The sequence below is a fragment of the Fringilla coelebs genome (assembly GCF_963513975.1).
Source record: "Fringilla coelebs genome assembly, chromosome: 13".
Lineage (NCBI taxonomy): Eukaryota > Metazoa > Chordata > Aves > Passeriformes > Fringillidae > Fringilla > Fringilla coelebs.
Window position 1 is genome coordinate 21,169,785 of NC_140039.1, and position 59,149 is coordinate 21,228,933.

Genomic DNA, 59,149 nt, shown 5'->3' on the forward strand with positions numbered 1-59,149 from the left:
ATAACGAGGTGAAGTGGGCTGTCCCTTTGGTTTTGGAAGTTATGTGACCACACAAAAGGTTTTGTATTTCACTTCCTTAAAACGTACTTGGGCCAACTGGAAATATTGCAGGTGATGTTTTTTTTAATTCTTATTCCTCTGGAAGCTGGGATTGGATTTGTGGGTGGCCCTGAGGGGCCCTCACAGCACTGCAGTGATGGTGTGTGAGAGGTGAGGGTTGACACCTTCACCCCATCCCCATGACGGCGAGCAAGGAGGAGAGGACACAGAATCTGTGCCAGGGGACGCTCAGGTTTGACATCAAGAGGAATTTCTTCATGGCAAGGGTGGTCAGGTGTTGGAAGGGGCTGCCCAGGGTGGTGGAGGAGTCCGAGGAACGACTGGACGTGGTGACAAGGTCTGGGTGGCAAAGTGGTGCTGGACTCGATGACCTTGGGGGTCGTCCTCAACCTAATGGAGCCTGTGGTGGAGAGGGCAGGGCAGGGCCTGCTTCATGGTGGGGTCAGGGGCGTCACCACCGCCTGCCCCGCTCCATGGCAGGCTTGGGGTGACACAGCCCTCCTCACCACACCCAACATGGCGGCTCAGGGCGGGTGTTACTCCTTACCACACCCAACATGGCGGGCTCAAGGGTGTCCCCACTGCCCACCCTGCTCCATGGCTGTCACACCTCCTCACCACACCCAACATGGCAGCTCGGGGGGGTGTCACTCCTCACCACACCCAGCATGGCAGCTCAGGGCGGGTGTTACTCCTTACCACACCCAACATGGCGGGCTCAAGGGTGTCCCCACTGCCCACCCTGCTCCATGGCGGCTCAGGTGTGTCACACCCTCCTCACCACACCCAACATGGCAGCTCGGGGGGGGCGGGTGTTACTCCTCACCACACCCAACATGGCGGCCCCGCCCCGCCCTCTCCCGCCGCGGGTCCTCCGGCCGCCAGGGGGCGCTGCGGGGCGGGGCGGGGCCGGCGGGGCCGGGTGACCGCTGCGTCACGTGAGGGCGGCGGGGGGAGCCGGGCCCGGACGAGCGCGGGTGTCCCGGAGCGGCCGAGAGCAGCGCCCGGCACGGCCCAGCGCGGCTCGGCACGGCACAGCCCGGCACAGCCCGGCCCGCAGCGTCCCGGCCCGCCGGAGCCATCGCCCGGCCCAACCCGCAGCGCCCCCGGCCCGGCCCGCAGCGCCCCCGGCCCGCCCGCCCGCCGCCACGATGTTGGCGCTGCTGTCCCGGTTGCTGGACTGGTTCCGCTCGCTCTTCTGGAAGGAGGAGATGGAGCTGACCCTGGTGGGGCTGCAGTACTCGGGCAAGACCACCTTCGTCAACGTCATCGCGGTGAGCGGGGCGGCGGGCGGGGGCCGGCGGCGGCCTGAGCCCGGCCCGGGGCCGCGCCGGGCCGGGCCGCGGGGATGGAGCCGGGCCGGGCCGCGGGGAGCAGCGTGTGAGCCCTCGCTGGGGGATGGCCGAGCCTCGGGGGCTGCCCTGCCTCCGTAAACCTCTGTGGCTAATGGGACCCGCGGGGCCACCGATCCCACGGCAGGGCTCGGCCCAGGGCGGGCTCTGAAGGCGCCTTTCAGTCAGGGTGTCGGGGCTCTGTTAGCAGATGTGGAGATAACATTGTGTGTCTTCAGCTGCCGCCTCCCTTTGACTGCTTTTCGGTAGTCCTAAATCATTTAAGTGTCAGCACCCACTCACGGTTCTCCTCACAAATATTTGCTTATCGATTGCTGGAACCCATATCAAGTAATCTCCTTTCTCTTAAGGTACAACTTAGCTAAGAAGTACAGCTCACAAGCACAAGCCCATCAGCAGCAAACCGCTGTGCTAGGGCCTGCTGATCTGGTGATGTGCCTGGAGCAGGTAAAGGAAGGGTGTGGGAATACTCCTACACGAAGCTTTTCCATTGTTGAACGAGATAAAGAGTGGCTTTGCCTAAATGGCATGTTCAGCTTCATCAGTGTCCTGCTCTGCTGATGTATGGGATGGAAAACATTCCAGGAGACAAGCTGGACTTCAGGAGCTCCTGAAATGGGCAGCCAGGGTGTCTTTTGGTTTTTCAAAGGAGTGTGAATGACCTGAGTGCAGTGCACCTAGAATGAGAAAGCTGATGTCTCCAGCTTTAGAGTGAGCACACCTTCATCTTGTCTCTTGGTTTTTGAGGCTGTGTCCTTAGCACCATGGAATACTTGTAAGAATGTATTTATTTAAGTGCCAGTTGAATGAATTAGTGGCTGGGAAAAGGACTTTCATTCTCTTGCAGTTATACATCATCCTTGCACACTGACAAACATCTTGGCAAACCATAACCAAGCCCTCCTGTAGCTCAGGTATAAGCACTCAGTGGGCTCCTGATGATCAGGGAAAATGGGTTACTTCATGAAAGGTAACTTCTCTGACTAGCTGTCACCTAAAAGTTGCTGGAGTAACCCAGGAATGCCAGGAGCCTTTTCCTTCACACTCTGCCAATACATCTGGGCTTGGATTTGTAGAAATGGAGCTCTCAGATTGTTGTACAGCCTTGATCTGTGACTACTGAGTTGGTACTGCTTGGAGTGTTTCTGCAGCTGGGGGCTCTCTGCAGGCTTTTCATCCTCTGGAGTCCTCCTGGTGATGGCACTTGACAAAAAAATGCTTTGCCTCTGTATCAGCAGCTGCTGTAGCAGCAGCAGCACGAGTTTGGGGAGTAACATGTGAAACTCACTGCAGGTATGTGCAGCAGTCAGAGCTGTAGTAGCTGCACATCAGAGTCCATCTAAGTTGTCTCCAGTGGGAGAAGTTTCCCTAAGTAAAGCTGGAGTCTGTTTCCAGCCTCCTCTGCGGGGGTTGAATCTTGCAAGGTTTCAACCACATGTTAGGATCACACCCAGGCATTTATCTGAGTGAGTGCCATTCAGGGAGCCTTGCAAAACCCCAGGCAAGGAGGAAGCTGCTGAGCATGCTGACACAGCCTCCTTAGCTGGTTTAGTTTGGAAGCATCAGGTCACATTTCTAAAGTTTTTAATTAGGAAATCTGGTGAGCCTTTACACAAAAAAAACAGAGGGAAAGGATTTGCCCAGGTCTGTACTATTGGTTTAAACAAAATAATGGCATAAGCTTCAGTTACCAGTGCAAAATCACTTTTTAGAGCAGTGCAGTCCATGGCATGCAGAGCTGTTTTCTTATTTGCTTCCTTGACTGACTTTAGTTCAGAGACTGCATTTGGGAATGAGTGCAGGGAAAGAACAACTGCTCTCTGCAGGCCAGTTAATGGTTTGGGTGGATGAGGCTGTTGGGATTCCTCAAAACTGAAATGAAAGGAATGACACAGCAAGATGTCCTGTAGGACAGCTCTAAAGGCTGGAGTGCACACCAGGAGCTTGGTGTGGCTTAGAAGGTTGTGTGCTGCCTAACAAAGGGCTGCTGCCAGCCTGACAACAGTGAGTTTAATCCAGTATAAATGTCTAATGTAATCTCTGCCCATCAAATCAGGAATATGAAACTAGAGGGAAAACTCAACCAGTTACACAGGGAAGCTGGTACAAGGCCTGACTGCTGCTGAAGTGGACAGGCCAGGAGAGGCAGAGAGTCCAGTTCTAGAATAATCCTTTTCTAGATTGGTGGTGGGTTTTGATCACGTTTATTCCTCCAGTGTAAACAAACACTCGATTTGTAATCAGGCTAAACAAGGGCCTGGAGAGAGGACAAGAGGGAATGGATTTGAACTGAGATGGAGAGGTTAGATTAGATATTAGGGATAAATCCTTCCCTGTGGGGGTGGGGAGGCCCCGGCACAGGTTCCCAGAGCAGCTAGGGCTGCCTCTGGATCCCTGGCAGTGCCCAAGGGCAGCTTGAACAGGGCTTGGAGCAGCCTGGGACAGTGGAAGGTGTCCTGCCATGGCAGAGGTGGCACTGGATGGGCTTGAATGTCCCTTCCAACCCAATCCCTCCTGTGTTGAGTTTGATTAGGAGGTTTAAAACCCAACATTAGCAGTGAAATCTCGTTAGAGCTGGATTCAGCTAATGCAGCTTCTGCTTTTCTAAGGCTCTGCATTAGTCACTGTCTCTAATTAGATATTAAGCATAAGTTTTCCATGTGTGTGAGTAAACTTGCTCACAAGGGAGGATATCATTTCTTCCTGGTCCTAATTTCCCTAATGTGGATGGCTTGTGGCTCTTATTCAGAGAAACTGCATGTCATCCCGGGATCGCATCTGGAACTGTCGGCTCCTGAGCCGAGCCCTGGAAATGCCCATTATTTACAGCCTCTGCAGGATCTGGTGGTGTTTGCAGCTCATGGCCATTCCCACCTTCCTTCAGCCTGACAGCTGGAGCTGGGAGCCGTGGCTGTGCTGCTGTGGGGAGCACGAGGGGCTGCTGAGGCCCTGTGAGGCCACTGAAACACGACTCAAGTAAGCTGAGCCTGCCCACGGCCCTGCAGGCGTGCAGCTGGGGATCGGGGCACCCTTGCAGCCAGGGAACAACGGGCACCTGTGCAGCTGGGGAACAATGGGGCACCCCTGCTGCAGGGGAGCGGGGTGCTCATACAGCCAGGGAACAACGGAGCACCCCTGCAGCCAGGGAACAGTGGGCACCCGTGCAGCTGGGGAACAATGGGGCACTCATGCAGCTCTATTGCATGGAAGAGTGGTGTGGCCTGGGGTTTCTATAGAAGTTCTGCCTGACACCTGGTAGGTTGAGCCTTGCTCCACGTGTTTGGCACTGGAACACTGAAGCTTGTTAGCCTGATAGTGAGCAGATCTCTGGAGGAGTGGTAGAAGTTGGACTTTTCTGATACAGTCATCAGGTTCAAGAATAAACTCAACCTGGTTTTGGTGACAGGGTAAATAAGGTCCCTCTTTAGGATTTGTGTCAAAGCCTGAATTAGTGTGGTTGGTTTTTTAACTTTGGAATATCTGGCAAGTGTTGGAATTGTGGTTTCTAGAGAGAGGCAATTCCTGAAGTGCCTCTCAATGAAAGATTCGTTTGGCCAGCTGGGAGCTGCAACTTCCTTCTGTTCTCGTGACTGTTAGAAGTAACTTTGACTTAAAGAAGTCACACCAGAGAAGTGCAGAAAAATATTGCTCTAAAGAGCTCCACTGCTGTTTTAATGCTTTTGAACCACCCAGGTAGGCCATAAATTCTGTGTGTTGTCACTTGATATACACCATGGCTAAGAGAGAAGGCTGATAAAATTTGAAGTGTTTCTTAATGGCAGAAGTCTCTTGAAAGGCATTGCATCACTTCATTAGCTAATAAAGCTCCTAGGAGGTGACTCAGACCCTTTCTTTGAGGCCCCGCTTGCTGTACCCTAGATGGGCTAAAACAGGTGACTGAAATCAGGATCTCCTTTTTCCATCTTGGTCCTGAATTCCTGTAGAGCACTTTGTAAGCAATGGCAGAGCTTTAGGTGGTAGCATCTGGATAAAGACACTTTTCTTAACTATCAGAAACATGAAATGTCATGAACTCTTACATGACTATCTTCTAGACAGACATATGCCTTCTTTATGGTCGATATTTGCTAAGCAGTCCATGTCCTTTTAAATATTCAATTAAACTCAGGGCTGCAGAAATAAAAATGCCTTTTCTTGTCATGTACCACTGTTTTGGTTTCTGCAGGAATCATTCCTGGAAGTGCTGTTGGGAAGCCTTCCAGGGATTGAAATTTCTAAACTGCAGTTCAGGCTTCTGATCGTGATCAGAAGTGGCTGAAACACTGAAGTATTTCCTAAAGAAGGAAGCTGGACTGTAGAAAGTTGATTTGTCCATTTATGAGGCACTGCTTGGTTGAGGCTATGAGTGTTGCAGAGGAGGTTTAGTGTAGGGGTAGCTTGATATAATGCTAAAATTGCACTGCTTTTAAAATAAATTTTTTTAAGAAGACGTTTTGGAGACATGCAGCATTTTTTCTCAGTGCGAAAGAAATTTTTAGGGATGAGCAGTAGGGTTTAATGTAATATTCTGGTTCAGGTGGATTGGGAGTGTCCTGGCTGGATTCCATACTCCATTGGTTTTGTCTCCTAGTTGGTTAAGCTTGTTTGTGATCTCATCTAGCTGGATGAAAAGCATTATAATTAAAGATAAAACAGTCTTTGCTGCGTGATAACAAAATCTGTATGAGGAAATTGGTCCCATAACAGTAGTGAATCATGTCAACTTTATGAGATTCAAACTAAAGGCTGCCCTGACCTTCTCTGATGATACAACGAATGTCCTTGTGCAGGCTGTGGAATCAGAATCAAGCTGCTTAGGGGGCTGACAGTCCCTAGAGCTGTCCAAGGCCGGGCTGGACAGGGCTTGGAGCAATCTGGGCCAGTGGAAGGTGCCCCTGCCCATGGCAGGGGGTGGAACTGAATGGGCTTTGAGGTTCCTCCCAATTGAAACCACTCTACTATTCCATAACTCCCTGGAATTTGAGTTTCTGGTTATAGCTTATGGTTTTGGAGAGGCAGATGAAGAAATCCAAATGTGTTTTGTTTGGTTTATGGTTTGACTCAAGACAACTGGAAATGGTAGGTTTAATAAGGTTGTTGTAATATTAATTAAATTATAAAAGAGACTAAACTTGCATCCTTTGTACACTTCTGGAATGTCAGGGAGTGGCAAGTTAAACACTTGTCCTAAGTTTTCCTCTGGGAAATGAGCTGTACCTGTAGCTGGCTTGTTCACAAGTGCTGCAGTCTGTGATTTAGTGCTGCCACTGATACAAGGTGAGCTGAACCCAAACTGATCCATGGAATAAAGTCCCTAGTTCAGTCTGGGTGCAATTTTGCTGCTCTGAATAATCCTTATTCAGCATAAGTACTCATGCGGGTGGGTGGGTTCATGCTGCACTAAAATCTCATGTTTGGGGTCTCCAGGAGTTTTGAAGGGAGCATCTCTTAAACCAGGAGGCTGAGGGATTAGTCCTGGGGGTTCTTTGTGCATGTGGCCTCTGAAATCGGCTCTGTTTACTCTCCCTGGCCCTTATCTCCCGCAGGCTTGGAGTTAACTTTGTTTGGTGACCTTCGGTTTGTGCTGGTGCTCTGTGGTCTGTGTGACCTCGGGGCTGAGGCTTCCAGCAGAATCCCTGCTGGGACAGCTCCTGCCCTTCCAGGAGCCCTGCAGGGAGCTCAGGGTCTGCCTGCTGGGGTGTGCACCAGTGCTGAAAACAAGGGGTTGCTGGATTTGTCAGCAGCTACTTCTGCTGTCCTTGATGAGTGTTTGAGAAATGCTGCTGTGTGTGACAACAGCCAAAGGCTTTCCCATGGGGAATTGAAAATATTGCTGTGCATATCAAACTTGTTTTAAAGCTGGTGTTTCAGGAGAAAGCATCTTATTGTGAGCACACAGTGATAGCACGGAGAACTCTGCTCTGGGAGGGAAGGCTGATTCAAACCAAGTGACTTCTAGTAAAAGTGTGTTCCTTTTGTGCTGTTCTTCAGAGTAGCTTTTGCATATGAATACTCTAAGTTGAAGCTGAATTCCTGGCTTTTTTTCCTCTGAGGAGGTAGTAAACAAAAGCCCTCTAAATTCTGAGTGTAGAGAACAGTTTCTGGGCCAAGGCAGTTGAATGTGGTAGCAGAATCCATCAAAGGAGATCACTGTCTGCTGCTAAAATCCTTTACAATCGTTTTAACCAATTTTTGACCTGTCTTAAAAGAGAAGGGGACTTCCAATAGCTTCCTTTGGGTCCAGTGAGCAGAGGAACACCCACACTCACATCAGGGGAAGGTCTTTCAAATGAAGACCTGAGCTGACCCATGTGTTCATGTCAGCTCTGGATTGTCCCTCTGCAAAGCAGAGAACAGGCAGCTGAAACTCAACTGAGTGACTCCAGTTTTAAGGGTTTGAGGTTTTAAGCAAGTCAAAACAAGTTTGGGGATGTGCAGCGTGGGTAGTGAGCACTTGGGAAGGAATCAGATGCAGCAGCTTTCCTGAAGATTCTGTAAAAGTTTCCCTGTGGTGGGTCACAGTAATTTCAACATTACATTAAAGATGTGGCAAATGAAGTGCTGCTCCAATCTGCAGGAATCTGTGTCCTGAAAGAGTAGTGGGAGAACATGAAATGGGTACTGCAATTAGTGGGATGACTGGCACAGTGAGTGCTGCAAGGGAGGGCTATAAACTCCTCACAGGGATGGGCAGGGAGTGTTTAAGCAGCCTAGAGCTTGATGAGGGTCATGATAAGGTGCTTTATGGGTAGGAATCAGGGGGAAGGCCAACAAGGCACATATCCTGGTAGGAGTCTCTTCTAGACCACCCAGCCCAGGATGAAGAGGCACCAAAATCCTCCTTAAGCTGCTGGGAGAAGTCTCACTGTGGCTAGGCCTCGTTCTCATAGGGCACCTCAGCTTCCCACATGTCTGCTGGAAATAAATGCAGCAGGGAGGTGATGAGTCCAGGAGGTTCCTGGAATGTGTGTTCCTATTGATATGAACAGCTCTCGAGAGAAGGATCTGGAAGGATATGAGTGGGAATAGTTGGCAGCATCTGGGGTGAGGCTCAGCAGCACAGACATGGAGGCTCAGGGAATGCTTGGGAGATGCTGGGATAGGAGCTGTGGGTGTGGGGTGTGACTGTGGAGGCAGGAATGTGGAGGCAGGAATGCTGTAGTGCTTGAGCAACTGGCAAGTGACCCTTCAGAGGCAAGATTGGTTTGAGGAGCTGAACTGAGCTGCCCCAGGCGTGGCAGCGCAGCTGACCATGGGCTCTGAGCTGTGCTGGGCACTCTGTCTGCAATGGGCAGCTCAGGCCCTGGCATTTTGGGCAGGAATGGGCAGCTCCTGGACTGGCATGCCCATCCTGCCACGTTAGAAGGGGTAGAGTGACTTCTGAAGCAGTGCTGCAGGGTCTGCAGTGCTGACCCAAGCTCCTCGTGCCGCCCTGGTCCTGCTGGCCACACTGTTCCTAATACAAGCCAGGAGCTGTTGCCCTTCATGGCCACCAGGTCAGGCTTAGTTGCTCCTTGCAGCCTGTGGGCAGTCAGGCCCTAATTCTGGAGTGATGTGTCTGAGATCCCAAAAGGCTTTGAATCCTAGGGAACTTCTCTGGCCAGTGTCAGGGGAGAGATGCAGATTTTGCTGCTGTGATTCCAAACCCTAATTAAACAACTGAATGCTTTGGGATCAACCCTAATTTTTCCAAATGTGCTTGACTGTCTGGTTCTATTACACATAATGGATGTAGTGATCTTCATAATGGCCACTGTGGCTGATTCACCTTCTGCCAAACAGCCAAGGGAGAAATCTGTAGTAGTGTTGAAAACTCTTGTTACGGCTGCAGGAGATAGTTGGGAACTTGGCTCTCAAGCTGCTGCAGATGGAAGTGTTACAGACAGTAAAACATCTGCCGCTGGAGAAGCTCTCCAGTGCAGTGCTGTTTGCAGCAGCTCTGTCCCAGCTGGGAGTGATGCTGGAAACAAGCTCAGATCCTCTGGAGCTGCATTTGCCACTGCTGCACATGTTGGACACTGGCCTGGCAGGAAGCTGACCCGGCAGGTCCTTCCACTTTGCAGCCTTTAACACTCCTCAGGGAGTCACCCCATACCTGTGGGTTGGAGGCTTCCTCCACAGGAGTGATTCATTGCTGCAAAGGCTGGCCAGAGAGCAGCTTGCATCAGAGGGAGCCCTTCTGGATATTTCTAGCTCCCAGGTAACTGGGAGATCCTGATGGGCAGGCCTTGGCTCCAGCAGAAGTAGGTGAATGGCTCTTCCTCCCCTTGCCCTGGCTGTCCGTCTGTTAAGCTGTGCAAAGCTCTTTCCCAGGTGACTTTGTTCCCTGGCTGCCTCAAGGCTTGAAAAATTGTTTCAATGCTTGTAAGAAACAAGTTCTCTGACTTCACACAAGCTCCAGTACACATGGATTTAACATCCACGACTTCTTGGTCGTAAAACCTTCAGCTGAGGGGCGAATGGTTAGAAAAAGCTTGTGATATTTTACTATGTAAACCAGTTGTGTCAGATAAGCACTAAATTTAACTTTCTCTTTTTTTCTGTTTTCCAGTCAGGTCAATTCAGTGAAGATATGATTCCTACTGTGGGCTTCAACATGAGGAAAGTTACAAAGGGTAATGTTACAATAAAGGTATGTTGCCATTGTTGACTGTTTTCTTAGGTTCTAGTTTGAAATTTACATGTTTGCTCTGTTTTGCTTCCTGCCTTGAGGCAAATATAGAACATTGAAGAGGCTCAGCTAAATCTGTTGAGTAGCTTAAGAAGACATTTATGTTTATTTATGGAGTTTCTGAAATGAGAATCTGTGTGTGATTCCCAGGTTCATGGACTAGTTAAAGCGCTGTTGTGATAATGCTGTCTGGCTTAGATCTGAGTGTTTGAGGCCCAGAGATGCTGCTTTCCTGCTCATCAGTTTGCTTAAGGGAAGGTTTTTAAAGTGAATACATTGTGTTTTCTTGTGTAGCTCAGTATGTAACCTTCATACACTGGATGTTGTTACATCTGGTGCGAGGTGTTCCTGTTCGCACCTCCTGCTGCTGGGCCCTAAGCTCTGAGCAGCTGTGCACGGGATTATTCCTGTTCTAATATGGGAGGGGTCAAGCAGCTGCTTAAGGAGAAAGGAAAAACTGTAATGATTTCTTGTCTTATCTTTGCCTGACATGTTCAAACACAGTGCATGGCTAAATTGTCTTTCTCCCCTTGCCTTAAGATTTGGGATATAGGAGGGCAGCCCCGATTCCGGAGCATGTGGGAGCGATATTGCAGAGGAGTTAATGCTATTGTGTAAGTGTCCTTCCTTCAGCTCTGCTTCCTTCACACGGGCTTCTCTTCTCTTGGAGCCTTCCTAACACTGCATGCCTCACTCTGTAGTTCTCCTTGTGATTCTGAACGTTCACTGCAACCACGCTGACCTTGTTCACCCCTCAGTTCAGGGCTCAGGATGGGTTATTTTATCAGTGTCTGATCTGGAGTACTAACTCCTCCCCGTCTGAACTGGGTGGCAATGCTAACTCAAAGCATCTTCCTTCTGCTCTGGTTTAGAGAATTTTTTTTAAAGAACTAAATTCTTTGCTCAGAAGTCCTAGCTTTCTTGAAAGCCTTGTTGAATGTGCCCAAACGTGGCAGTGTAACGGAAAGAGTGATGTTTCTGCAGGAGCTCGGTGTCACTGACCTAACCTGAAATTCTCTTTAAAGCTACATGGTAGATGCTGCAGATCGTGACAAAATAGAAGCCTCTCGGAATGAGCTGCACAATCTTCTAGATAAGCCCCAGTTACAAGGAATCCCTGTAAGTAACATCACCTTAAACACCATTAAATGTCTCTGAGGAATGTGCATCACTTGAGCAACTCTGAAGTCTGCCTTGAACTCTGCATTATAAGGCCCAACCTTACTGGTCAGTATGGACAGTGCCTGCCTGCAGTGCTTTAAACCAGTTTTTGACCTTCAGTGGTCTTATTCCACTCAGTGTTCACAAAACATAACAAATACAATTGAAGCAGTAGTTTAGATGATTCCACAGATGAGTTTGTGCTGTTGACTAAAGGTTAACCACAGTGTAGTACAGAAGTGTAGAGTAAGTTGGGGAATCTCAGATGAGTGTGCTGCAAATATTCTGAGATTTATCGGCTGACGTATTCTCTTGCTTGCTCTTTGCACAGAACAGTTTATTTGTACCCCCTCTTTCCCTGTGACTAGGTCAGTCTTCTTTCTTGATCTGGTTTAACTGTGAATATCTCATTCCATTAGATTTAATAGGCAGATGCACAGTGCTCATGAGACTCCCTTGAAGTCTGTTGCTTTTCTGGTTTTTGTTGGGGTTTTTTTCTGTTTGTTTGGGTTTTTTTTAAGCAAAGCCACAACCATTTCCTCCTCTGGATTTCAGGTTCTAGTACTTGGAAATAAGAGAGACCTTCCTAATGCTTTGGATGAGAAACAGCTAATTGAAAAGATGTAAGTCTAACCCTTGCTAAGAAACATTTATCTTACTCAATAAATTCATGTACATAGATTGTTATTAGATCAGGAAGCTCACATTTATGAGTGGAAAACCCAGAAACAGCAGGTAACTGAATATTGTACAGAACAAGTTGTGTGGGGAAGGGGAAGAGGAGCAGCTCAGATTGTCAGCAAGAGCCCTTGTGTCAGTGAAATGTGTGCTGACATGTTCTCTCTTTCCAGGAATCTTGCTGCTATTCAGGACAGAGAAATCTGCTGCTACTCAATTTCTTGCAAAGAGAAAGATAATATAGGTAACTATTAACCCAAAACACTGAGAATTATGAAGTGCTGTCAGAGGATGGATTGGGCAGATTGTAAGTTCTTAAACAAGCTTCCTGTCTTCAGGAAACCAGGAACAAATCAAAGACCAGTGTGTGAGTGCATGGGTTAAATTCAGTATAACTCCTGATGGCAGTGAGGAAGCCTGACTGGTGTTAAAGCTTTAGGGGTTGTAGTTACCAAAAATGCCAGTCCCTGTGAAATCTGCTCCTTTCTTCAGTCAGTTTGCAGGAAAGAGCTGACTAGTCCATTGGCTTGGCCTGAATGATTTTATACTTCTGTCAGGTGCTCTCACCTCTGCCTCACTTGGTCAAGATGCCAAGTACTCGCAGCAAGTTTTTCCTCAAGTTTATTCCCCAAGATTATTTCCTTTGAAATAATCATCTTCCCTTACTGTGTTATCACAGCAGTTTGTGTTGTGGCATCTGCCAGTCCCCTACAGCCAAACAGTGCCTTTTTCTGGCATAGACATTATATGCTTCAGAATTTGAGGAGTTCAAAGCAGCAACCATGTCCTGTAATCTCTGGTATTTGCCATAAGCTTTGTGATTAAACCGAGTCATCTCAGCTGAGTGAAAACAGAATTTAACAACACTTTCCACCCTTTTCCTGATGCCTTCCGTGGCTGCCATGGGATTAACACTGGTGCATTACCAGGGTAACAGGAGTTTGCTGATGAGGAGACTTCAGGGTGATGCTCCCAGGAGGAACTCTAAAGGATACCAGGATGGCTTTATAGGGAAAAAAGCTTCTTTCTAGGAAAACGGAATAGTGGAGCAGTTGCGGCTTCCAAGAAGCCCCTGTCACCTTAGCATCAGTTAAATGTTCAGACATGCTGGATGGAAGCAGAGACTCCCTTCTGTGGAGATCCACACAAGGCTCCCAGCACAGCTGGGAGCCACTGAGGCTCTGGGGAAGGAGCTGCTGGAAGGGAGCCAGGGCCTTTCCCTTCCTTAGGAGAGCCTCTTCCAGGCAGGGAGGAGCATGATGCCTTGTACCACAGGGCTAAACCAGCTTTGTTCTTATCAGAGGAGGAGCTGCAGACTGGCTGAACAGAGCAGTGCTGATCTAAAACTAATTATTGGAGCCACAGTGAAGTGTCCCATGAAGGAATATCTTTTTCCTAGACTAACTAATGGACTAACTGAGGAACAAGGATGTGTGGGGCAGTGCCTGCCATTGTTACCTAAAGGATGCTGAGCAGTTACAGGATCAAAGCATGGACAGCAGACATCCAGAAAATCATTGTCTTCGTCTGCCCTGGGCCATCCTCTAGAGAAGGGCTGGGATATTCCTGTCCTGTGTTTGGGACACTGGAATACCAAAGCCTTGCCACTTGTACCAATGCAGACACTTGAATGTGGAACTTCTCTTCTCTCTCCCTGTAGATATCACGCTTCAGTGGCTTATTCAGCATTCAAAATCTAGAAGAAGCTGAAGTCTTCCTGGAATCTCCAGTACCAGTTGGCCATAATCTCAATTGACCACTTCCCTCCATAATGAGATACTACCCAAAACTCCTGTATCAAGAATCTGCCTTTTCACGGTTCATTTCTCATGTGCACTGCTGAAGACTTGTATTCTTATTCTGTCACAAAACAACTAGAGTTGTCATGATAAAGTCAGCACAAATATTTATTTTACAACCATCTGTGGTGGGAGGGCTGTGGGGGGGGCTTTTTAAAGAAATATCTACCATGTTAACTACGATGGTACACTCTGTTCTGGTTTTTCAGGGCCAGGTTTTTATATGATTTTCAGCAAGTGTTTTATTTCTAGTGTTTAGTGGCTTGAAGATGCTGATGCTTGACAGCATTAAGATTCTGTAAGATGCCACATACAGTAGTTAGAAAACATTTAAGCGTGAATTGTGGGATACTGATTGATCTCACAGATGCATGTGATGTGTGTATGTAAGCAGAGAAATGGAAACTGTTTGCAGAGGGGAGCACAAGGCATAGATCAGCATCACTAATCTACAGCTGAGATCCTGTCACTTGAAAAAGAAAACTCTTGTGATGAATTAGGAAAGTCATCTGTTTAAAATCATTCTGTTGCTTCTGTTTAACATTTATGTGGGGGATGGGAATGGACTGTTCTGTCAAACTTTCAAAAATTGGAGTATTCCAGCATGAAAACAAATCGCTAGGAACATCAGGCTGTGTTCAAATACATTTTTCTATCTCCAGATACTCGTGGTCTCTCTCTGAAACCAGAACATGCATTCTGAGCAGCTGCATGACACCCAAATTACTGATGCTCTTGTATCGAGGCAGTTGTTGACCTTTAGCACAATCTGTGTGTAATTGTCAGTGTCTCTCCTGCTCCTGGAATGGCTGGGCACAGTTTCACCTGGTGCTATGGAATACCTGGGCTATTGTGACAACTCTAGACCCGCCTGCTTTCTCGATGTAACCATGTGCAAAGCCTGTCAGACGCAATGAAATGTTTTGCTGTGTCAAAGCACAAGAGAGCCAATGAATTGATCCTGTCTCTTGACTAGCTCCTGCAGCTTAGGGAAGTGTGTATAAACTCAAGACTGTAATGTTTCTATAGGTTTACTTTCTCGGTGACTTCAGCATTTTTAAAGGGACAGCCTTGTTAAGACTGGTTTGTTCATCCAGCAGTGTCAGTGTAGCTACTCGTGTGTGCAGATCCATGGTGCAGCTGCTTGTGTTGCCTCACACTGTGTGTGACTCCTCACCTCACGTGGTTTGCATCCCTGGGAGCCCCGGGCTGGGAGCAGCCTTGTCCCCTCTGTTCTGAGAGCCAGTGTTAATGCAGACTGCCATGGCCTTACTGTCCTGTCCCAGCTCTGGCACTGCTGCACAGACACTACACGCTGCCTGCCTTCAGTCTGAAATTACGTTTTAACTTTCTGTCCCCTTTCAGTTCTCTGAAGCATGGTTTCAATTAATCCATACTCTGGTGCTGTAGAGGAGAGGGTGTATTAACTTGCTACTGTAGTCCCGAGTTCACCAGAACTGCTACAGTTACTTTTATTTAGCAAACTTGCTTGTGCCTATCATAAGGAAACTAAACTAGAATGTGTGAATCTTTGTGGGGGACCAGGTCACTGTTTAGTTAACTGGCCTATAGCTAAACTTGATGTGTTTGGTGTTTATCTACTTCACTGCTTTCAGCGTTTATGGCATCCAAACACTACCAATTGTTAACCTGTGCATTACTCTCTGCATGTGAACAACTTATACAATTACTGAACTTTGTAAATACGTGTTTTTTTTTTTATTTAGGTGGATGCATATGTTGGTTTACTGCTCTTCAGCTTTATTCAATAAACTTATGTTTTGAGGGTTGTATTGACACTTAACTGCCTGACTTGAGTTGATGTGGCTGAAATCATGGAAAAACATAATGGGATGTCTGTCTCCTCTGCCAAAGATTCCAGTGAGGGAAGAAGGATTGGTAAATACCTGAGCTGATTTATATTCTGTGGTTCAACTATTCCAGTGAAATGCTCACAAAACTACCTTTGAGGCCTGGGGCTTGCTCACCTTACCTGGGCAAGCTCGGAGAGTCAGTCTGAGCAGATTGCAGGGCTTTTTTATGTGTTTGAAAGGCACTGGTCAGCTGCAGGGTCTGAAGCAGGGGCAGCCTTCTGGAGCTCTGTTTTCAGGAGAGAAATGCATGTGTCTGCAAGCTTGGCTCTTGTGTTGAGCCTAGAGTAAAACCTTTGTTTTTCTACACAAGTGTCAGATCTTGCAATGCCTGATCATTCGCTGCCAATTAAAGAAGGATTCTTATCTCAGTGGAAAGTGAGGCTTTTGTTGACTGAGGTCTTGAACAAAATCTTTGCTGTGATTTTAATCTGAAGTTTCACTGACTGTTCTTCCCAAAGGTTTTTGTTGTATTAATTTCTCTTAGGACACTGATTAATTAATAGGAGTGTCAGTCAGCATCTTCCAATTAATGGTAAGAAATTGGATGTCTTGTTTCAGGCTTGTCTCCATATAAGCTTTCAAACTTACTGAGCTGTGTCAGGTTAGGTTTTAGTCCTGAGTGCAGGTCTTTGAGCATCCTTCATGTGTAACTCGGCTGGTGGAAGGACTAGTGACCTGTTAAAGATCCTGTGCATATTTCTTTGGGACTTTCCTGCATGCAAAACAAGCTCCCTGCAGCTCATAGTAAAATGTCTCTAGACACAAATCTGAAAACAGTGTTAGTGCACTAAGCCTTGTCAGCCTGGTTGGTGTGATAGCAGCACCAGTCATTCAGTAAATCAGCTGTGGTATGAACTGGCCCACAGCTCTTTGCTTGATGTGGTATTTCAGTACCACTTTCTATTTCTAGGTGTAAATAGCAGGGAGGAACACAGGAACCCCCATGATGTGTGTGCTCTAAAAGATACATTTGCAATCCTCCCCAAATGCCCCCAGCTGGGTTTCACAGCTGCTGTGGTACTGCTCTGCCAGATGCCCTTGGTTACTGCTGTGGCAGGAAGGAGCCCTCAGAGAAGCTGCACTTGTTCTGGTTCTGGGCTTGAGTAACTTGCTAGGCACCTTTTCTTTGAGAAGGGAAATGGAGGAATTGTTTCCTTCTCAACACCTTCTCAGCCTTGGACTGAAAACAGTACTCATCTGGCACTTTATGTCCAAGGTTGAATCTTTAGTGGCCTGATAAAGGTGTGGAGCCCAGCACAGGCATTAGCAGTGGTGTTTGCTGAACTTGGGTGCTGCAGCTGTGTTCTAGAAATGTAATCTCGCCGTGATTATTTGTCTCAGGCTCTGTAGTGAGCCTGGACAGTAAAAAGAGGCTGATTAAATTTCCCATTCTCTTCACAAAGTTGCTTTTGGGGATGCATTTTAGTTTCATAAATGATTGCATTTGACATCAATATAGTCATATTTATGTCACATAGTCCCGAAACTCCCCTGATGTAGGTCTTGACTGTTGGCATGTTACAAAAAGCAGCTCTTGTGAAAGGGCAGACACTGAGTGTGGCGGTGAATACCTGGAAGCTGGACAGCACTCGTGCCTCTGTGCCCTGGTGGGGTGTGGGCACTGTGTGCTGTCCTGGGGTTTAAATCAGCTCTCAGTCCTTGGTGGTGGCTCTGTTCAGTGCAAGTGCTCCTGGAGCAGCAGAGATGAGATGAGGAAGCGTTGCGCTTGCCCCCACAGCTCTGCTGCAGGAGAGTTTCCTTGGAGTGTCCCTGTCCTCCCAGCTTCAGTGTGGGTGGTGGGTCCTCAGTTCCATCAACTGCAGGGTGATGGGAACTCCCCTGCAGTTCCAGAGCAGGGGAGTTCCCATCACCCAGGGACAGCTGAGGGCTGGGCAGCTGCACAGAGCAGCTCTGTCCCACCACTTGGCAACAGGAAAGATGCACAAATGTGGAGCTGTTCCATCATCTGCGGAACCAATAATCGGTTCCTCAATGATTTATGTTATCTCTTTGCATCTTGATGGAAACAGGTTGGAAAGATTTTGGGTGCTGACATATCAAACTGCATAATCTTCACTTTCTGGTGGAAGTAAAGGCCAAAGAAAATGCCTTAAACAGTCTGTCTGTTGAATCTAGGAGTGTTGTGCAGGGATCTGTAATAACCTGAGGTATGGCTTAGCAGGATTATCAAGCTTTGAACTCCCTGAGGTTTCCTTTGTCGTTTGTGGCTGTGCAGTGGCACGTCCTGGTTTGCTTTGTGCAGGAACTGTGCTCCCCCAGCATGCCCACACTGCTCCCCTGCCTTGCTCCTGCACTGACCCTGACAGTGTGGATCCCAAAAAGGGCTGCAGAACAGGACATTTAGCTGTGTTTCTAAGCTGACACTGACAGTGAATCGTGTTAAAAGAGAAATAATGTGTGAGTGCTTGAGCTTCAGGGCTTTAGTTCCCAAAATGTGAGTGCAGAACTTGTCTCACCAGAGCATGACCCTTGAGAGAGGGCTCTGCTGCTTCAGGGCTGCAGCTGCTGCATGTTCAGCATGTCTTGGTGAAACAGGGGTTTTCTCTATATGTCACTCCAATGGCAAACCCAGAATGGCACTCACAGGGGCTTTGCACATACTCTGTAAAAGGAGAAGTGAAATACTTGATGTTTTTATTTCCCTCCCAGTGGAAGGTGGGTAAGTAGACCTTTGTGCCAGGATTAGTGCCTTTTAATTATGACATGACAGGTTTTATTCTGTTAAAGGCAACATGTATCATTGTGATAATTTTGAAGTGCTTCAATAAAGTGTTGTTGAAAACCACTTTTTTGCATATTTATCTGTAGTAGGATAGCTGATTTATTATTATTAGAAATATCTAAGAACCCTCATTACCTAATTTAACTACATGACTGCATCTGGAGAATGACTGTAAACCTTGTGTTCACTGGGGGCAACTTTGAAAGGCCAGGCTGTGAAATTCCCATTCCTGATTATTTTTATTCTGGTGCTGGAAGCATTGGTTGGTCTCATTTGTGTTTCTCTCTGAACAGACCCATTGGGTTAAGTTCCTGAACCAAATTATTCAACAAACAGAGCAAATACGTCAGTAGAGGAAGAAAAAAATGTGGTGTGTGAAATTTAAAGCTGAACTTGGTTTTCTCAAAGAGTCTCAAGAGTAAGTAAACTGTTAAGGTGCTTTTGTGAAATTGTGTTAATTTCGGGTGTGGATACTTCAGTCTTTGCCTCAAGAAGGGATTTTCCTCTTTTTAGAATCAATAATGAAGTCCCTTCTTGGTTTGGATAACATCTAAAAGATCCATGAATTCTGCAGACTGAGGAAGGGAACTGAAAGATTGTCCAGGCTAGAGGATTTTATCCAAAGCCAGCATCCGGAATTCTGGATAGACCACTGAGTTGTGATACTTGGTTTGGATTTATTCATTCTACTGTTCCTGTTGCAATAATTGGAAAACAAAGACCTGACTTCTGCACTACTCTCACATACAGGCTGAAGACAGATCATTATTGTCTGCTTGTCTGTCTGTGCATAATAGTCCTTTATTTTTTTTCTCGTGTAGGCATTTTTCTTGTAACAAACCAGGCGCTTTGGTAAAAGGATGCAGCAGCAGCGTGGAAGGGCAGCCCGGCTCAGTGACAAGTGACCGGTTCACAGCCAGCCACTCGATGCTGTTGGGGTTGCTGGGGTAGCTCAGAGCCGGGTTTCCTCTTTACCTCTCCCAGCTGTGTTTTCTTTCTGTTCTTTTGCTTATCTTCACGAAGTTTGGTTTTACCAGTACTGCCGGAGTGTGTTCACTCACATCCACACCCACACCTGGCGTTTGTCAGCTCTTTTCCTGCAGCTCTGTCCCCGAGCCCGTGCCCGGCAGTGCTGCGGTCACACTTGGCGCTCTGCTCACCACGTACTGTCCAGTCACTGCTGGCACTACGGGATGGAAATCCCTGTGTCCATCTCCTCCAGGACCCTGGCCCGGGAGCGTGGCTTGGCTTCGTGCCCCTGCAGTTCCGGGGAACGCGGCTCCTGCCCCCGCCGGGCTCCTTCCCTGCCGCGCTCTGTGCTCCGGGGCCGGGCTGCAGGAGCCGCGGCCCTCGAGTGTCACAGAGTCCCGGAACCACAGGGGCTGGCACAGCGCTCCCAGCCCAGGGAGTGCCAGCTGTGCCCGGTGCCCACCTTGGCCCCGGCCCAGAGCACTGAGTGCCACCTCCAGGAATTCCTGGGACGCTCCAGGGGCGGGCACTCCAGAGCCCCCTGGGCAGTGTCAAAGCCTGAGCACCCTTTCCACTCCTGCGGCTGTCCAGCCGCTGTCACCGGCACCCCGGGCCCTTTCCGGGAGCGCTGTGGCGCGGCAGCGACCGCGGGGCAGGGCCCAGGGCCCGGCCCTGTCCGGGGAGGCCGCGCCGCTGCCCGGCCCCGCCCTGACCCCGCGCCGGGCGGAGCCGCGGCCGCGAGCCGCGCCACGACAGCCTCGCGCCGCCCCGCCCCTTTAACGCCGCCGGGCCGTGCCCTTGAGCGACACACCGCGCGCCCAATGGTCGGAGGGCGCTCCCGCCTCCGCGCCGGCTTCACCAATAGCAGCGCCGCGTGGGCGGGCCTTGCGCCGCTCCCAACCCTTGTTTCCCTTCAGCTCTTAAAGGGGCCGCGGCGCGGCGCGGGCGGCGCCGCTGCGCTATGCGCGGGCGGCCATGCGATGGCGGTCGGTGGTGCTGGGGCTTCTGCTTCTGCGGCTCGGGCTGCAGGCGCTGCTGGCGCTGCTGCCCGCGCTGGCCCGCGGGCTCTGCCTGCACCCACGCCTGCCCTGCCCCGGCCCGCGGCCGCCCGCGCTGCCCGGCCCGCCCGCGGGCGCTGCGGGCCGCGGGGCCCGGCTGTGGGGCGCGGCGGCGGGCGGCGATGAGTACGAGCGGCGCTACAGCGGCGCCTTCCCGCCGCAGCTGCGGGCGCGGCTGCGGGACGCGGCCCGGGGCATGTTCGTGTTCGGCTACGACAGCTACATGGAGCACGCCTTCCCTCGCGACGAGCTCGATCCGCTGCACTGCCGCGGCCGCGGGCCCGACCGCCGCGACCCGTGAGTGCGGCCGGGCAGCGGGGCCCGGGGGGAACGGCTGTGCGGGACCGGCGGGGAACGGCCGCTGAGGGACCGGCGGGGAATGTGCGCTGGGGGCCGGTGGGGAACGGCCGCTGAGGGGCCGGCGGGGAATGTGCGCTGGGCGCCGGGTCAGTGATTGCCTGCTGCGGGCCGGGTCAGTGATTGCCTGCTGCGGGCCGGGTGGGCACGGCGCGGGGCTGGCAGCGCTCCGTGGGTGCCTCCCTGGGGGTCAGGCTGGGCCCAGCTACGGCACAGTTGGTAATGGCCATAAGCTAAAATACAGCAAGTTCCGCCTCTGTATGAATCGTGGAATGGTTTGGGTGGGAAGTGACCCTAAAGCCCAGCCAGTGCCACCCCTGCCATGGCAGGGACACCTTCCCCTGCCCCAGGTGCTCCAGCCCTAGTGTCCAGCCTGGCCTTGGGCACTGCCGGGGATCCAGGGGCAGCCCCAGCTGCTCTGGGCACCCTGTGCCAGGGCTGCCCACCCTGCCAGGGAACAGTTTCCTGTTAATATCCGGTATAAACCTATTCCCCTTAAGTTTGGAGCCATTTCCTCTTGTCCTGTCACTCCAGTCCCTCTCTGTATTTCTTGTAGTCTCCCTTCAGGTACTGGAATGAACTTTCCATAGTAGGGCTGAGCTGTGGAACAGCTGCCCAAGGAGTCATGGAGCCTCCCCTTTTGGAAATGTTCCAAACCTACCTGGATAGTTCTTGTGTCACCTGCTCCAGGTGACCCTGCCTGCACAGGGGGTTGGACTGGATGATCTGCACGGATCAATTCCACCCTTAACAATTCTGTGATTCTGCTTTTCCAGCTCCAACCTGAACATCAATGATGTGCTGGGGAACTACTCCCTGACTCTGATCGACGCGCTGGACACGCTGGCGGTGAGTCCTTGGTGTGGGGACACTGCCCTGGCCAACCTGGGACCTGCCCTGGCCACGCTGGGACCTGCCCTGGCTGGGGCAGCTCCCCAAGGCTTGCCCAGGTGGTGCAAACAGCTGGATCGTGAGCTAACAGCTGGATCATAAACCAGCAGTGTCACGTGGGAGTAAGAGAATGAGAGTAGTTGGAGATGTCGGCAGAGATTTCCAGAGGAGACAGGAAATTTTGGAGCTCCTCCCCAAGGTTCAGATGAGATCTCTTTGGGATATGCCCAGGCTGGGGGGATATGAGCTGGAACTGCTGTGAGTTGCTGAGAGGTCCATCAGGAGGAGGGTTCAATGTGTGCACAGTGGCTGGAAGAGCCCTGGTTGTTTCACTTGGCAGAGAGGGCCTGACTGACACACAGATCTGTGTGAAGTGGTGAAAGGAAGGAGGGGAAAACCTGTAAAGCTGCCTCTCAGCTGCATTTCTGATAAAACTAGAAGATAACATGAGGAGCAGCTCATTTCTTTTTTTTGTGCCAGGGTATGGGGTCATGAGGAAGAGCATTTTCAGAGACCCCAGCAGGTTTCAGTGTTTTCATCTGTGCAGCCAGGGCAGGTTTTGTGCCTTCTGGAGTGTCACGGCTCACTGATGTGCTGGAGCCATGGGGATGTGTATCTCCTTTGGCTCTTTAAGAAATAAAACCTTTTCCATTCCACCCTGGGCTGCAGCAGTGCAGGGCAGCTGTGAGCAGAAGTGAAAGCAGAAGTGAGGAAAAGGTTGGGTTTTACTGGGAGAGAAGTTGGGGATCTGGTAATGGTGCCTTCCTGTCCTCCATCACCAGTGGGGCAGTGCTTAACTTCTTTTCCCAAATGTAAATGTTCTGGTTGCTAAATCTCCTGTGTTTAGAAGCTGCTGCATGGGGCAAGCCTGTTCTGCTCCTCATTGCTCAGCCCAAACATGATGCTTCCCCACTGGGTCTGGGTAATGGGGACAGCTGGCACCTGGTGCTTTGGTTAAAAATTTAAGTATGTCTCAGCCTTTTCATGAGCTCAGGCAAGCAGGCACCTGTCTTTTTGTTCCACATTCCTGCTCCCCAAAGCTCAGACTGAACTTAGATCTGTCTCTGGATGCAGTGGAAATCACTTCCTAGGTTAGACCTGTGGGAAGCAGGCACAAGGGAACTCCTGGATGTGCAGTGCTGGGTCAGGAACCTGAAAGGTTGGACTGGCCTTTGGTCAAATAAACATTCAATCAAACTTCATTGTTCTGCAAGTTGTGTTATGTTTAAGCTAAGCTTAACTCTTGAACTCATAGTTCAGGCAGTTTGAATACTCAGTGTGCTAAATCTGACTGCTGGGCTAAGATGTGAACTTGCCATTCTCTTCCCCAACCCTCTTCTGAAGCAACAATTGTACAAACTAGCTTTGTTTTTCTGTAAAAGGTAATGGGAAACTCCTCAGAATTCCAGAAGGCAGTGAAGTTGGTGATTGACACAGTTTCATTTGACAAAGACTCAACAGTCCAAGTTTTTGAGGCAACAATCAGGTATGTGGTGCTGTGTTTATGTCTTTAAAGGTTAAAGACTTCATGTGTGTAATTCACAGTGAAATCATTGATTAGGAGGTCTTTGGCAGGCTTTATTCCCTAAATGGTTCCTCAAGTGAGCTGTTTCTTAATCTTCTATGAAAATATTCCAAGCTTTCATATGGGAAACAATTTTAATCAGTCCCGTGTGACCTGGAGCAGTGAGACAGTGGTTGGCTCAGTGCTTGCAGACTCTGCTTGCAGCAGAGACTCAAATCTGTGCCCAACAAACAACCCTGGGACAGCTTTTCCCTGCTCTGTTTTTGGTTCATGGACTTCTGATCACTTTCACTTTCATTTTAGATGAAAAAGACTCTTCTCTGTTGGAAATAGGTTTAGATACTGTCAGATTTTAAAAGGTTTTATTTTCTGAGTGCCTCAAGCAGTGTTTATTCCTGCTTCACTTGGCTAGGCTTTCTTTTTTCTGAGTACTAAGTTTATGTAACACCCTTCCTGCCATTTGCAGGGACTAGAAGGTCTTCACTCCTAAAGAGATTTGTTACAAGAACTCTGGGTTAGGTAAATTTTGCAGAACTGGGTTTTGGAACTGTGGCTGACAGCAGCATGACTTCTACATGTGTTCACTACTGCTGGGGGAAAACCAGGTCATTTTGTGTAGTGCCTGTAAGGAGCACAAAGTAATAATTCTGTCAGACATGACAGCAGTAAGGTGTTTAGGTGAAGAATGAGCTTCAGAACGGACTGAAAACCTGAATTTTCCTTTTCCCACAGGGTTCTGGGAAGCCTGCTGTCTGCCCACATCATAATTACAGACACCAAGCAGCCCTTTGGTGACATGACCATTAAGGATTATGACAATGAGCTGCTGCACTTGGCTCATGACCTGGCAGTGAGGCTGCTGCCAGCCTTTGAGAACACCAAAACTGGCATTCCCTATCCTCGGGTGAGTGACACAGCAGCCCTGGGGGACATGGGCTCAAAGCACTGTTTCACCTGTCCTGCACCTTACATTTTGTGCCCTTCTACGTGCACTTGGGGTATTGAGCCTACTCTGAGTTATTCTGAAGTGACACAGGGGAAAATGCCCTGAGTTTTGGTGATGTGGGTAATACAAGTTGCTCCTTCTGTCTAGTAAATGTTTTCCCTGGGCTGATTTTCACTGTGTTTATTGTTCCCTGTGGGTCAGGAGTCATTTGTTCCTGTGCTGGTTGGCTGGAGCATTCCCTGCCCTGTGTCACACAGCAGCAAACAATAATGTCATTAACAAAGAATACTGTAAAGGCAAAGAGGAAGAAAGTGACTCTGTTGGTGACTTGCTACTAAAACAATTATATTAGAATAAAACTCTTCTGAAATATTTATCATACTGGGCTTAGAATTTGTAATTTTCCTGAAGACTGCTCAGTGGGTTCTCAATACTCTGGCATTCTTGGATGCTGCAGCCTCTTGTTTTAAGCAGATGCAGTTGGCAAAGAGGAGGATGTCACTACTACTGCAACAATCCTAAACTGCAAAACTATAATTAGCACTTGCCTGGCTGCTCTCAATTTCTGGAGACAGAGCACTGCTCTTCCCCCTGTAGAAATGTGAATTTTCACTTCTGTTCAGGGCCTGGTAAAGCAGCTGAGGGTGCTGTAACTTCCCTTCAGCTCCCTGTCCCATGGGAAGGGGAGGAGCATCCACTGAGGAAGTTGTTGGTTTCCCCAGCACAGACTGAGGGGCAGCAAAGAAGGAAAAGCCTGAATGTCTAGTGGAAGGCATGAAAAAGTGAAGTTTGCAAGGGTTAGCAAGTATAAGAGAAAAATGAGGCTTGCCCACTTTAGGCTTGATGTTGTAAAGCTAGAAGAAGAATGTCAGGAATTCTACAGGAAGGTTTTCCAATGTGCTGGCTCTGTGTCTCTGTGCACATTCCATGCTGCACATTGTGCACGAGCCACCAGAAAGGCTTGTTCCTAAAGGGGAGGGTGCAGCCTGCCTGTCCCTGTTCACAGGTGAACCTGAAGAAGGGGGTTCCTCCAGACAGCCACAATGAGACCTGCACAGCAGGAGCTGGATCCCTGCTGGTGGAGTTTGGGATCCTCAGCAGGCTGCTTGGAGATTCCACGTTCGAGTGGGTGGCCAGGAGAGCTGTGAAGGCCCTGTGGAGCCTCAGGAGCAATAACACTGGACTGCTGGGTAATGTTTGGGTGCTGCTGTGTCCTCATGTGTCCTCACCTTTGTCCTTCTGCTTCCTCTGTAGCTGTTCAGTCACATTCTCCTTGTGTAACCAGGGCTTGTGTTGAACTAATGGCACTTTGGGGCTTTCCAAGAAAAATGGAGTCTCTGAAAGACTCCTTAGGACACAGGTTTTCAACTCAAATTTTTCACAAAACTGGGGAATGGAGTTGAAGCCCTGATTTGTGTCCCCATTAATATAATTCAGATTGGCAGATGACTCAAAGTACCTAAAATAACTGCATGTGTGTGGGTGCTCCTCAGATGAATGCACCACTGTAGCTTCATCTGATGTTAATCTTTGATTCTTCCTCCTCGGGAATTTCTGAACCTGTGATATTCCCAAGTCTTGACTGGATTGTTTCTCTCTGATATACTCAGCAACCTCAGACTAAACTTTTTGTTTGTTCTGAAAGGAAATGTTGTGAATATCCAGACTGGTCACTGGGTTGGAAAGCAGAGTGGACTGGGAGCAGGGTCAGATTCGTTCTATGAGTACCTGCTGAAGTCCTACATCCTCTTTGGGGAAAAGGAAGACCTGGAGATGTTCAACTCTGCTTATCAGAACATTCAGAACCACTTGAGGAGAGGGTATGTGATTCATGTCAGCATCAATTCCTTGAGCAGTGAATCCTCCAGCAGGATCTGAAACACATCTGTTTGTAGTGCTTTGTGTCAGGCTCTAGAAAATCTGTTCTCCTTTTTACTGTAAGAAGCAAAATCTCCTTTCCATGGTAGTCTCCTCATTCCTCACAACTGATGGGGTGCAGAGAAGCCAGACTGCTTTCTGTCCCATTTATAAATGGTAAGGCTGAGAAAAGTCTGGCACTGCAAAAAAAAAAGTATTAAATTGGCTGCTTTGTTCTTCTGAAAGCCTGATCTGCCTAGCATGATTTTTTGGTAGAAATTCTGCTGGCAGAGCTCTAAGATAGGATCCCTTTATGAATTAACATCCCTTTATGAATGAACTCATCTGAGGGCATGGCAGTGTTTGGGTTCCTTTCACAAGGAGCCCAGCACAGCAGAGCAGTGGCTGCCTGAGCTGTGGCAGTGTGCTGTGTGCTGCCCAGGCAGAGGCACTGCCCTGCATTGTTCCCTGCATTGTTCCCTGCATTGTTCCCTGCAGCAGGGAGGCCTGCAATGAAGGAGAAGGGGACCCTCCCCTCTATGTCAACGTCAACATGTACACGGGCCAGCTGATGAACACCTGGATCGACTCTCTGCAGGCCTTCTTCCCTGGGCTGCAGGTGAGCTTTCCTTCTGGGAAAGGCCCTTCACTCCTGGGCTGGGAGTGAGTCTGAGCTCCGAGCTGAGCTCCCACCTGTGGCTTTGCAAAGAGTTCAGTTCAGCTCTGCATTAACACAACTGTGTGGGGGGGGCTGGCCTGCTCTCTGCTAGATCTGAGACTTTCAGCTTCCCTCTTGTAGCTTCTGCGTTTGTATTCTGTGCTGTGAGGCTCTGCTAAGGCTTTTACTGCAAAGAATGAATGCATTAGTACTTTTGGGGGGTTATTTTCTGTGTGTTTTATGGGAGAAGAGTTGTTTTAGGTGCCACATTCTCATCTTTGCTGACCTGCAGCACTAAGTGTGCGTATCTCTGGCTGCTCTCGTGCCAGGTGTTGATAGGAGATGTGGAAGATGCCATTTGCCTCCATGCCTTCTATTATGCCATATGGAAACGCTATGGGGCTCTCCCAGAGAGGTACAACTGGCAGCTGCAGGCCCCAGATGTTCCCTTCTACCCACTGAGGCCAGAGCTGGTGGAGTCCACATATCTTCTGTATCAGGTATCTGACTTCCCTGAGCTGCACATCATGGTTGGGCCAAAAGGCTTTTGTTCAGAAAGTCACTTTATCCCCCTGACCTCTGGCCAGCTGAATTTTGGCAGCCCTGGAGCTGCCTCATGTCCTGTGGAGCCTCTGGGCAGGCACTGCAGTGTTGTGCAATGTTGTTGCTCTGCTGTTTGCTTCAAAAACAGCCTTTTTTATAAGGCAGGCAAAAACAACGCTAAACAACCTTTTCTAAAAGCTGCTGGCAGATTTTTACAAGGCAGAGACCTGTGACTGCTCAACCAAAATTGTTGAAGTAAATGTAAGAGCTTTCCTTGCAATACTGCCCAGGCACAGATACAATAAACTAAAATAACTAACTGCCTACAAGGAAGGGATCAGAGAGTTTGGATTTACTGCAGGTTTTCTAGGATTTGCTCTAAAGCAAATGTGAGAAGCTTGCACTGGCTAATCCAAGTCATGCTCCTATAAAGATAAGTTTGCTGTGATACACAAGAGTCTGGTACCAATAGGCCTTTGTTGTGTTATTTTTACAGGATTTCAAAATTGCTGATTCTAACTCTTGTCTGTCTTCCTTATTTAGGCCACAAAGAACCCGTTTTACCTTCATGTGGGAATGGATATTCTGCAGAGTTTGGAAAAATATACAAAAGCAAAGTCAGTCTTCAATGTTCTTTTCTTCTCTCAGTGCTATATATCTACATTTTATTATACAAATATTGTATAGAATCCAGTCTGCCACATGTAGGTAAACCAGAAAACCCAGCCCTCCTTGAAAGCCACAAGTGATGATTTATTTATTGAGCACTTCTTTCTTTCCCATCTGAAAATGAAATTATAGTCCAGTGGCAACTTTATACCTTTGGAATTTTATCACCGCATTTCAAAATGCATTGTTGATGATCAGCTGCTAAAAACTGCTGAAAACAGTAGTTGGGAATTTTCCTAGGGATCCTGCAAGATTATTTCTCACCTGCTGGTGTTTAGCTGAACTGAGGGATGGCCCCTAAGGCAGATGCTGTTGGGTATCAGCTTCCAGCTCAAGGCAGCAGCAGTGAATCCTGACTTTAATGCGGAGTAGCTGAACTTCTTGCAAGGCTCAGGGGGAAGACAGTGAATTTTTATTCCTTATTATAATTGACTCATTTTCTAGACAAATGTGTGATGACTGGCCAGGTCAGACATTGCTGGTGAGGGGGGTTCAGGTGATGACAGACCCCTCAGCACCAATAACCAGTGAGTGTTGCACAACACAGTTGTTCCATTTGAGCCTCCCCCCTGGCAGCTGGAATGCTCTGAAGTGAGGGGATGTCTGGGCAGCACTTGGAGAGCAGCAGAGCTGGAACTGACCCCAAACCCTGTCCCATGTTGCAGGTGTGGCTATGCCACGTTGCACCACGTGGTGGACAAGACCAAGGAGGATCGAATGGAGAGCTTTTTCCTCAGTGAAACCTGCAAATATTTGTACCTGGTACGTGTGTGCTGCTCACTGCCAAGGCACTGCACAAAAATGGCACAGGAGGGGGCAGGAGGTTATTAATTGTTAATTAGAAACTGGGTTGGGGGCAGGGCACCATTAATGACAACCTGCTGGGCTCTGGGGTTTGTACATGGGGGTGATTCAGGCTGGGCTCTGGGGTTTGTACATGGGGGTGATTCAGGCTGGGCTCTGGGGTTTGTACATGGGGGTGATTCAGGCTGGGCTCTGGGGTTTGTACGTGGGGGTGATTCAGGCTGGGCTCTGGGGTTTGTGTGTGGGGGTGATTCAGGCTGGGCTCTGGGGTTTGTGTATGGGGGTGATTCAGGCTGGGCTCTGGGGTTTGTGTGTGGGGGTGATTCAGGCTGGGCTCTGGGGTTTGTACATTGGGGTGATTCAGGCTGAGCTCCCCTTCTTTGACCTCACCCCACTCTGAGCTGGGGCAGTTGCCCAGGCGTGGTTCCTGCACCTGGAGAGCTGCAGATCTTTGGGAAGAGGGGAAAGGAGAGGGAGCAGGACTGGAGGGAGCTGCTGCTCAGCTCTGAGCTAAGTGCTGTTTGCAGCCCTCCTGCCTGGGACAGCCTCTGCTTTCTCCCTGCTGGGCTTTGGCACTCACAGGAGAAAGCATTTGGGCTGACATTGCCTAAGCCCCTGTTCTCAATCTCCTTTAGTGCAGAAAACCAAATAAATCTGTGACTGAGTGGATGCCAGCCTAGAAATGCCTCACAGAGCAGCTTAGAAAAATAAGGGCACTTTAGGTTGTGTGAGAAGTTTTTCTTCCGCTCTCCTCTTCTAACTGCTCAGATCAATCCCTTGCATTAAGACTGTTTTGCTCCAGCATTATTTAGCACTAGAAGGTATTTTTGTGTGATCCTTCAAAGCGTGAGTACCTGTTCCCAACTGCTTGTGACTGGCAGGTGGAGGATGGGCACACCTCCAATGCCTGTCTCTGCCATCTCTCCCTCAGTTGTTTGATGAAGAGAACCCAGTGCACAGGTCTGGGAATAAGTTCATGTTCACTACTGAGGGCCACGTGGTGTCTGTGGACGAGCGGTTCCGGAGCTCGCTGTGGGAGGACATCCTGCCTGCAGGGGAGGGCAGCCTCAAAGCCTCCGAGCTCAAGGCAGCCAACTTCAGCTCCAACGTAAGCAACACACAGGCTGCTCCTGCTGGGCCTGGGGAGGGGCAGCCAGGACACACAGAGCCTCTGCAAGGGCTGCTGTGGAGAGTTCCCTTTAGAAGTGTCAAATGCCTGAGGAGCTCCCCTGAAAAGCGCTTTCAGCAGCAGCATGAATGGGATCATGTGTGGGATGCTGGTGAAGGTGAAGCCTGTCCCTTTTGAAGTGTTTTGCAGCATTTTTTTTTTTGTTCTTTGTTAATTTACTTCCAATTATTTTTCCTTTCCCCTTTCCTTTGCCCTTAAAACTCTGCAGTGTTGCTGTCAGGGGCAAAGTTAGAAGCAGAGGGTCATCTAAACCAAGCTTTGTCTTCCTCAGTGTAATTTTGGGGGATGGAAAGGGGAACCTTTCTCAGCAAGGCCCCAACTGGCCCCAGAGCTCTGGCTCCAGTGCCCATCACCAAGCAAAACAGATCTGGTTTAATCCCACAATGTTGGAGTTGAAAGGACCTTAAAGATCACCTCATTCCACCCTCATGGGCAGGGACACCTGCCACTAGAGCAGTTAAGGACAATTTTTTAAAATATCTCCTGGTGGGTTCTGGTGTGGCTCCTTCCCTCCTCCCCACAAAGCTCCAGGAAAAGAGCATCATTTTAAACCTTCACAGTTGTCATAGTGAAGGAAATCTCAGTTGCACAACAAGCTGTGCTGTGTGTTTGGAAGCTGCAGCCTGCACTGAGGAAACACTTGCTGCTCATTTATGGGATTTGTGCTGCAAGTCTGCAAAGAACAAGGGAAAGTTGGAGGAAAAAGTGTTATTGGGTACAATTTTCTGTACTGGAAGGGTCTGAAAGGATTGCAGAGGGGATGGCTTTGGATCTGAGTCTTTAAAAGGTTGTAAATTTTCTCAACAGTGTAACAGAGTCCCTGATGAGAGGAGGTACCTGCTGCCCCTGAAGAGCAACTACATGAGACAGATCGACAGAATGGTGGGACTGATCTGAGGGACTCTGCAGGGGATCTTGGGGCAGCTTGGCATCCTCTGCAGACATTCCTCCCCTTCAGCTGCTCCCTGCACAGGCTGGGTCCCCCAGGTGTCCCCCAGGTGTCCCCCAGGTGTCCCTGGGCGTGGTCAGCCCTGCACACCAAGGAGATGGAGCTCAGTCCTCCGAGCTGGGGTAACCTCCCGTGCCACCTGAACAAACAGCTCTTGTTTCAAGACTTCCTATGAGAAATGTTGTTGCAAATGAAGGCTGAATATATTTTAAAGGAAAAAGAAGGCAAATTGGCCTGTGCCACTTAGCTACCTCCTTGTAGCTGTATTACAAATGTCCCTCTAGAGCAGGGTCTGCTATTTAATTTGAAATGATCTCGGGGCTTGGGGAAGGAGTGGGGAAGTGCAATTTTTTACACCAAGTTGAATTATTGAATTTTTCTGACTAGCAATACACAACCTAAAGGTCTACTCAGGTAGGAACCCACTGGGTTTGCTGAAACAAAACTGCTCTGTGTACTCTTGGAAAGATCACTGCTGGTGGTGTAAGAGCTGCTGGTAGAGTCTGACATGCCTCACAGCCACAGCTGGTAGAAGCTGCAGGGCTGTGAGAGCCTGTAGCTGCAGAAACCAGTGATCAAACCAATCCAGGTGCCTTTCTGGAAGGGAAGGGGGGGAGGGAAGGGGGAATTGCAGAGCCACTCAGGCAGAAGTTCCCAAAGTTTCCTTGTTTGCCAAGTTTTCAGTGCCTTTTCAGGAGAGATGCTGCTAAGAACTGGTGTCACAGTACATGAAGAACAAACTATTTCACATTCCTGACAGGATTCATGTGTTAGTGCCTTAAGTTCTCTTCACTAGCAGGGAAAACTGAGCTTCCTTGGGAAGATGGAAAAGTATTTACGATGAGCTGGTTGAAAATTCAGTGGAACCCAAAGTCACCTAAAAAGAGGTGTTTGGAGTTTTTTTGAAGATACTGGAAAAATATCTATGGACTTTCAGGAAGAAGGCAGTTAAGGGCTTGAGGGGTAACAACAAACTGAGGCCAAACCAACTATTTTAAATATACCAAGTTGTTTTTTTTTTCTGGTGGTTGTTTATATACTTCTAACTTTTGACTACAGTTGAAGTAGTAGAATGTTATTTTTGGGTTAATGACTTTTAAATTGAGGCATAAATACGAGGGCAACTTGATCTGCTGTATTTTCACCTTCTTACAACAACATTGGTTTTCATAAACCACGTGTTGCAACTCAAAACATTTCTAATAAATATGAAGTTTGTGCTGGAGAGGTTATTGTTGGAATCTTTTAATGTACAGATGCATCTCAGGGACTTAGTTGTAGAATCTTCTATTCTGTGATAGTTGAATCTTGTATTCAGGCGAAAAAAAAAAATTCACCAAGTCTTCTTAGTGTTATTATGTGTGTTTGAGGGGGTGAAGGGTTGGAGGGGGGAGAGGGAAATAAGTTAAAATTTCCCAAAATATTGCAATAGATTGGGTTGCCTTGGTGTTTGAGGCAGCTGGTGATTCCAGCTCCTGTAGCATGGGCTTTGCCAAAGGTGTTTCTGGAGTGTCTGAGTTGTCTGTTTCAAGGGAAAAGAGGAACTCAAGGTGGTGTGATGCAGAGAGGTGTTGGCAGAGGTGCAGGCAGTGCTGCCAGTACAGGGTGAGGAGGGCAGGAGGATGGGCAGGGGCAGAGGCACAGAGCTCTGGGCTCTCAGCTGGGCTCACCCTGCAGTGAGCTGAGCTGAGGTGAGGTGGGGAGGGAGCCCAGCCCAGCATCCCACACTGGCTGGCTCAGCTCACAGGGGATGGCCAGGACACTGGGAGGGACAGGACAGACTCACCCTAAGGGTCGTGGTGGCTTCTCCTGCTCCAGGTTTGTCCCTGACTGCCAGTTTAGCTCCCTGAGTGTGACTCTGGCCCCTCTCCCTGTGACTGTGCTTTCTGAACTCCTGAACCCAGGGGAGGCTCCCAGCCCAGGACTATGCACGGAATCCAGTCCAGAGCTTTCCAGAGAGAATTCCAGGACTGTGAGGGAGTTGCACAACTGCTTTGCCATTGTGTTTTCCTTGTGATTGCCAGGAATAGTGAAAGGTGGCTGAGAATGAGAGCAGCCCAGACAGGAATTGCAGCCTTCCAGGCAAACATGATCAGCTTCCCTTAGGAATTGCTTTGGAATTTCTGCTGCCAGGTGATGTGACAGTCATCTTTCCTTAGGAATGCTTTTATCCTCCCAGAAGCTGCTGGTAAAGGACTCTGTGTTCCTTCAGGAGCCAACTTTTCTTCCTCTTTGTTCTAAAACTGCTTGGATACTTTTTTCTCTGTAAGGACAGGGCACCTGTTGTGCAGCAAAATGAGAGCTTTTGTACAAGTCAATGGCATCAAAATGGAGCTGATAACTGTGCTGGAATCATTTGCTGAAATGGACTCTTGTATTTCTTGGTATCATGTGCAATATCAGGTTTTCTGAACTGAAAGTGCCATGTATGCTTAATTGTTATTTATCCATGAAGTATTTAACTGAGGAAACTCGGAAGAGGACCAAATGTGCTTTCATGAAATGTCCTGAATTTTCAACACTTGGCTTGCCTTTTGCAAATCTCCATTAAAAAATCGTGTGTTTGACTACTTTGATGTGTGTTTGTCCTGTAGGGGATCTCCCTGCACCTTCTGGGATTTCATCTGGTTAGAGCTGGGACAATCCCATTTATCCTTCCTGCAGGAGAATAAACCCACCCCAAAACATCAGGGCTCTTTCTTTTCTCCCCCCTTCCCCTTTTTCTCCATGAGGGTCTGGGGGCAGCTGAGAGCAGGGACTGGTGTGGGATAAGTGAAGTGTGACAGTTCTGGTCTCATGAGCAGGTCCTGACCTCCCTGCTGGGATTCCCAATCCATTGTCCTGTCAGTCCATGGAACACCTGGAATTCTGCACCGAGAGCCTTGCTGGGCTCTCTCCAGCCCAGGGAGAACCAGCCTGGGAAACAGCTCGTGCTGGGTTTGAGAACAGGAACATGGAAATGAGCTGTCTGGCCATCACTTTGATTTATTGGCTCTCCTTTGCTGCTTTCCCTGCTGGATTTGTTTCCTCTCTGATTGGCGTTATCTCTTGTGCTGTTTCCTGGTTTGCAGTCCTGCTGCAGAGGCTCTTGGAGCTGGCAGGACGTTAGCTGTGTCTGGATCAAGCTCCAGGTTCCAGGGAAATGTCTGTTGAACACTGGGGATGGGGATTTTGCAGTGGTTTTAAAGTTCTCTGGGTTTTTGGATAATGAGATCTTAGCCTTGCTTTACTTTTGCTGCATTCAGACTTCCAAGAGTCAATTCTGAAGTGAGTTTAAAGGGGCTGAAATGCTGATTTTGGGTCAAGCACCCCAGCTCTGATGCCTTTTTCCCTGTGGCTGCACATTTTCCAGTAAGGAAAGCTGGGCTGCTGTTTGCTGTCATTCCTTAGCTTCTTGTCATCTGCTCCCAGAGGCTTGAGCAGCTCTGGGTGGGACTGAGTGCTTCGCTTGCAGCTTTTCCAGCCCACATTTAAGAAATTATCTCCAAAAAAACCACTCTGCCATTGCTGCTTTCCTGGGAGACTGGAGTGGAGTAAGATCGCTTGAGATACAGGATTTAAAATCCAAAAACGCGATTGAAATCTCCCTTTTTTAGGTGAAATGCACGGGCCTGGCTGGGTTTCAGAGCAGGCCAGGGGTGGGTGATGCTGTAGCTCCGGCTGGCTCCAGCAGAGCCCTCCCTTGTGCCGTGCTTCCAGGCTTTGGCTGAGCACTGAAACCCCAGCGCTGGGAAAAGCGGCTTTACCGCTGGGGAAATGCGGGATTAGCGCTGCCCAGAGCATCTCCCAGAGGGAAAGGGACACGGCACTTCTCATTCCTAGAGATGTTCCCCTTTATCCGGGCTTGGAACTGCTTTGTGGGAGGGATTTTGTACCCCCCATCACCTCTTGTGTGCTTTATCCACCTACAGACACCAAGAAATGTTCCCTGGAGCTGCTGTGAGCCCCTCCAGCCTCGTCTGTGCCCGCACTGATGCGAGGCCACTGCTTTGGAACCTTTTAACTGAAAAGCACCTTTTTCCCCCAAAGGTTTTTGTTGCCTGGCATTTTGCAGGGTTGTGGGGGAAGAGAGCTGGGAGCTGTCCCAGCCCAGCCTTGGTGAACAGGGCTGGATTTACTGGGGCCAGGGAGGAGTTCCAGTCTCCATGGGGAGCAACTGGTGAGACTGGGAGTGCCCCAGTACCCCCTGCCCTGGGGACAGTGGAGACTGTGGGAAAACTCCCTGGAACGGGGATATTGTGGGGGGAACTCCCTGGATTTGGGATATTGTGGGAAGAGCTCCCTGGATTTGGGATATTGTGGGAGGAACTCCCTGGATATGGGATATTGTGGGGAGAACTCCCTGGATTTGGGATATTGTGGGAAGAGCTCCCTGGATTTGGGATATTGTGGGGGGAACTCCCTGGAACTGGGATATTGTGGGGAGAGCTCCCTGGATTTGGGATATTGTGGGAGGAACTCCCTGGATTTGGGAGATCATGGGTACAACTCTCTTGGTTTTGGAGATTGTGGGGAGCACTCCCTGGAATTTAGAGATGGTGAGGAACACTCCTTGAAATCTGGAGATCATGGGGAGATCTCCCTGGATTTTGGAGATCATGGGAAACACTGCCTGGAATCTGGAGATTGTGGGGAGATTTCCTTTGGCATTGGAAGATCATAGGGAGAACTCCCTTGGCTTTTCCACACTCGAGGCAGGTGTTCCAAAATACAAAAAAACCCCAGACAAATTAAGTGAGGGGAAAAAAAAAAGAATATTTCAGTTTATTAATACTTCTGAATAATTGAAATTACTCGCTGGGTAAGGCCCGGGGCCTTTCCAATAATGGCAATCTGCATACTGTTAATTATTTATAATCTTCATTGGGGCTAAGTCATTGCTAACATGAATAGCTCTTGGAAAGCTCCATGAATCACCATCCTCGTGCTGTGACAGCAGTGTGGCTCTGGCACAGAACTTCATGTGGAATACAAACCTCTGGCCTGAAAAAACACTGCTTTTCCCCCTGCTGTGTTCCAGAGAAGATGGAGCTTTTACAGCAGCCTTCAGGAGGAAAAATTAACTCTAGAAGGAGTATTTAAATAAGCATTTTTAATAGATCAAATATCCCCATGTTCACAGACACTGCTTAATAGAAAACAAATTATGTGGGAGCTACAGATTCTCTTTTTTTAATATTTATGTGCAAATTATTCCCTCTCCTTTCCTTTTGCTTCCCTGCCTGCAGCCGAGTGCACCACAGCAGAGCTGGGATCTGGGGGAGCTGGTGGAGAGCAGGCAGGATAATTATCCATCATTTGGTGGCAGAAAAATCAGATTCCACAGAGCTGGGGTTGTTTGGGGTTTTTTCCCTTTATTTTTTTCTTTTTTCCTTTGCTTTATTTTCCTTATTTTTCAGCCCTTCTTTTCTTCCCTTCCTTACCCTTCCCTTTTTCCATCTTTTTTCCCCTTTCTTTATTTTTTTTCCCTTTTTTTCCCTGGCTGGGAATGTGTGATAAGGAGAAGAGCAGGAGGTCTGATGTCCCATGTGGGATTCCCTGGAGTTCAGGCTGTTTGTGTGAGCTCACAGAGATGTTGGGATCATCCCCTGTGGCTCAGTCCTGGTTTATCACTCCCTGCTCACCCTGGGCATGTGGAGATGGAGCACGGGGCAGAGCAAGGATGGGTCCCTGGAAGGGGTTCAGAAAGTACATTTAGAACCTCAGAAATGCCATTTTAAAAGTTTACTTTGTGTTTATTCCTGCTCTTTGTCAGCTGGACTGGCCATGATCATCAAAATCCCAAAGCCATGCTCAGCCCATCCTTGCCCTTTCTTTGCCAGCTTTCTCTCCAGATTTACCCTGGAATGATTTCTCCTCAGTGCAGAGGAATGCTCAGTGATTAATTAGTATTGCTATTAATACAAGATGCAATTCCATTGGACTAATCTATCTTATTGGTCAGGCTTTAATTAATTAGGTAATAAAAGCAACCCTAAAAAAACCCCTTTGAACGCTGGTTAATGAAACCCATGGATCTACTTATTAAGAATTAAAACCTTTCTCTCTTTGATACTTCTCTGCTTTATTAAACTCTGCTCCATTGCTTTGTGTGGGTTGTCCCATCAATAACGAGTCTCTTTCTTCTGAATTGCTTGGTGTGAGCCAAGAAATCTCATATTATCTAATTAGGGACAGCTCTGCCTGCATAATGAGCACAGCAGCAGCAGAAGCCATTCCTTCTGGGCATTTTGTGGTGCTGTTAGAATAAAAACCTCTGGTCTCACACCCCCCACACCTGTTCAAATGTAAAAACCACCTCTGGAGATGAAGACCTGGTTACACCCCTGGGGCAGCTCCAGTGGGACACAGCCCACCTCAACCCCAAAGGGGCTGGAGGAAAACCCCCTGTGAGGGACTTGGGCTTTTGGGTTTTTGTTGTTGTTCTTTGGTGGTTTTGTTTGGTTGGTTTTTCTGTTTGTTTTGGTTTGTTTTTTTTGTTTGTTTGTTTTGTTTTTTCCTTCAGTTTATTTTCCTTCTTTTCTCTCCCTTGTTTCTCCCTTTCCCTTTCCCTTTCCCTTTCCCCCTTCCCCCTTTCCCCTTCCCCCTTCTTTTTCCCCCTTCCCCCTTCTTTTTCCCCCTTTTTTCCTGGCTGGGAACATGTGATAAGGTGAAGGTGGAAGGTCAGAGGGGTTTCTCTGGGATTCCCTGGGATGGAAGTTCAGGGAATTCTCTGCAGGAGCAGCTTGGAGGTTTTGACTCTGGAAGAATCCAGAGGTTCTCCTTCTGTATCAAAACATTTCTGGTCCCAGCATGGAGGGAGCTGTAATTCCCTGGTTTCTGGCTGTGTCCTGGGGGATTCCCTCCTGCTGTTCCCCTGCCTGGCTCCTGCAGCTTTCCAGTCTGGAAATCCATGGTTTGCCGAGGCCACGCTCTGCCCGTGGGGACAGATGGCAACAGGAAGTGCAGGAAAGCTTTTTTTAAGAAACAACAAATTTAGAGAAAGCCAAGGAGGCACAAAATGATTGTCAAGATGTAATTATTGCAGGGAATGAAAGGCAGGCAGGCTGCTTGAACCTGCCTGCTCGGGGTTATATTAATATGAAGCATTTAATCATTAGGGAGATGGAATTAGTTCACCCAGACTGATCTCTAAGCTGAACTGGAAAGTTGGACACAATAATAATTCCATAAACTTCCTCAGAATAATAATTCTCCTGGGCAATCATGCTGAAGGACATCACCTTGTGGGGCTCTGATTTCCACATGTGCTTCACCTGGGAAGAAAGATGGAAAATGGAGCTGCTGCTTTGGAGAGGGAAGAGGGGCAATGTTTTGTCTCCCATGCTAGGGGGAAGGTTTCCTGGATTTTCAATGTTTCTGCTTTATTTTTTTTATTGAAGGTTTGTTGGGGAATATTTGAGGGCAGTGTGTCTTTCTTCTCTCAGTTTTTAATTTCCAGGCAGGAGCTGTGATTTTAGCAGCTCCTCTTCAGTTTCTAATCCCAAGTGTAGTGGGGTTCAACTGCCAGAATTTGTCTGAAGGATGGAAAAAATTGGGATAATAAGTGAAGAAAATTGTTGGGGATTGTTACAATGAAATAATGAGAACCAGGGGACTGTAATTAACAAGTAATTAGCAGGGGATTTTTGCAGGGGGTCAGGACCTACCCTTCCAGCTTCTCCTGGCTTTGAGGGACATTTTATAAAGCCTTTTTTGGGGTGAAACATTGGAAAACTGCCCCTCATCGCTGCTGCTTGTTCCCATCCGTCTGATCCAGGTAGACTTGGCTGGACTCTGCTTTTCCCCACCTAAAATTTGGGACCATTGCCATGAGCATGGCAGATTTCAGAGCCAGGGTGTTTGAAATGTGGGGAGGACGTGGTGGAAATGGTTTGGGAAGGTGGGGATTGGTCAGAGGCTGCACTGATGGTCTTGGGAGTGTTTGCCCAGCTCAGTGAGTGAGAAGTGAAATGAGAAATGAAGAATGCATCAGCCAAACGTGGGGGGTGTGATCCAGGGAGCAGAGCCTCACTGGCAGGGACAGGGACTGGAATTCAGGGCTGGCCTCTCCTGGCTGCTCTGTGGATCAGGAGAGGACGCCCAGTCTGAACTGGGAGCCACCCAGTTTGCCAGTGAGCCGTGAGGAGCACAGCCTGTTGGCTGCCTGAATTATCAAAGTGGTTTTCAGGCTCCTCTAATGGGCAGATGTTCTGTTTGTCCTTGAAGTTTACTATAAGGAGAAAAAAAAAAAGTCATTTATAACCTACAAATGGCTCCAAGTTTTAAAAAATGAATGCAGGAGAATGCAGAGCAGAGCAGGGAAATCAGGGCTGCTGCTGCCTGGGATCCTCCAGGAGAGAGCAGCTGTGCAGGCTGAGCAGCAGCAGCTGGGAAATGGACCCCGAGTGATGCTCTGCAAGAGCTCCACCGCCACGATGAGCCAGCTCAGGGAAAAAGGGAGTGTTTAACAGCCTGGAGGAGCTGCCAGGCACCTGTGGCAGAGGAGGCAGCCCCGGAGTGCTCCAGGGGATGCTCTCGTGCGGAGCTTTCTGCTGCAAACAAAGCCAGTCTGTAGCTGGCTATTGCCAGATGACTCAGAATAATGACACTGTGAGCAGTAAACAGTTTTAATTTATACAGGTGACATTTAAAATGCAAATCAGACCTTAAGATAATTGCTGGAAAGAAGGGAGCCTCTGTTGGTTTAGGGAATATTTCCAGTTTCTATGGAAATTATTTGTAATGCAGTGAGATGGAGGAAGGGGCTGGGGCTGGGCTGGAGCTGCTCCTGCCTGGGCTCACAGCTCTGCCCAAGGGGAATGGCACAGGAGCTGGGGCTCAGGGGAGCTTCTGGGCTAAAAAGTTCTCAAACCTGTTGGAAAAAGAACATTTTCCCTTCCTCTTGCCATTGCAAATGCAGGTGGGTGGAAATGAGGTGGTGTCCCCCCAGATGTGAGTGCCTAAAGCTGCTGGGCAGGGCAGGGCAATGGCTCCCCAGGCAGGGGCAGGGTTAGCTGGGATTTGGGAAGGAACCTGCCCTGGGAGGGAGCCCTGAGCTCTTTCTGCTGTTCACTGGATTTTTGGGAGCTCTGCCCTGACCTCCTGCAAAGCAATAATTTCCTCTTTGTGCTCAGTGCCAGAGCATCTCCTGGGGACCTCAGCATTTTTATTTATCTGGTTTAGAGCAGGTTTGTGCTCTCTGTACAACCCCCAATCCTGTTTTCTGCCCTGATCCCATCTTCTTCTCCTGGAGCTGGACTTCCAGCCAGAGGCTTTGTGGATTTTTTGATGGGAATTACCTGAGTGCTTTTTTCCCCTATTAACCTCCCACAAACCCTTAGAGTGACCTGCTATTAATCCTGCTCTGTGCTCAGCTTCCAGCTCTGCCAGTCCCTGCCCCTGCTCACACAGCTGGCTGGGAGATGCAACCTCCTCCTTCCCCTGGGTGGGGATGTGGAACAGCAGCTCCCACCTTGCCCTGCCAAGTGCAAGAGGTTCTGACTGCATTTTTCATTTTAATGTTACCTTTCAATTCTTTGGATCACCTATCCTGGAACTAGAGCAACAGGCTGTTATGTCTGCTCTATCTTTAATTGGGCCTTCTTAGCAGGTTTAAAGAGGTTTTCATCCTCAGGTTAATAACCTGCAGTTGCACTTCACTCGAATGTTTTTATTCAGTGATCAATTGTTGGTGCAGGTTGGAGGACTCAGCAAATCCCTAAGTTATTTATAATAAATCCTGAAACCACCTGATAGCTATTACAGGCTCTTTAAAATTAATGCCACCCTCATTTGCTGCTGTTTGTAACAGCCCCAGTTCCTTAACTGCTGATAAATAATGCATGAAAAGCAGTGTAAGGAGCATACTGGTGTCTTTGTGCACCTTTCCTGCGCTGGGGGCTGTGGGCAGGGCTGGGCTGGCTGGGAGGAAGGCTCTCCTGCCCCTCGGGGCCAGCGAAGGGGGTCGGTGTCCCTGTCCCCCCGTGGGATGGGGCAGAGCCTCCCTAGCAGCCTCAGCACTGCACAGCTCACAGGGGAAGGCTTTGAAACTTTCAAATGAAGTTTTTAACAAGCAGGGAGGTGGTGCCCAGGGCAGCTGCCCCTGGATCCCAAGGTCAGCCTGGAGATCTTGGAGCAGTCTGGGATGGGGAAGGTGCCTGGGGCAGCCTCTGGCCCTTCTCCCATGAGCTCCTGAGCTCCTCCCCAGCTGGCCAAAGCTTGGCTGAAAGTGAATTCCCAGGAGTGGAGCCCGGAGTGCAGCTGGGGCTGGGCCCTGCACAGGTGAGCAGCAGCTGGGGCTGCAGGTGGGCAGGGCTGTGACCAGCTGAGCCCAGCAGGAGCAGGGCTCTGACACCTCCTTTGCTCCTCTCATCTGGGCACACACACTGCTCAAGTGATTTGATTCAGGCGTGGCAATTAAGGGAACAATTATCTCCCGTGTCTTGGGCTGATCTCTGGGTCATCTGAGCATTATCCCTTTTGATCTCATTATGAATTTAAAATATGTAATAAATTGGCTCTTAATTCAGTGGGAAAGGTCAGGCTTGCTTTCTGCAGGAGACAAGGGTGGATTTAATGGGGAGATCTCAAGGACAAGGGAAACATTTGCTCAGGACTCAGGGAATGAGCAGCAGCCCCTTCTGGGGGAGCTGTGCAGGACTTGTGCAGGTGCCCGACCCTTCCAGGGGCCAATCCTGCCCCAGGACATTCCCAGGAGGTGACACCTGACCCAGGTGGCAGCTAAGGGCTGGTGCCTCATCAGGAGCTCCTCTTTGGTGACCCAGTGTGAGACTCAGGGATTAATTCCCTCAGAGATTGCTGGCAGCCTGCTGGAGAAGGTGGGTGGGCAGGTGGGGAGCAGCTCATGGTGTGGCCATGGCAGGGTCACAGCAGCCCTGGCAGGTGCAGGAGATCCACTGCACCCAGCTGAGCTTTGCTGACTTACCCACGATAAATCCTGATTTGGGTTGGCTTTGTTTGGTTCTTTTTTATGCACTTACACCACTATGTCATAATCAAAGCATCCACTCAAAAGAACTCAGTGGAAGTAACAAAACAAGTGGATAACTTTGCTTTCCTCTCTGAGATGTGTCATTGCAGCAGAACTGCAGGGCTGGGCAGAGTGTGGGGCTCTGGCAGCACCTGTGGCATCCCCACCTGGCAGGGGCACCTCTGGGAGCGACCCAGGTGAGGCAGGCTTGGTTCTCACCTGGGGATGAGAGCCAGGCTGGGGCTGGCCCTGGATCCCTGGCAGTGCCCAAGCCAGGCTGATGGGGCTGGGACAGCCGGGGCTGGTGGAAGGTGTCCCTGGAATGGGATCATCTTTGAGGTCCCTCCCAACCCAAAGCACCCCACAGCTGGCAGGATGTTCAGTCATTGGCCCCTCTAGGCTGTCTGTGGAGTTTCACCCTGTGGAAACAGCAGAGGATTTGCAGAGAGCTGTAAAAGCAGGCTTTAGAGACAGGAAGAACAGAAAACTCAGAGTTAGGTGCAGCTGCAAAGTCTAAAAGTACAAAAAGTTACAATGGGATGGTAAGCAAGGATATAAAACAATAGCTTGGGTTTTAGGCTTGGTTAAGACAGACCTTAAGAGTGTAGGAAATATGTTTAGTGAGAGAGTAGAAGGTTTTAAGCTAAGTAATGGTGCATTGTGTATTGTTACTGGACAGAAGAGAAGCCTTTTCCACCTGGCAGGCTGACACACAGGGTGGAAACCATCTCATCCCTGGTACCAATCAATTCTCAATGCCTGACCCCAAGCCTCCCTTCATTGTGTGTGCCCATGCAGCACCTGCCCTGGATTAATTAAAAACTTGTGCTGCAATTTGGCAGAGCAGCGTGGATGGGCACCTGTTTAGTGAAGGGCTGCAGTGTTTTATCAACATTAATGAGTGATGGGAGACTCTTGGTGCCCTTTTCACCCAGGTCCTGCTCAAATCACGGCGTGATCATTCTTAATTACAGCCAGTTAATTGGCTGTTCCTGCCTGGCAGATGCTCAGGCAAGCCTTCCATAGCTCAGGGATGGGTGAGCAGCCCCTGCAGGGCTGGTGAGTGGCTCTGCAGGGCCCCACCAGCCACACCCAGCAGTGACCACTGAGTCCTCACCCCCAGCTCTGTCATGGTGGTGTGGGATTCTAGAAAAATACTGCTAATAATAATAATTACAACAATAGCAATGATAATGATAGGGGAAAAAGGTCCCATGCTGATCACCCAGAAATGGAGGCCAAGAAGAAGGAGGATGAAGGCTGGGCACGCCCAGATTCCTCCATCTTGCCCCCTGAACCCCCATGCTAAAACCCCAAAAATCTATTTTTCACCCTGTGAAAAACTGATTATTATTCTTCTTATACTTTCATGGCCTGCAGATCCTCATCTAAGGTTGGTAATTTGCTCCATGGGTCTTAATCAAAGTCACAGGGGTCTTGGGCTCTGTGCCAGGGCCTCTGAGCCCCCTGGCAGGGGTCCTGGCACTCCAGGACAGCCAGAGGGATGTTCTGAACTCCAGCAGGTCTGGTTTTGGCTCTGCTGGGAGAAGTGCTCAGCTCCCCACAGAGCCCAACCTCAGCAACCCCGAGGGAAAACCCAGCCCTGCCAGCAGCACCTCGCACAGGGAGCTCAGGTTTACCCAAGGCCAATAATTCACATTTACAGCCACTTGCCTTTCAGTGTTTGCAAGCCCCAAGGGATCTGTACACGGAATTAATTGGCAGTGAGTGGCAGATGTGTTGCTGCAGGCCCAGGGCTTTGGCTTGGAGGGGATCTCCCCAGCCCTTGGGTGCCAGGCAGGCAGAGGGGTGGAAAGGTGAGGGAACAATCACAACTGGCTGCTTTTCCTTCCTTCCCCCTGTTTTGGCAAGAAGTCCTCTACATCTTGTAACCATTCCCAGGGGAGAGCATGAATGCTGTAGCCAGATTAAGTCAGCATGAGCAGAATCACATTTTCTGGGGGGGTTTGGGAGGCTGTAGCTCATTATAATTATCCAGAGGACGCAGCCAAATTGTTTAAACACCCTGTGAGTGTCAGAAAATGAGCTGCAAACTCAAAAAATGAAGACATAAATAGTGATAACAGGCTATTCCAGACTTGTTTTCAGAAATGGATGCCTGGATTTTGGAAAGGAGTTTTATAAGGGCTTTATTAGCCTTATTTAAAAGTGATTTTTGAAAATCCTTTTGAATAGTTGCTGAGACTCATCCACTGATAATTACATTCGTGGAAAAATGAGAATCAGGAGAAATCTGCTGGAGTTTTCCTGTACTCTGGGAAGGGTGGGGAGGGGGTGGAAGGGACCCTGGAGCCTGGCTGGGAACCCACAGGTGCTCAGCAAGGTGACAGCAACACCAAAGGGAACGGGGCTGCAAGCTGGGCAGCTCTCATCTCCTCCCTTTCATGAGGAGCACAGGGAGAGCAGAGCAGAAAGGTCACAGGCTTCACTAAATCCTAATTATCCCTTGATTAAGCCCACAGCAGGGATGAAGTTTTCAAAAGTGCCGTTTCTGCAGGAATTCCTGGGATTTGGCTCCGTGGTTCTGCAGTTCCATCCCCAGACACAGGGCTGGGGCTCTGGAGATGCCTGAAAAACCTCATGGTACCCAAAGATCTGCTGCCATTCCCCAAAGATCTGCTGCCATTCCCCAAAAATCTGCTGCCATTCCCCAAAATCTGCTCCCATTCCCCAAATCTGTTCCCATTCCCAGATCTGCTCCCCTTCCTGCCCCCCCTGAGCTGGAGGAAAACTTTTTCACCTCCCTTTCCTTCCCTGCCCCAGGCAGGAAGCCTGTCCAGCTCAGGTGGTGTCAGTAATCCTGTTTATTCAGTCTAGGATTTAAAACTCCTCATGATTTCTGGTTCTCCTTTTTTCCTGCTTTTTCTTTTTTCTTTATTCCTCCTTTCTTTAGCACTCAGGACTCTCCAGAGCCGTTCAGAATAAACTCCAGCCTTTCTGCCAGAGGATGAAGCTCCGAACTCCTGGTCCCTTTCTGCAGGTACCTGAATTCTCTGGGAATAAGCCCCTGTAAAGGGGATGTTGGATGGCTCTGGCTGCAGTTTGCTCTGTTCCAGGTGCCTCAGCTGCCCCAAGAGCTCTGTGCTCGCAGCAATGTGGATTTTAGGAGATGAGGATTTTGGCTGCTGTGCTGGGGCAGCCCAGGCAGGGATGGAATTCCCTGAGCTCTCCCTGCTGGAGCTTGTTCCCAGGGCTCAGGCAGGAGGCGCTGGCACCCAGCCATCCTCTGCCAGCTCCACAGACCGGCTCCTCAGGCACTCCAACCATTCTCTCTTTGCATTAGAAAGAGCAGTGGGTGATAGGGATCTGCTTCCCCAGGCTGGCTCTGAGATGAAAGTGCATCCCCCAGTGCCCACAGCCTGGCTCTGGGAAGCAATACCCCATAAAAATAAGGGCATTTGCATATTTTTCTAGTAGGAATTGCCCAGAGTGGTGTTTTGGGCTGGCTGTTCCCTTCTGCACTGATCCTTGCTTTGTTAGGCACCGTGATTCCATGGGATTCTTGAGGCAGGGATGAGATCCTGCCCAGCACGAATGGCAGCAGCTCTTAAAGAGCTTGGCTTTATTTACAGCTGGGGAAGATGGAAACAAACTGAAAAACCTCCTGGCACTCTTCTCACAGAGTTAAATAAATAAATTGGCTGCACACTAAAATGCAATAAACACGTACAAACACAGTTAGCACGTGCAATAAGTACAAATTATCTCTGGCCACTGACTCCTCTGATGCCCAGGGAGCACAGTCAGCTACTCGAGGAGCATCATGCAAATAATACAAGTACGGTAATTATTACAGCAAATAATTACAAGGGCAGGGAGAGGACGAGGGGGAACGGTCTCAAACCGACCGAGGGCAGGGTTGGATGGGAGATCGGGAAGAAATCGGGCTGGATGAAAGAGCCAGCAGCAGTGCCGGCTCCTGGGCTGCCTGGAGAGGGAGGCACAGCCTCAGGAACGGCAGAGCCTGCGAGGCAGAGCCTGGCCCTTCCTCTGTGTGCCCAGGAGTGCCTCCACCCGGGGCAGGGCGTGTGCCATCCCTGCCCTGCCCGCCTCCATCCACCACCCGGGCTGCTCCTCACCTCCCCAGCCAGCTGCAGGAATGGCAGGAATGGCAGGAATGGCAGGAATGGCAGGAATTGCCCCTCTTCCCCCCAGTTCTGACCAGTTTGGCCATCCCAAGGCTGCTCTCCAGAGCTGTGACAGCAGAGTAAGATGTTCCTGAGCAAGGAACATCCTCACCCCAGCTGCAGCCAGAGGGGATGGGGTGGGATCTGTGGGCAGCAAGGTGAGGTGTGTGAGGGCAGCTGAATGAAAAAAATAATCAGTGCTCCCTGTGTGCTCATGTCCTGCTGCTCCTTTGATAATAAGGATAAAGCACAGCTGTTACATGTTGAAGGAGAAGGAGTGGAAAGTGGGTTTGAACAGTAAAAATGGCTTTTTAAAATTTAAAAAAAAAAAAAAAGTTGAGATCAAAATATTTTTGCTCAGTAATTAGGAATTTCATTTTTCCTGTAGCTAATGGTGTTTGCGAGGCAGTGCCTTGCTGGGTAATTTTTAATTAGAGGCTAGGACATGGATTCAAGCTCCAAAACTATCTTCTGCTTCTGCTCATCCATTTTCTCCACTCTTTCTGGAGATAATGAGTCCTGCCTCCCTTCCTCACTGTCAAATTTGAGTTCGACCTTTTTGCTTGTAAATAGATTAGAAAAAATTAATCCCGGGCTGTAATAAGGTCTTTCATTATGCTGTGGGGAAGGTTATTTATGCTTTTAAGGCTTGTTCCAACCTAATAGGTGTGAAAGGAAGAGCACTTAAGCTCTCCAGTGCTGACAAGGATGTTGGATCTGAGAAATGGAAGTCACAGTGGGTTCATCTCGCTGCTGCTTTTGCAGATGAATATCAGCACCACATGCATGAACTGGAAGATAAATCTTGAAAGAGAAAGGAAGTGCATTTCCCACCATTCCAGATGGAACTGCAGCTGCACATGGCTGAGGGTGAGGAAAGTGGGGAGCTGGGAGAGGAGTTTCCTTGCAGCCAGCTGCAGTTGTGCCTGCATGCAGTGGCTCTCAGCCCCCAAATATGTGAAGGGATGTCTGTGATCTCAGCTGAGCAGAGTGACTGAGGGGAGAGGCCCTGGTGCCTCTGCAGGATGGGATGGGAACGGACAGGAAAGCAGGAAAGGTCCCAGAGTGCTGCCCTGAGCAGGGGGAGATCTGCTTTTGTGGAGGGGGAAATGGGAAAAGGGAGCAGGAATCCCCTGGGGGATCCTGTGCACCGGGAGTGCAGCACCTGGCACTGCAGCACACGAAATAACACGATGTGGGCACGCAGCTTCTTAAGGTAAAAAGAGAATTTTTAAATTTCTGACTCCAACTTTCATAGATTTCCAGTAGTGACAGTGGCTTGGAGGGTGACAGTGCCACCTCTCCAATGACACTGGACAAACCAACAGTCCATCAGATTGTTGTTTAGGTGTTGCTTAAATTATATTGAGCAAATTGAGGGTTCTTTATTAATATAATTGATGTCACCAACTGGAATTTATGGCTACTGGAGCAGTAACAAAAAGTAACTTATAGTAACCAGATAATACTAGATAATCTTTGAGATTACATTGGATAGGCTTTAACATCCCTTCCAACCCAAGCCATTCCATGGGTCTGAAGCCTTCAAATATTTCCTGGCAGCCTGTGGGCATCCCACCCTTGGTGTAGCTGAGATATGGGCACTCCTTGTTCAGGAATAAACCCTGTGAGGTCAGAGCTCTGGGGCAGGCTGGCTGCTGCCTCTGTCCCAGCTCACACCAGTTTTGGCTCCAGCTGTGTCAGGTTATTGCTGCTTCACCAAGAAAATGATCCCCCAGCCAGGCTTTTAGCCCAGGGCAAAGCCTGAGGGGGGGCTGAGCCCAGCTGGGCTGGACCCCAAGTCCAGCCTGTCCTCTGCTCCCATTCTCCTCTCTCCACGCTGCAGCTGGGCTCTATTTATACCCACACTGCTTGATTCATTACAAAATTTCTTCCCTGGCAGGGCAGGCATCTATCATTAAATCAAAATCTGTCTGGAAACAGAACAGAGACTCCAACTTCAAAGCCTGCCACTGCTTTCTGTGGAGCTCTCCTTGCTGCTTGCCTGGGAGGCTTATTTGAAATGATGCAGGGAGAGGGGCAGAGAGGAACGAGCTCCAAACTCCTCCTAATGATGCCCTGGGGTGGGTGAGCCCTGGAAACACCCGGGGTGCAGCAGCACAGGGACAGAGGCAGCTCCATCCCTGCACCCCAGGGAGAGCTGAACCCCTCTGGGGACCCTTCCCACCCCCCAGCCTGCAGAGCACCCAATAACAAAACAAACAAAATTTGGTTTATGTCCAAATCGTCCCTCTCTGACTGGAGAAGGCTGGGGGTACAAAGATAGCAGAACTCTGCCCTTTCCAGCCCTTTGCCAAAAACATCCTTGCTTTGTTACCACAGCCTGCAATCTCAGCCATGCTGGGCTTAAGAAGTGTTATTAAAAGGCCATTTTGCCTTGAAACATTTCCACTTTTATAGCCTTGAGCACCCAGGTCGGTGTGCTTCAGTTGGGATAATCAGATGCAGGGAAATGGAAGGGGATTCAGGGTCAGACAGGGTTCCCAGTGTCTGGGAGGATTCAGTGCCTGGGTAAACACAACTCAAACCCCATCAGGTGGGGTCAGGAGGTTAATTCTGAACAAGCTTTAAGGGCTCATTTATTCAACCAGTGATCCAAAATGTATTTTTTAATGCACACAAGCCTTCATGTGTATTGTGAACTGCCTGGTATAGCTGTGTGTGCAGGTTTGATTTGGTTTCCAAGGGATATCCTGAGTCCAGGATCGGGTCTCAGGGTCCAAGGAAGCAGTTCCATGGTTTTGCTGGGACTTTGTGTGCTGATAAACACTGGGCAGACAGGTGTGGAGAAAATGGAATGGCTTTATCATACTTTGAGAGACTAATGTGCAGTCAGACACCCTGATCTCATTAATGTCTGCTTAATTAGGCTCAAGTGGATGATTTCAGAGCAGGAGGCCCAGTGGAGGTAGAGTTGATAACAGAGTTATTTAGAAAATGCAGAGTCCAAGTTTGCCTGGCTCCATCCCCTCCCAGCACAGCTCCATGGAATCACTCTGCCTGGGCAGGGAGCAGCAGAGCCTGGCTCCTTCAAATGATCCCTGCTGATTCATGAGCCAATCCTCAGCTAATACCAAAGTTATAAGATATTTATTCACTCCTGGCTACTTGGGCTGTCCCCAAAGTTCACCTTGGGGGATCGTGCTCTCACGGAGGGTTTTGATAAAAAATTGAAATGCCCTTTTTGTTGTCCTGCAAGTCATTATGTTCACCTGATAAAAATGATTTCACACCTGACTCCACCCATTAATCAAAAAGGTCAGTACAATAAATAGTTTTTATCTTTCCTGCCAGAAACCTTTCTTCCCCGTGGTCTGAGGAGCCGAGTGCAAGAGAAGATGTAGACAAAAGAACAGGATCTCAAAGACTGGCTGATCAATGCCATGCAGAGACATGAATTATTGTTGAGAACTTCGGGGAGAAATGGAGCGCTCTGATGCCAGGGAGAGGCAATATTGCCTGAGTTTCCATCCTCCAGGCACTAAAGGGGAATGAAGTAGCTTCATTCATCTTAATGAATTCATGTCCACCATCTGGTTCTGAATGAGATGGATTTTCCTTTTCTGGAGATCTATAGGTGTGAGAATATATCAATATAAAATATGTATACATCCCCCACACCAGTGCTCTGACGCTCCTGACTCGTTCCAGTGTGCCTGCCTTCAAAGTCTGGAGCTGCAGCTTTTGCTCCTGGGCTTTGCATTGATTATCCTGCTCAGTGCTGACTGCAATGCCCCCAGCCCCAGAGCTGCTGGTTTGCAGCAGCCTGGGCAGGGATGTGTTCCTGGGACAGCTGTGGAGACGTGGAATTGGCTTCCCTGGCAATCTGCACCTCCTCCTCGTTCCGTGGGCTCTGTCCTGCGCTCCATTAATGTTTGCTCACCTGCAGTGACCCCATGTCCATCCCCTGGAGTTCCTGGAAGGCTCTGGCACTTTGGACTTGCAGAACGTCCAGCCTGGACCTGCGAGCCGCAGGAAGAGCGAGCTCCTGCAAATGTCACGGGAAATAAATCCCTGGAGCGGCATTTACCTTAGTGATTACTGCCTCTCATCCCTGGCACGGGGGACACGTTTCCACTCCAGGATCCTGTGTGACAAGGGGAGTTAGATTTGCACTGCAAACGGATTTTTAAATGTCCTCACGTCCTCCCAGAGCCTCTCCAGGCGTGGCTGTGCCCTCCTGGAAAGGGGAGCAGCGCCTGCAGCCTCTGCCCAGCTGCCTCCCTGAACATCCCTGCTCTGCACCCCAAATCTGCAGGAAGGGCAGGAAAGGCCCCCCACAGACGGGAGGCAGATCCCCCGTTCATCACCCGCCTGGGTTTGCTTCCCTCCATCCCCAGCAGGTCCAAACCCTGCACGGGGCTCAGGGCTGGCTCCAGCCCGGAGTAACTTACTCAGAGCAGGGAGATCAGGGTCTGTGCAGGGGTCCCGATGGGCACAGTGCTCAGGGCTGGCTCCAACCTGGAGTAACTTACACAGAGCAGGGAATTCAGGGGTCTGTGCAGGTGTCCTGATGGGCACAGGGCTGGCTCCAACCCGGAGCAACTTACACAGAGCAGGGAACTCAGGGTCTGTGCAGGGGTCCTGATGGGCACAGTGCCCAGGGCTGGCTCCAACCTGGAGTAACTTACACAGAGCAGGGAGATCAGCGTCTGTGCAGGTGTCCTGATGGGCTCAGGGCTGGCTCCAACCTTGTGTAACTTACACAGAGCAGGGAGATCAGGGTCTGTGCAGGTGTCCTGATGGACACAGTGCTCAGGGCTGGCTCCAACCCAGAGTAACTTACACAGAGCAGGGAACTCAGGGTCTGTGCAGGTGTCCTGATGGACACAGTGCCCAGGGCTGCACCCAGCTTATCTGAGAGCAGCCTGCTGCTGGCAATGTGAGCCACCAGCTCACACCCAGCTCCTGAGGAACAGATGGGTGTCTGGCCATGTGATGCAGCCTAGCAAACAGATTTGATTTACTGCACCATGCCTGTCTGATTTTAAACTTGTATTAACAGGATCTCAGCAAGGCAGACTCCACAGAAAGCCCTCAGCATGGAGAGTGCTGGGCACGAGGTTACAGAGCTCTGAAAATTATCAATTAATTCTCCTTTCATCCAGAGGGGCAGATGGGGATGAATATTTATTTACTTTGACAGTTTTTATTAGAGGGGAAAAAGGTCTTCATTCCGTGTTTTGATTTCACAGCACAATCAAGGAAATTAGCACAATGTATAAAACAGTAATTAAGGCTGCTAGGTTTGTGAACTCACACTGACAAGGCAGATCTTCCCCTGTGCAGAGCTGCTGCTGCTCCTTGCAGAGCTCCTGGCGTCCAGGCACCGAGGTCATCCTGTGATGTCAGTTCATCTCTCTTTCAGGATGGATTTTGTGCTTTAAGCACTCAGGAGCTGTCTCCAGGTGCCCTGGCCCTGCCAGCCTGGGGAAGGCTCCACGCTGTGCCCTAATTACCTGGGCTTGGGAGCCCTGCCTGCCCCTGCCCAAATAATGGCCAATTTACAGGTGTGTGACGTGGGGAGGCCCTGGGCTCCTGCATCGAGGGCTGACCCAGCTGGGCTGAGATAAATGCAGGGACTGCCCCTGCCTTTGCCCCAGATGTTCATTTATGGGGGTGTTTGGGGATCCCTGTGGTTCCCGGGCTTGTTTCACTGACATGATGTGAGAAATTGCTGTGTGGTTTCACAGGCACTGCTCAAAGGGCTTCAGATCCTGCTGAATAGGTGGTAAATAAATAAAGATAGACCATATTTATTAATTAGCTTATATATAAATGCATTTATTAATTAGATAGCTTCCTAACAGGAAAAATGGTGTTTTAGCAATAATCTGGAATCAGACAAAATAGGGAATTATCACTGTAAGAAAGAGAGAGGTGAGATCAGATCCTTTATTCTTCTGGGCAGTGTCACTTTGGGAAGGCACCATATGTGGTTTTTAATGTTGCAGTGAAGTGGGAGAGAGAGGAAGAGTGGATTGCCCTCGATTTGGCAAATCACAGGGCACCAGCATGACCTGTTTTTACAGCTGAGAACCTTCGGCCCACAAAGTTCTTGTTTAAAGACTTTATCTCACTGACCAGATGGTGCAATTTGTCTGCCACGGACATTTGGGAATATCTGCTGAATTTTGCATAAGGACAAGTGTTTTAATCATCCAGTGTCTTGCTGTGCTAATCTCGTTTGTCTGCAGTGACCAACCCTGCTCTTTTCCTGAGGCTGTTCTGTGGGGGCTTTTGTGCAGCCACCTTCCCATCCCTGGCTCTTTACTGCCTGTCCCTTGGGGATTTCTTGGGGTTTAACTCCTCCTGTTGAGATGCAATGAAGCACTTTGGAGAATGCAGCAGATGTGTAGGAGCCTGGGATATTTAAAACTTCTCTCCCTCCCAAGTGAATCCTTTCATCAGAATGAATTCTCTTAGAGATGGAAGCAGCATTAGGGCAGAGGAGGAGCTGGGAAGCTCCTGGATGCAGAGAGGGGGTGGGAGCTGTGCAAGCCCAGTGCCCTGCTCAGGAAGGGCGCAGGGAATTCCAGTATTTGAAGAAGTGTTAAAACCAGCACCTTCCATGCATCATCTGAAGAGAAAAACTCTTCCTGAGCTCTCTGGGGCTCTCCCAGCTGTGTGGGTGGCTGCAGGAATGGAGGGGCTGGAGCTGGGAGCATCCCCTGGCCTGGGTGACACGGCCAGTGCTGTGCTGGGGCCAGCTGTGCCAGCTGTGCACAGGGATAAAGGAGCAGCAGGTCTGTCCCACAGCCCCTGTGCTGCCCACCTTGCTTTGGGATGCACGCTCCAAAGTTGATTTGTGATTTTCAGTTTTATTTAGGAGGTTCAGGATGGGTTTGAGCCTTGCTGCAGTTCGATTGCTGGGGTTGCCTGGAGCAGTTCCTCTGCATTGGTGCTGTGCAATTTCCACAGCACAGGAGAGTGGCACCCTCAGAGCAAACCTATTTGCCCTTGATTGCAGTGGGAAGGTTTATTATTTAATATTTAATATTTATTATTTAGGCTGTGTTTGTGGTCGTGCAAGGCAGGGAATCCTCCAGCTCCTCCCACATCCCGGGGCAGCTCCGAGCACCCCACGGGCACCGGGGCTTGTGGAGCACCTGGGAGGGACACAGAGCATGGGCTGTGCTGGTGGGGCTGTCAGAGCAGCCCCCTGTGTGCCAAAGCCATGGAATTCCATGGCTGAGGATGTGTTAAATGTGCTGTTACCACTGGAAACTGTGATGGATTATGTGCAACAACTGTGGTGCACAACTGAACGAGCAGGCAGTTAATTACTGCAATGATAACATGTTATGGAAAGGAGCTGCACTCGTGGCCATTCATTATGATGATGAATTTCCCACAGCTCCTCACTGGTCATCTGCACCATTGCATGACAAATGGCCAGGGTGCCACGCAGAAGGAAATCCCTCCCCTGCCCTCCCCTGCCCTGCCCCTCCCCAGCCAAGGAGGAGGTGTTGCTAATGTGACAGCGCAGAATTGCTCCAAGTTCAATATTTATACCCATTTGTACAAATCACTGACATCAGAGTGTGCTGGGACACACTGCAGAGCTGCCTTTCAGAGAGGAATTGAGTCTGGGCTTCCTCTGACCAGGAAAATGCAAGGCACTGGTCTGAAACCCTCGGAGGGCCGAGGGAGGGACAGGATTGGGGAAACTGTGTGGAGCAAGTGCGATGGCAGTGCCTGGGAGTGGGAGCACTGCTTGGTGCAAGGTCCTTGATGGATGGATGGATTTGCCAGCTGGCACATCACATGGGGGTGATGGGTGCAAGTTACCAGCTGCTTGGAGGCAGAGTGTCATGAAGTGCACAGGAAAGTGGCCCAGGGCAGGAGCAGGGCTGGAACCTCTGGGTGCCTCGTGCTGGACTGCAGCAGCAATCATGTACATGCCCGTTGGCACCCATGAGAGCAGAGGCACCACCAAAGCAGGGGTTGAAGGGAAGAAATTGAGCTTTTCCCAATCAGGACCCTGATCACAGGCACAAGATCAGAATGCCTCGTTAATTAGAACCAGCCTGTAATCAATGGCTCGGCTTCCTGCTGCACTGAGGTCCTGGTGCTCAAAAAAAAAAAAAAAACCCAAAAAAGCTGCAGTGATGTGATATGCAAACCTAAAGGGATAAATATTTTAGACTGGAAAAATCAAGGTGAGACCTCCTCACATGCTTGCCTGACCCCCTGCCCTCCTCATCCCTGGGGGATCCCTGCCCCTCTCTCCACCTGCTGGATGCTGCCAGGGGCAGCTGCTGGGTCTGGGCTGGCTGCTCGTGTTCCCCTTCTCCTGCAGGGTGTGCAGGGTGTGCAGCTCATCCTGCAGGGTGTGCAGCTCACCCCTGAATGTGCAGCTCACCCCCTGAGTGTGCAGGGTGTGCAGCTCACCCCCTGAATGTGCAGCTCACCCCTGAGTGTGCAGCTCACCCCTGAGTGTGCAGCCTCACCCAGCTCATCCCCTCACAGCAGCCCCTTCTCACAGTCATTTATTTTTGGCAGCCAGCGTGCAGAAGTTCTGAACCCAGATGATATTAGCTCAAAAACGCCCCTCCTGTGAATATTCAGCAATGGAAAATTTTCTCTCTTTTCCTCCAAGCTCGGGAATGTTGAAAGTCCCTGGATTTTGTCACTCCTGCACCCAGCCCCAGGTCTGTCCTCATTTCTGAAGGTCGGCACCTCCAGCCCCGAGCAGGTTATTATCCCAGGGATGTTTTATTCATGCTAATGCTGCCACATGGAAATTATCTTTTTCATGTTAATGAGTAATTTGAGAAATCAGAAAAATCATCATTTCCCTGAGAAAGGTTGGGGGAGTCACTGACAGGAGAGAGAGCAGTGGGTGACACCTCAGTGGGTCACACCAGGCTGGGGGAGCTGGGGGTGCTCACCTGGAGGGGAGAAGGCTCCAGGCAGAGCTCAGAGGCCCTGGAGGGGTTCCAGGAGAGCTGCAGAGGGACTGGGGGGGACAAGGGATGGAGGGACAGGACACAGGGAATGGCTGTGAGCTGAAAAAGCAGGTTTAGATTGGTGTCAGGGAGAAATTCTTTACTCAAGGAGTGCCCAGAGCAGCTGGGGCTGCCCCTGGATCCCTGGCAGTGCCCAGGGCTAGGCTGGACACTGGGGCTGGAGCACCTGGGACAGTGGGAGGTGTCCCTGCCATGGCAGGGGTGACACTGGGTGGGATTTAAGGTCCTTCCCACCCAAACCAGTCTGGGATTCTGTGATCTCAGAAGTTTTGCTGGTTCCAGATGAATACAAATTGTTTTCCAGCGGTTTCCAGATTTTTCAGAAATCTGACCTTTCAGGATCCATCCAAAGAAATGTTCTGTCTTTGATCTCTCCTTGTCCAGAGTAAGAGGGAATTTCTGCAGCTTTTAATGTGTTTTATTCCTCATGCTTATAAAGAAAATAAAAAAAAGAAAAAGAATAAAAGCCTTTTGAACTCCTTGTTTGATGAGTGAGGTTCATTTTAAAAATGAGATTAAAACAGAGACAAAAACACTGTGGGCATGATTTTGAGCCGATTGCAGAGCGGGGGGATTGAAAACCTCTGTGGATGTGGCACTTGGGGACATGGGCCAGTGGTGGCCTTGGCAGTGCTGGGGAGGGGCTGCGTTTGACATTAAAGGTCTTCTCCAACCTAAACAATTCAACTCTGATCTAGCAAAAGGAATCTCAGAATCTCAGCAGTACTGCAGAGCTGTGGGAGATGGGGTTGGGTTGGTGTCCTGGGTGCTGGAGCTGCCCAGGGACACATCCTGGCCATGGGGACACGTCCTGGCCATGGGGACACCCCCAGCCAGGAGAGCTGGGCTCTTCCAGCTGTGGTTCCTGGCTGCTGAGGGACTCTGCCCAGCAACACAGCAGGGATTCCCTGTGCATGGATCCCTGTGCATGGATCTCTGTGCTGCAGGATTCCCTGTGCATGGATCCCTGTGCATGGATCCCTGTGCATGGATCCCTGTGCCATGGATCCCTGTGCCATGGATCCCTGTGCATGGATCCCTGTGCTGCAGGATCCCCTGTGCCATGGATCCCTGTGCATGGATCCCTGTGCTGCAGGATTCCCTGTGCATGGATCCCTGTGCCATGGATCCCTGTGCTGCAGGATTCCCTGTGCATGGATCCCTGTGCATGGATCCCTGTGCCATGGATCCCTGTGCATGGATCCCTGTTCATGGATCCCTGTGCTGCAGGGGATGTTTTCAGCTCTCCTCTCAAACCAGGCTCCCTGCTCCTGCCTCCCAGGCCCAGGGGATGGTGCTGCCTGGGAGGCACAGCCATGATTTCCACCACCTGCATGGCTGCTGGGGTGGTTTCTGAATTCTGACTTTGTTGTCCACCAGTCTGCTGCTCCTCTGCTCTGATTTCCTCCCTTTCCTTGGTAAATACAGATTGACAGCTGCAAACTTTCTGCCTATGAAAACTGTGCCTCCGTCAGCACCTCCTTCTGCAGGAACTTTGGTACTTTCTGGAAGATTTTTGTCTTCCCCAAGTCTCATCTTAGACAATAAACAAAGCCAGACAGATGCTTTTTCAGTCTGGAAAGGCACAAATAAGCAACCTGTACTTGTTAAATTAGGCACTATAAAAATGCTGAGCTTTAAATCATTGTCCCAGTAATTATTGTCATCACTGTGGTTATTAGATGACATAAGATTTTATTGCTGATAATTTGAAGGCTTTGATACATTTATTTGAACTGACCGCTCCTTTGGCTAAGAATAATTGCTTAAATTTCTCTCTTGGGTTTTTGCTTCTATAAAAGGATTGTTGACCTTGAAGCTTTTGCTTTATTTTGGATTCTTGTTCAAATGCAAATACGGAAAAAATACCTAGAGAAAAAGATGTGACTTATTCCAAGCAGAAAGTGGAATGTGGAGAGCTTGGACAGAGAAGTCAGGTTTTGGGTTGTCAGAGACCCCCAAACTTCTCTCTTACTCCCTTTTTATCATTATTTTAGGAGTAGAAAGTAAGGTTTGCTTTTCCAAGAGCAGCTGTTGATGTGTTGGAGTGCTCTGGCTGCTGAAGGTTTGCTCTGGGGGTGGATGGAGGTGATGGATCTTTTGTGGAGCTGCAGGTTCCATGGCCAGGAGCCTGCCCAGCCCAGCTGCTGGCCCAGGACATGCTGTGTTTGGGGGATTCAGCTGTGGTGAGAACAAAGAAAGAGTTAGGAAATAAATTAAGGAGAAAAAAGGAGCTGGGTAACAGCATCTAACAGTGCCAGGCAGGGTGACAGACTCTGGAGAGCTCTGAAATGTCATGGTTTCATGCAGTGTGCAAATAAGGATGAAATTGAAAATCAGCTCTTTTAGGAGAGGTAACTCTTAATTTGCATGAAATAATAATCAAATCATTATCAGGCCACCTTAAACAGCCCCACTGAAGGTCACTTAGCTGCACAGACAGCACCCAACAAGCTCTGTCTGGCATCACTTTGGAAGGAGAAGGATAATTACCCGTGGGATCTGTTAATTTCTGTGCCCATTAATCAGGTGTGTGTTCCCAGCTAATCACTGCCTTCAGTCTGCAAACACTGCCAGGGTCTGACTCTCAGGTGTTTTGCAGGACTGAGCAATGTCTTAGCCTGAAGCTGGGAGAAACTGAGGCAAAGCGTGAATGGGGCACAAAGTTCCTCAATAATTCTCAGTCAGGTGAGTGAGATTGGAGAGTGCCCTGGTGAGGAGTCTCCTTGTGGGTAACAGGCAGGTGAGTCAAAGAGCTCCCATCCATCACTGAAAACCACCTTTTTTCTGTGGGGAAGGGAAGAGGGCACCTTTGCTGCAGAGAGCTGAAGTGTTGAGAATTGAGCAGAGGCTTCCTAGGGCCACTCTCCGAGCTGTCAGTGGTGACATTCTCACTGAGCTCCTGCCTCCCTGCCCAGGAAAAGGTTGCAATCTTGGCAGCACAAAGAAATAATCATGTCTGGTCAAGTGTGGCACAAAGGAGTTGAACTCCAACAAAGGGGAAAGCCACCTGGTTTTGGATGATTTATAGCCATGGCAGGAGAGGGTCAGGCTCAGCTCCAGAATCAAAGCTGGAATAAGCACTGAACAAATGTTTTCTGTTTGTACTCACTGATTTAAACTGCATAGCCTCTATTAGGCTCAGACAGAAATGTGGGAGTTATCCCAGTAATGTGGTCTAAGCTGTACATTTTCATTGTTATTCTTCCTATTCATGCCTCAGATGGTTTTTCTATTGGGTTAATGGCAAATACTCTTAAGTAATGGCAGGGGTGCAGGTTAATTATTCAGTAAGTGCTGGTAAAGACAGCAGAGTTTCCTCTCCTGTTACAAAAAGGCTCCATTTCCCATCATGTCATTAAACATCCTCACTTAAGAGGCCTGAGAATGAATCATTGCCTCTGATTTAGGATCATCAAAAAAGCACAGAGCTGCTGCCTTGTTTAATTGACTTGTGATTTCATGTTAATGACATCCACGTGTCCCTGCTCTCAGGTGTTGAAGTGGAGCTGGGCTGGGGGGTCTGTGAGCCACTGGAACCCAGCTGTGCCTGCTGGGGCTGCCCCACACAGGTCCCAGTGCTCCCTGGAGCAGCACCTGGAGGTCTGGGCAGCCCAGGCTGCAGGATGAATCCCATCCCTGTGCAGGTGTCAGTGACAGACCCTGCATCCCTGCCCCTGTTTCAGTCTGTGCTGGGTTCAGCAGCCAAAGGAGGAGTTGCTGCGTTGGGCTGCTCAAAGGTTGATGACTGAAGGCTGGGCAGGATGATCCTGGAGGTGTTTTCCAGCCTCCACGACCCCCTGACTCCATGCACTGTGCTTTTCCTGTAGGACAGGGGTGCAGTGGAAGTTCAGAGCAAGGTGTTCCCCCGTGTGCCAGGGCTGGATTGTCCCCTCAGCCCCACCAGTGCTGACCTGGGGGCACAGGGGGCTCTCCTCTGCTCCCCTCGTGTCTGCACAAACCTCAGAAGCTGCAGGAGTGCTCAGGGATTCTGTCCTTCCAGGGCCAGGCACTGCTTAATTAGGAGCGAGAGTGATAATAGTAATAACAATTATGGTAATAGTAATAATAATAATAATGGTAATGATAATAATTTTAGAAATCCTCTCAAGCTGTCCGTCTTCCACAGCTTAGCTGAGCATTGTCCCACAGCCAGCCTGGGGGCACTGGGGTTAATTAACTTGCTCTGGGCTGGTGCTGGAGCCTGAAGGGACCTTCAGTCAGGAAAACCCACAGCCAAAGAGCAGCACTTGAGCAGCTGCAGCCACTGCAGGGCCAGGGCA

The 59,149-nt window shown here is 49.4% G+C and overlaps 2 protein-coding genes across 2 annotated transcripts; both read left to right on the plus strand.

Moving 5' to 3' along the window:
- The first annotated feature begins 1,065 nt into the window (after positions 1 to 1,065).
- Positions 1,066 to 18,401, plus strand: ARL8B (ARF like GTPase 8B). Its single transcript, XM_084214316.1, has 7 exons — positions 1,066 to 1,334; positions 9,964 to 10,044; positions 10,624 to 10,697; positions 11,109 to 11,202; positions 11,800 to 11,867; positions 12,096 to 12,166; positions 13,583 to 18,401. Exons 1-7 carry the CDS (start codon positions 1,212 to 1,214, stop codon positions 13,630 to 13,632), a joined length of 561 nt encoding a protein of 186 aa, XP_084070442.1. The 5' UTR covers positions 1,066 to 1,211; the 3' UTR covers positions 13,633 to 18,401.
- A 1,881-nt stretch (positions 18,402 to 20,282) lies between these two features.
- EDEM1 (ER degradation enhancing alpha-mannosidase like protein 1) lies at positions 20,283 to 33,295 on the plus strand (the record flags this gene model as incomplete). Its single annotated transcript, XM_084214326.1, has 12 exons — positions 20,283 to 20,662; positions 21,499 to 21,571; positions 22,996 to 23,099; positions 23,871 to 24,042; positions 25,091 to 25,274; positions 25,730 to 25,904; positions 26,440 to 26,560; positions 26,929 to 27,099; positions 27,686 to 27,759; positions 28,477 to 28,573; positions 29,547 to 29,723; positions 30,612 to 33,295. The coding sequence occupies 12 exons, from the start codon at positions 20,283 to 20,285 to the stop codon at positions 30,699 to 30,701; spliced, it is 1,818 nt and encodes a 605-aa protein (XP_084070452.1). The 3' UTR covers positions 30,702 to 33,295.
- Between the last annotated feature and the right edge of the window lie 25,854 nt (positions 33,296 to 59,149).

Excerpts from the sequence above, each read along its gene's own strand:
- ARL8B (XM_084214316.1), top strand. The coding sequence starts at position 1,212 with ATGTTGGCGCTGCTGTCCCGGTTGCTGGACTGGTTCCGCTCGCTCTTC. Across the intron at positions 1,335-9,963 it reads CCTTCGTCAACGTCATCGCG|TCAGGTCAATTCAGTGAAGA; the intron begins GTGAGCGGGGCG and ends TCTGTTTTCCAG. Across the intron at positions 10,045-10,623 it reads AGGGTAATGTTACAATAAAG|ATTTGGGATATAGGAGGGCA; the intron begins GTATGTTGCCAT and ends CCTTGCCTTAAG.